The following is a 70,677-nucleotide window of genomic DNA, read 5'->3' on the forward strand; positions in this document are numbered from 1 at the left end:
TACACTGACAGAGGCAGAATCCTTACAACTGTGTGTATTTATACCTGTTCCAATCACAGGTACGTTCCCCCGGAGCAGGCCAAGGTTCTAGCTTCTGTTCAAGCCTCTATTTCTGGTTCCTCAGCGAGCAGCACCAGCAGCACCCCAGAGGTCCTGCCCCAGCCAATTAAAACCCTGCACCTCAACAAGACTCCGTCCAACCAGGTAACCGCACCTGTACTAAACTCAACCAGACAGGTAATTGCACCTGTACATATTGGTATGCCACCAGGGAAATACAGGTTTTTACACAACTCCAACAACAACAATTCCAACCAGCAAGGTTACACACACTCTCTCTCTCTCTCTCTCTCTCTCTCTCTCTCACATAGTCTCCTGTCTCAGCTCGTTCTCAGCTCACTGTGGAGAAGAAGTTTGATCTCCTGTCGGATCTTGGTGGAGATATATTCGCTGCTCCTGTGTCTCAATCAGCTGGAGCCTCCAACTTTGCCAACTTTGCACATTTCAACAGACCCTCAGGTAAAATTCAACCCGGGTTGTAAACATCTCTGAAGGTTCTTCAGGCAACCAGAGGTGTGTGTTGTATTATTATTATTTTATTTATTTATTTTTTTTAATGTGAATTCAATCTAAAGAAGCCACACCCATTTATTTTTTATTTTTTGTAAAAGCTCAATATCAGAAACACAGTGCTGTGTGTTCTGTGACTCAGATGTCATCATCCTTCATGTTTATTTTTACTGTTTGTGTATTTATTCTTTTTTTGTTTGTGTTTTTCACTCTGCGTTCCATAGCTCAAAACAGTTCAACCACAGATTTTGCCAACTTTGATTCGTTTGGCAGCTCCAGTGTGTCCCACCATTTCCCCCCATCATTATCATCCTCTCATCCGCAGCCCTCCCCTCACCTAACACAAACAGGTACCATACACCTCTGGGCTTTGGTTTAGGTCTGATTTTATTGTGCATTATACATATGGTAAAAAAGGAATATATAGCAGCTGCACAAGAGCCTCCCAGTGCCTCCAATGATCATCATGCCCAATGCCAAGGGTGGGCTAGAGGGTTATAAGGCCCCAGCTTCAGGCTGTAGAATGCTGAGGAATATTTTCTGGACAGGGCTGTCATACTATTTTTAATTTATATATTTTATTTTGTGTGTGTGTGTGTAGGGAGTGTGTCTGTTCCCCCACTGCCAAGTGTACCTGTGCCCGGTGTCCAGTCGAGTTTGTCCAGTGAGGATCGATACGCTGCTCTCGCTGAACTGGACAGTGCTCTCAGCTCCACTCTCAAAGCCTCACAGGGGTAAGACTTTCTTTATTAAAGCTCAGACTACTTTTTCTACTATCAGGCCTGCTTCTGATCTCTGTCTAAATATAAACGATGCTCTCTTCTTTACAGTGAGATCTAACTGCTGGTGTAGTACTGAGGCTGTACCCACAGAGGGTTCAATTTGCATTTTACACTGCAATATACTCTCAAGCACTTCCTGCTTCATTTTGGGGAATAAAAGCATATTATTATTATTATTATTATTATTATTATGTGGATTGGCTGTTACTTTCAATCAGCTGCTGCTCAAATCCTGTTTTCCTATTTAGAAACTCAGTCCTTGTGTATGAAGCTGGTCAGTGTCTGAAAGGAAGACGTCTCAGGAAATAGGTTCAGATCAATAGTGAGCTGTTATAGAATATTTACTGGGGACATGTGCACATTACCCTTACAAGTGTCATTCAGTTCCTTTTTAAAAAGTTCTGCATCTTATTTCTCTGTGTGTGTGTGTGAGAAGTGTGTTTGATGCTGTTCCTGGGACTATAGCAGCTCCGCCTCCTCCTGGAATTCCCAGCATGCAACAGGGTTACACAGGTGAGACAAGTTCAAGTGCATGGAGACAGGTCTCACAAAGAAGACATCTTCCCAATCTGTTTACATTTGTTATGTTTTGCAGCTGCTCCTTCCACAAATCCCTTCCTGGCATCTGGAGTGGTTGGGGAGCAGATGTCCACAAATCCGTTCCAGACAAATGGCAGAGCGTCCGCCTCAGGTAAAATATCTGTTTGACCTAAAGTTAGAAAGAAGGGAGCTGTGAGGATTTGATGGCATTCAGCCTATATCAACTACAGTTGTTAGGTGCTGGTGTTGGGTGAAATGTATTTTTTTTTTCCTGGAACCCACACACTGATCCAATTCATCCCCAATTATAGGACTGAGCAGGTGACCTTAGGCTCATGAGCAGCTTCTCTCGACTGGCTAAATTCATGAGCAATTGGTGCTCATGAATGGGTGCCCCTGAGTTTGTTGTTGTTGTTGTGCTTGTCTACAATCTTTTGGACGCTGTCTGTTTGTCTGTTCCAGGCTCTATGAGTATGCCGGCTGGTTTCGGGAATGCTGCGAGTTACTGCCTGCCCACCAGTTTCAGTGGGACCTTCCAGCAGCAGTTTCCAGGACAGGGACCTTTCCACCCTCTTCCTCCTTCAGCGTATGCACAGCCAAACGGTACAGAAACTCAAGCAGTTTTAAAAAACTATAGGGTTATATCTCAAGCTAAACCTAGCCTGTGTATTGTTTGTTTGTAGGGAGAAACTAGGTGTTGATTGAACAGTGCATTAACTCACTTATACTGAAGAAAACTGCTATAAACACAGCAGAAAAACCCATAGACTCCAAACACAGATTTAATAAATACGGATCACTGTTTTGTTGTGTGATCTATGATTCAGTTGGGCAGATGACAAACTTTAAAATCATTGTCAATTTGCCTTTCATCCTCCAGGTGGATTCCCATATGTCCAGGCCAAACCTCCACCAAACTACGGTCAGCCTCAAATGTCCAGTAACCCGTTCATGGTGAGAGAGTTACTGACCTTTCTACATCTGTGATCCAAACTAACGGGAAGCGCATGTGCAGACGTCAAATGCAGTTACATATTTCCACCAGAGAGGTCCCCAATCCTTAAGAGTTATACCATGCTGCTTCGAAGAAGCTTTCACAAAGGATCAAATGTTTCTGTCCTCATCCTGGATGCTCTTTGTGGAGTTAACTTTCAGCTTTTGGTCTGTTTTGTTTTATCACATCACATCACATTGCATTGCTACTTGGAAATAAGTTTATGGAATATTCTTAAGAATATGGCCCTCGTATTGAAAGAAATACATTATTGCTGATATAATTTACTTTAAATGTCATGTCTGGTTCTGTTAGACATTTTAAATTACACTGTTGTGGTGGTGTTTGTTGGTTTGAGTGGATCAGACACAGCAGTGGTCTGAAAATTGTCTGTAATTTTAGAAGAGCTCCTTTGTACTATGTACAAACTGAAAAGCAAACAACCCCCCCTCAAGTGTCAGTGGTATGTTACTAAGCAGGCCTGTTCTCCTATAAAATTGTGTGTGTATTGTCCAGAACGTATGAGTAATGATAATAAATTTTTTCTTCCAGAGTGGAGCTCCAGCTGGGCCATATCCTTCGGGAGGATCTTCCACTAATCCATTTCTCTGAACACACATACACACGCACACACAAAGGCGCGGCTTCAACACTGAACTGAGTGTTTTATATTCACTGCACTGCGAGTGTGAGTTGTAGAGTAAAGAGTTGTGAAGATGCATAAGTTTTCCTTCACCTCTCCCTCGTCTGTGTGTTCAGAACAAAAACAAAATTGCAAACATCTGGAGTCTCTGAAAAACTCCACCAGATGTGCACCCCTAGTCAAAAGCCTTGGGACACTTGGCTTTCTTTTAAAACATTTTATTTTTATTAGTACATAGCATCAGTAAGATACTGATGTATAAACAATTGTTTATTGTCACTGTTGGACAAGACCTGTGCAGCAGGAAACACTGCATCGTTAACTTTCACCAAGAGAGAATTTAAGAGAAATCATTTTTCCAAACAGATGTTGACCATTCCAGTTGATGAGGTCCGAATGACATTTTGCGCACAGTGTAAACAGCACCTGGCTGTATTAATTTTGTCATAAAATGACAATATTGCAGATAAACGCGTTGGTTTCACAAACAATGTTAATTTTTAAACCTAACCATTTTTCATCACAGTCTGCATTATTTCCTTTTCCAAATATACGGTTCAAAGCACATAGTGAAACACTTAAGTCCTAAAGGTGCTTTATATCCCAGTCAGGTAGTATTAGTGCCATCACAAACACTGGCATGAGTGGGCATGACCTTTACCTTTACTCCCAAGCACTAATATGTCACTAATGTCAGCACAATTATTCACAGAAGTGAGACTCAAAATAAACCTGAGCAGGCTTGAACTTATTACTCAGTATCACTCACTACATTTTCAAGGTATGTATTTAATATGTTCCTAATAATTTGGCTCAGTAATAAGTTTGCCATTTGGATGAAAAATGGAAACTGCAGGTCATAGTAAAAAGCCAGTCTGAATTGTCTTCACAAAGAGGAGCTGTATCCACTTAGCTTTTGTGTGCATCACTGAGAGAAAACCCACACCAGCAGGAGCTCACCAGTGAGAGAATATGGACGAATTGGAAGGAATTAATTAATTAAGGAGAATGGCCCTATTAGCCTCACCATCTCCAGCAGCCACCCAGTCTTGTGAAAAAAAGCATTTATCACTTCAGTCTTTTGAGACTTTTCAGTCAGGCCAAGCCCTAGACCCACACACATGAAATGTATATATACCTTTATATATTAGCTATTGAGTAAAGAGGGGCAGCATGGTGGCACATGGGTAGTGTCGCTGTCACACAGCTCCAGGGTCCTGGGACTGTGGGTTTGAGACCCACTCCAAGTGACTGTCTGTGGTCTGCCTGTGTCCACATGGGTTTCCTCTGGGTGCTCCGGTTTCCTCCCACAGTGCAAAAACACACGTTGCTAGGTAGATTGGCTACTCCAAAAAACATTTTCCCTCTTTGTGCCCAGTGATTCTAGGTAGGCTTCAGACCCACCGACTGAACTGGTTACAAGAGGTTACAGGCAATGAATGAATATTGAATGCAGCTTTAACACTAAACTTTTATCATTTTAAACCAAACTCTGTCAAGTTTCCTTATGCTAAAGTAAGTTGACCATGAAGGGTTTATGTTAAAGAAAACAGACAAATGAAAACATGCACATTTATTTAAAATGCTTTGTGCTCTGTGTCCCCAGACTTTTGACAGGCAGTGTATGGCTTTGACTCAGTAATGTTTTTATGCTAGAAGTTCAGCTCCTTGTACATATCAATATTTGTAATCCTTTAAACACATTATTCACTATGAGACTGCAATGAGAACCCAAGTTTTAAAGGAAGAGTTCTATGAGAAATTAAATGTCTTCAAATCTCCACAGACCCTAGATGTAGTCGATCGGCCAAGACTAATTTGGAGTCAAAATTCTGCTTCTGTAGTTAAGGACTGGAGCTGCGAGGCTCACATTGCTAACAAACATTGGAAGTCAATAGTCACCCAAATAGCTTCCATTAATATATGCCAGTTCATATATTCATAAGTTGGATCAAATAGTTTACTTTTTTTTTAAATAAAACTTCACAGACTGACCTTATTCACAATTTTCAGCTCAACCTGGGACTACATTATCATCCGTATCACACCTTGCTCTCCCATACTATCCCACCTTCTACAGGAGGCCTGAGCACAGAGCATGTTTTGAAACTTCTTACGAGGAATGATGCTAACTGTGATAAGGGAAAACGTGATTCTGGTTAATCCAGAATGGTGTTCTCTTGTTCCAGCTCTCTTGTGAAGTTTTGTTGGGTTTATTGTCCAGTGAGTCACATTGCGTCCTGAAACACACCCACTCATCTGTTCCACATTCATAACAATATGGACATGGCTTTGGACGTGTATTTATGAAGGCTATTTGGGTGACTATTGACTTCCAGTGTTTGTTAGCAAAATTAGCCTTGTACCTCCAGCTCTAAACTAAAAAAGTCAAATTCAGAATCCAAACAACTGATCAACTATGTCCTGGGTCAGCAGTGAATCAGATATTTTATTTTTCATCAAACTATTCCTCTAAGTGAAAGACGTGAATTACAGACACTGTGAAGACTGACTGAAAGGAGTGATTTTTCTTTTCGGTGCGGCTCCAACAGGACGTTTAATGACTGAATTTAAAGACTGAAACCAAAACCGCAAAATGACAAAGAGCAGATTTCTCAGTGGAGGAGATGATGGCTGAGGAAATACAACCTCTCACGGTGTAATGGGGCTCGACCGATATAAACATTTCAGACCTCTTTATTGAGTGTATTCAGCTGCTTTAAGCTGTGCCCACTGTGGAAGCACTAAAACCTCTCTAGAAAATCTGGAGCAGCTACATATGAGCCTCTAGGTCGCGTTTCTGAATTCCAAGCATGGACTAGGCAGATGTATTTCTCCACTATCATTCCCTGACCTCAATTCTGATCCTTATCAGAACAGAAACATTTCCCTAAACATGGATGCCTCATAATAAATCCTGAGTCATTTCAAAGCAATAGTCTTAAGCTTTATCCATCTAATACTGATAAATCTTACTGACATTGGCTGATTTTATCGATTGCTGGATGTTTCGGTCGAGTTCTGGAGTCTAGATGAAGAAGGAGAAGGTCAGTAGTTTATGAATAAATAAGGGTTTATATATATATATATATCTGATCTGCTTCAGAAGCCTTTAGTTGCAGAAGCAGGTTTCACTTGTGTTTTCAAATAGAACCACATCAGATTGACCATTTACCAGTGTATAAGTTAATGTGTACATATATAAATACATGTATAAAAATATTAAAGCTTTTTAACTACTGTATGAAGTGTGCTTTTGTTGTTTTTTACTTGTGCATTAACCTCTCCCCCAATGTAAATGCAGTGTCCAAACAGTCTCAGAAACATAGATTTAGATGCCCATGGTTTCATACCTCACACATATAAGGAACCAATCGGGCGGGGCTTTCCAGCTACAGACGTGGTGTAGGGGTGGGTGCACATGGAGGGGGGACGACTTATAGCATATTCATAAATCTGCATGTAGTGAATGAAAGCAAAAGGAGGTTATACAGTTTTAATGTGTTGGGAGAAGTTATCGCTAATAATGAGTAATAAAGATAATTAAGAATAGGTTTGAGTGGATCAGACCTAATAGCAAGAAGACCATGTTTGCTCCATTGACAAAAAAGATGGAGGGCCATTCATGTTTTTCACAGCATTTTCTGGGCAGACCACCGGTCATTAAATAGAAATTTAAACAAAATGTATCATTTTAGCACTTTTCCATTCACAGTCCAATTTATTGAATTTTCCTTAATTTCTTTCTTTTGTTATTCTTTGTAAATCAGATCAGTGAATAATTTTAATCCAGCACAGTGTCAACATTTTCATTATAATCATTTTATATCAGGCTCGTTCATTTCTGAATCTCTCATAGCTGTTGGTAATATCTGTAATAGCTTATTTTCCAAAATAAAGGTCTCTCTGAATTTATAATTAGTATGAGGAGATTACAAACTCGTCAGATCCTTCCGAAAGGACAGTAATCTGGGTGGTTTTATGGTGGACATGCAGTGGCCTGCACTCTGCGGTGTGCTGAATTTTAGACCAGTGGACCGATATATGTTTGCTGCCACTGTTGGACTGAAAATAATCCAGCATCCAGTGTGGACACAGGGTTTAAAAACTCCAGCTGCACTGCTGTGTCTAATCCACTCGTACCAGCACAACACACACTAACGCACTACTAACACGTCAGTGTCACTGCAGCGCTGAGAATGATCCCCCACCCAAATCATACCTGCTCTGTGGGGGTCCTGACTGACTCACAAAGTATGCAGAGCAACAGGTGGTAAATCTACAGAGTGACCGCTGTATGGTCTTTGGAACTGATCAAAGCTCACTTTAGTGAACTCCTCCCATATCCGTTACGTCACCAAGTTTGTCGCCGAGCCGTCGCCATAGCAACGCCAGTGTGTGTAATGTCGGCCGTGTTGTTTGAGAAGAGCGCTCAGGGTCCTGCGCCCATGAAGGATTACTTTCATTTACAGATAAATACTACACAGGTAAAACACACTCACTCTGTTTACCTCTAAACACACTTATAAACAATACATCTGCACAGGATGTGTTCTCTGGAGAGATGGAGCTCTATATTATTCCATTGGATTGCGCTGGAGTGGTATTTGTGATCTAGAGATAATCATCCACGCATTCAGTTTGTACAATCTCAAGTGTAAGGACAGCATATACAGTGTCAAGAGCCACATACAACAGAGGAACTGTGTTACTATTGCAGTGAGTTAAATGAGCAATCTGTATATGTACTGTACTTAGTCATAAAATGTCCAGGGTGTGTGATCATAGATAAAGGAAACACGCAAAGCTAAAAACTGCTGCCTCTCACAGCAATGCTAAAGCAGATTCATGAGTATTTCTCGATGGTGTGTGTGTGTTTAAACAAATTAAGGAGTAAAAATTGTGTTTTAAAAGCCTCGCAGCTTCACGACGCTGAAGTTCGTTACTTATTCGCCAGTTTCTTATTCGGATTTTCTGTTCCACCTTAAATGGTGCAATAGTTGCATTCTGTCGCCGCTAGAAGGCAAAGTACGAACTTCCATACAGTGGAAAAACTACACTTTTAGCTTCATTCCGTGGATATTACCTCTTTATTTTCAAAGTGTCTCAAACACCTGAAAGGCTCACTGAAGACACAATATAACAATATTAATATCCTGAATATGAAGAGATTTTACTGTGGAATGTTCATATAATGGTCCCATAAACATAGCAGTCTTTGTAAATCTCATTTTTGAATGGGTTTTGTTTCACAGTCCTCTCCAGGGTGAGGTTATCCCTATTGCTTGTACACTTTTTCTACCACATCTTTTCATTCCCTTCGCCTCTCTATTAATGCACAGAGCTCTCTGAACAGCCAGCCTCTTTAGCAATGACCTTTTGTGTCTTGCCCTGTTTGTGTATGTAAGGTGTTGGTGATCGTATTTTGGACAACTGTCAAGTCAGCAGTCTTCTACATGACTGTGTAGCCTACAGAACTAGACTGAGAGACCACTTAAAGGCCTTAGCAGGTGTTTTGAGTTAATTAGCCGATTACAATGTGGCACCAGGTGTCTTCAATATTGAACTTTTTCACAATATTCTAATTTTCTGAGATACTGAATTTGGGGTTTTCATTAGTTGTCAGTTATAATCATCAAATTAAAAGAAATAAACACTTGTAATATATCAGTCTGTGTGTAATGAAAGAGTATAATATACAAGTTTCACTTTTTGAATGGAATTACTGAAATAAATCAACCATTTCATGATATTCTAATTTAATTTTAATTTGACCAGCACCTGTAGTTCCGATTTTAAACGCTTGGTGTCAGTATTACAGATTGCGCCTTTAAAGTGCAAGGACTAACCATCCAAACACCTGACCACATTAGTATTCGTATCCTCACAGTAATGTGCCTATACGTACTGTGAAGTCTTCCCTGAAGTTTAAAGGCTGCAGAGGAACACACTCCTAGTGATGCTATAGTGTGGCATATGTTTGTTTATTGTTGCAGGTGATCTGGAGGTGGTGGAAGATCTCACTGAGGATAGATTCAAGGAACACAAAGCCGGGAGAAGTGATAGAGTCTCACAGTGATTATTTAGAGGACAGCAGTCTGCAGAGTATGAAAAAAGAAATATTAGGTGTATGAATAAATTTTAACATTTTTTTTTTGTAACAATTGTATTTCCGAAACATTTTCCTGTTCCTCTGTGATTTCAAGATAACTTGTGTAGTATTAAAAATCACAGTATCACAGTTGTCATTTTATTCAACAAAACATAACCTAAAGATGAAGTAGTGTGAAAATGGCAATGAAAAATGTATTGGTCGCTGCATTTGTTATGAGCTTTATCCAGAAATAGCACTGCAAAAGCATGTGATGGATTTGTTCTGTTCTTAGTGATAATACTGTTGTATTCAAAAGTATGTGTGTGTTTTGGTTTAGAAAATTTAAAGACGTTATTCAATGTTAGTAATTGTGAATGAAGTGTATTAATACTTCTTTTTATTCTTATTCTTATTTTTATACGACACAGCAGTTAACATAAAACGACAAAAGAGCAGGAGTTTGGATTTTGACAACACTGTAAAACATATTTGTACACCTAATACAGCAGATCTGAAACATCTGCCAAACCTAAACATCTGCAGCAGTGAGGGGGACTCTACATGAGTCATGTTTACTAATAAGTCAAGCCAAAAAAATCTGATTTCAACTAGCAACTAGCCAATAATCTCAGAATGATGTGGCATAAACCATTCAGCCCTGCAGTGGAAAAGAGGCCTAGGACTCCTAAGGCATTACCGAGGACTGAACCCCCATCTCCTGATGGAGTTTAGGCCACTGTACCAGTTGGGATATATTCGTTTTCGAAACATTTATGTAAATGTTATTAGCAGATATGTGGAAAAGTAACAGATATTAACCTAAACAGTGACTGTAGGATGATCAGCATGTTTATGGTGAATATGTGTTCAGCCTATTCTCTGATTCCTGAATGAATATGATGAACAGACTCTGGTGTTGACCGCAGGTCAGGTGTTGATGGTGTTTGGTCCTGAGGTTCTGCAGTACTCCAGAGATGTGTGTAAGGGTCAGTGTGATTATCTCCTGCGTCTCCCAGACTCTTTACTCTTGAACATCTCAACCCGGCTCGACCTGGAGGACGCGGCCCAGCTGGCCCAGACCTGCCGAAGGTTCAAACAGGTTTTGTAGCTACCCTTACCTTTGGCCACTAAATTTATTTAAATTATGGGATTTATTTAATAAAATGTTCAGAAGGTTATTCATTTGTTACAATGGCACTAGACTTTACTCGCCTTTTGGTCCTGATCCCTGGGAATCCAGGTTCTTTTTTAGTCCTTGTTCTCTCGTGGTTCAGAGCGAGCCAAGTAGGGACAAAACCGAGACATGTAAACCTTGCAGAGTGTTGACTGTACAGAGAGAGTTGTCACTCTATGCCACGCAATGCAGATGTCCAGCACAAACTCTCCATCTGTAAAATCACTAGCTACAGTATAGATCAAATTTGTTTTTATCCTACTCACAATGGCAGCTCGTAAAAAATTACACCATGGACTTTTGAAGAGGTTCAAACGCTCCTTGGGTTGGTGGCTGACGATAGAAAACCAGCCAGGGACCAGGGACCAAATAGAGAGTAGAGTCCAGTAAATTAGGTACATTGCAGTGGAAAAGTGTCATATGTCATACATTTATGTGTCATGAAGATGAACACCTATTTGAAACACACTTGGTGAAAAGATGTGATTGTAATTTTCTCCAGCTGTGTAGCTCAGAGGAATTCTGGGAGCAGACGGTGAGGAAACACTGTGACACTGTTACTGCAGGGATGGAGGATTTGGCCAAAGAAGTGGGCTGGAGAACGGTGTTCTTCACCAACAAACTGCAGCTGCAGAAACAAATCAGCCGCCGGAAGCTGCAGAATGCAGCAGACAGTGCTTTGGGGCTGAGGATGGACCCTCTACAGGGACATGAAGACTGGAATAATGACATTAAAAATGGACTGAAGTGAACGATACACCACTGAGGTCATGTGATTATTCTGTAGTGGGACTCATACCTATGTAAAGACTTCTGGGTCATAGCTGGATTTATCAATGATAGAAATGAATACAGCCAAAATTGTTCGCCATTATGAGCTCATTAAGGAGCCAAAATATGACTATATGTCAGCATGCTTTTAGCAAACTGCTAACTTAATCTGACACCCACTACAGAATGATACACATCTTCAGTGGTGTACTGTCCTCTCCAGGCCCCGCCCACCAATGCATCCATTTGTAATTTGTGTTTACAGCTTTACAGATCACTGACACAAGTCCAGCTCCATGTCCAGAACATTTCTGTATTTTCCTCTAATTCTAAATAATATGTTTAATACTGGATTGGAAATACTTTGTGATATTATCACTTTATTTAATAAAATTGTTTCTATCCCAAATATCAGTTAGTTCTTCTTGAATGACAGGTTACAAATATGTAAGAATTATGGGACTGGCACACAGCGCTCTATACAAATTAAATATTATGAGACTGTTATGTTGGATTTCTAAAAAAAACTACTGGTTTGTACAAAATCACCTACTCTAGCTTTAATATCTCCTGTAAAATAATTTATAAAATTTTGCTGGGTTTGTAAATAAAATCGATAGCTTCTGACCTCACTGCCGTCTTTTAACATGGAAGGACAGTCTGTGAAGCTCACCACACTTTCATCTTTCACTTCAAATCATGAGGGTGAATTGCTGTGAGAATTAAAAGCTGAGCTGGTTTTGGGAAGTGAAGGCTTTGTTATTTCCTCTCTGTAACAGCCATCATTTTTTCTGCAGAGCTTTTGTGGTCTTTGATATCTGCAGAAATAATGTGGACAGTTAATGACCGCCCCTTGACATCTTTCTTGCCTGACCGGGGTGGGATTCCTGCTTTCCTTACAGCTGCCCACTGCAAACTAAAGGACATCAGCCAGAGAGGTGTGTTTCTAGGCAGATTAAACTGAAGACTCAACTTTCAGACATGGCTTTAAATCACTGGACAAGTGGGTTTAAGATAATAAATAATCATGGAGGAGGCTGGAACAGCATGGAGTCTTTAAAAAAGCTGGATGCTAAGCTTAAGATCATAGTTAATTCCAGGGTCAGAGACAGAGAGATGTCTAACCTCACCCGAGCCATGGATTTACCTTCAGAGCTCCAGACAGGTGAGATGGCACATTTATTTTTTCAATGTTTACATGCATCTCTGCAAAAATATAATATCCTGTGATGTGGAAATGACCTTTCATCTGGCCAGTATGTCTAATATTCCTCATTGAGTGTTGCAAGAAAATAAATGATTTTCTGTCTGGTAAACTGTCCAAAGAGGATATATTTTATTCTGGATTTTAAATACATTATGTTCTACAGTATTAAACACAGACCAGCCATAACTTTAAAGCCACCTCCTTATATGCACACCCACTGTCCATTCTCTCAGCTCCACTGACTGTAGAGGACATGTATGGAGAAAGAATTTAAAAACCTTACTGACTTTAAAGTTATGGCTGTTTAGTGTATGGATTGTTAATGTGTTATTTCCTCAGGTTTACAGAACAGTTCTTCAAGCTTGGAGAACCTGCAGGTTCTAGACTCAGTAAAAGCCTGCGTCCATTCCATGGCTTTCATGGTTACAGGGCTCTTCACATACCTGATCACAGTGACAGTTCTAGGTTCTCCAGGACTGAGGCAGAACCCACGGTATGTCCTCCTATGTCAGCACTGTGTGTGTATCTCGGTTTTTAACATCTCTGGCGCTGTTCTGCACTGTTTACGATCTCTCCGCTGGAACGTTGCTCGCATCACCTGCTGGATCCTTTTTGACCTACAGGTAACATATTTGCATACTTTAAAGGTGCAGCCCATCTTTTTTCTTTTATTATTATTCATTATGAAGAGCAATATTTTTAAGAGTTTCTGTACGTAAACATGGCAAGCCCCCATACAATTGTACGATTTGTCAAATTTAATTTTCAGTTGTAAGAGTTTCTTTTTCATTTGTTTGCTCTTCACAGGTGGTCATGGCTCGTAGTTTAATCATGACCCTGACCCTGATGTGTCTGTGCACTTGTTTAGCCATCTGCCAGCCTTTTCAATATCCAATACTAATCAGACGTTCCTTTTTGTGGATCATGCTTCTGATCTGGCTGCTGGCTTTGGTCAATCCGGTCGTCTTTACCGTGATGGCCTGCACCCATCAACCTTGGGAATATGTGATCGGATTGGACGCTAAGTGCTCTACAGCTCTGGAAGGCAAGGCCTGTATCACTAGCTCTCTTCTGCTGCTGGTGGTCATTGTCCTGCTCATTATCAGCAGTTATTTACTAATTTATCTTGAAGGACGTCGAGCTGGACACTTCTCCCAATCCAACAGCAAGGGCCGCCAAACTATACTTATCCACAGCCTCCAAATGAGCTTCCAGATTTTACCAGCAGTTATCATTATCACCCGCTTACAGCAAACCTTAGCAGTTGCTCTGGCCACCTTTCTGGTGTTCAGCATTGCCCAGTCTCTCAGCCCTGTGGTTTACGGTCTCCGCTGCAGGGAACTCCAAGAAGAACTTCCCCGATTTCTTCCACATTGCCTCAGAGGATGGATCAACTCCTAGCAAGGGCAGGACCAACTACAAAACCCTCTCAGACCCTCGCATCCTCCTGCCCAGCCAACAGCTGCATGTCCACTTCATCGTGACTGTGCTGGAGGACAAGGACAAACTACTGTGAAACACTGGGAGCAAGATACAAGTCACAAAGTGAAGTGATTGGGATACAGTCTACAGGTGCACCCTGGAGACTTTTCTATGCACCCAAAAAGGAAAGATCTTGTACTCTTCAATAAGAACAGAGTCTTGGACTAAGGGTTAAAAGGTGGTCTAGAAACCTGAGATCTGAGATCTTTTAAAATTCGCCGGAATGGGTCACAAAAGGGGTTTTTTCTATAAATTACTGAGGCATTAACCATAAATCCATAAAATGTAGGTGGGAAAGGGGTACAATGCGTCTCGAGGATACAAAGTAATCACTAAAACCACATTCGGGGGTGGTAAGAGACACATATGAGCATGTCATTTCTATGGTGTGAACACCAAAGCATCTTGATGTGTCTTCAACAGCAATATGCACCGCCCATATCAGCTGCTCTAGCCAGGGGTTTACCAATAAACAATGGTGTCTCAAGCTGTAAGTAGTGTGTGTGTCTGTGTGTGTTTTAACTGGTGTGTCAACACGGCTTGTGCTCTGACTCACAGACTGAAATGCCTCTTGTTATTTATGTTTCTCACACAAAGGCCTATATGCTGTATATTTTTGAAGTACAGTGATCAAAGTTTTTGGATTTGTGTTTATGTTTTTAGGTCAAAATCTCTGAGAAAATTAAAGTTTTGCAACGAAAACTGGAGCACTGACTCTGCCACACCCCTTCTCCAGTGGAAATTATGTCAGAATTCCGATCACAAGCTTCACAAGAGACACATTAAATATTGCAGGTTTGAACAGCTATACGTTTTGGCAGTTATTTGTTAAATGCTTTCAAAGATGCATATTAATGTCGTGTGACCAGGGCCTGAGACTTGGAGTCAGTACATTGGGGAGTGACAGGGAGTCTAAAAATCCAACATTGTCTCTGAGAGGTTCGGATGAATGGGTTCTACATGTGAAAAATATCCCGTACACCAACAAGATGGGTTGGGTGATGGAGATTTGGATTGAGGTTGGGTGGGATTGTTTATTTCTTCCCATACATTTTGTTTTGCAGATGAAATGTGCTCCTTAGTCCAGGAGCTCAACAAGGTGAATGTCTCGTGAAATCCTGAATGAAGGATATCTTTTATTCTAGCAAAAAGAGACTGAGACTTTGAGTGAGTTTGGGATAAGTAAGTATTCCTCGCTTTGAAAAGAAGAAGAGAGGCTGAAGCTGGTCTTGAAGTTGGTCTTTGGAGTTGGTATTGTTTTACAGGCACTGAAAAGATACCTAGAACTGTTTCCATAGCTCCGGTGGAGAACCCACATTGTTCTGAATATATTTCTACAAACTGATGTTTTCTGCAGCAGCAAAACATACCTGAGGATTGGATTAAATGTCATTGTTTGGGTCAAACTGTCCATCTTTGTGTTGGAGAAGCTCTGACCGTTTTTTAGGACTTACACTTAAGCAGTGCGGGGAGTGTCCCGTTTACACCTCAGAGTCTGAGCTGAAGAGGTGGCCATTACAAAAAGCAGAAAAGAGAAACAGGGACTTGTTAATTTCCTGACAGCATTAATCAGGAGTGTGTTCTGCAGTCTGTCATTTTCATGTTATATGGGTCATTTTATGATTCTGTTTTCTTTTCATATTTAAAGATTCAGTAAATGTAGGTCACAGCAACTACAATAATGTAATGCTGTTTTTTTTTTCTGAGGACACATAGATGTGCCCTGAATCATTGACCAGCGTTGAACAAAGTACTGTAACATCTTTAAACTCACCCTTTGTGATATACAACACATGGCCAGAAGTATTTGGATATTTGCCCAACATTTCTTCTGGAATGAAGATTGGTGGTGGTGGTGGGGGGGGGCAGTGTTTTATATGCCTTTAGCCCAGGTTTGACCAGATTTGGCAATGTGACCTTGGGCTCATGTGCAGCTGCTCCCAAGTGTCCTATTTCATTTCACATGTTGCAATCCACGAGGAATACACAATGTAGTGATTTCCCAAATGATGCTATTCTGGGTTCAACTGTGTGTGTGTGTGTCATATGGAAATGATTCTGTGGAGATTTAGCACATTATACAGGTGGGTTTACGTATGTTTGTCCACACTGTAAAGGGGTTAATCTTCTGAGGAATTGTGTTTCTCATCCCTTCAGCTCTCTGTTCACTATTCAAACTCAGGAGCTGGGATTTACCTCCAGGTCTGCAGCATAAAACTTATCTTTTTGGCCCTGAAACATACACTCTGGGGTCAATTATATGCACATGTCCAACCTCACAGACTCCAGAAGGGAATGGTGATCTCTGAGAGAGTAAGAGAGATACACATGTAAATGAGGAGAACACTCCCATGTGAATGTTGTATTCAGTTTCTGCAGTCTCATGCTAATGAACCTCTTTAAACCCCTTCTGCTCAGGTGACATGTTCCTGCTGAGTTTCTGAGCATGAATAAGGGAACACATCCTCTACACACTCTGCATACTTTGTCCCCTTTCACCCTGTTCTTTAATGCACAGGACAGAGCAGGTATGATTTGGATGGTGGTAAGTCTCAGTGCTGCAGTGACACTGACGGAAAGAAAAGAGTGGACATCTCACTTCAAGTTTCTGAGACTCATCAGATGTCTGGTTCCATTCACTTCCACTGTGAATGATAACAGTTCGGAAGGACCGTTCTTCAGGTCCTTTCTTTCCAGACCTGAAGACATCACCTAAGTGTAGACCACAGGAATTGGGAATTGCCTGAATATAATCAGAGCAATAACGTATCCAAATATCTGTTTTTGCATTCATTGTGGAACCCAGTCTTCCGCAGTTTAAATTATTCTAAGGTCAGTTTATGGTAATTTGTTCAACTTCGATGTATGTTAGTCCTGTAATATTTAAATTAAAATATTTTAATGGTCAGCTTGTTCACATTAATGTTCGCAGCAGTGCTTTGTCGCTATAAACCAGCTCAGCCACCAGGCGGCAGTACTCATAGTTTGTGTCATGAAAACAAGGGACCGTCTGCTGTTTAGAGCTGAAAATGTAAATTGCATTCATTTATCGGGAGCAGTTGCACATGAGCCTAAAGTCACATTGCAAAATGCCATAAGTGTGCTGAAGTCGTCTAAGACTTTTGTGTTCTCAGGAGTGACGTGTGGTGGTTACTTGTTATTTTTTGTCATTTGATTGATGCTCAGCCTCTGATGTGTATGGTCTGAGGGGTTTAGTGAACAGATGGAGAGCAATGGCGTGAAGGACAGGAACAACAGGCTGAAAGCAAAGAAAAACAAGATCTGAGAGAGATTACACTGAGCCAACCCCTGGAGGAAATTCCCAAAATCCAGTCTGAGATATTAGGCATTTTCTGTTTCTCACACTGCAAAGAATCACAAGCACATTCAGTGAGGTTGAGGTGTGGGCTCTGGGGGTGGTCAGCCCACTGTTCTGAGAATCACCAGCGTTTTTTTGTTTTGTTGTTTTTTTGTATAATTTTGGGTCTGGTTCGTTTGGCTCAGTGAGTGTTCTCTCTGTAAATTAAATTTTTTTGTGCTTTCTCAGTGCTGTGTGACAGTGTCTTGTGCGGATATTATGGGTGACGATTCTTCTGTAAATATTAATTCATGCTAATTTATTAGGCCTGCTATAATAATTATATTATCAACTTATCACATATGTACATTTCCTCAGTAATTGTTGCAGTTTTGTCCACTGTGTTTACTGTGTGTTTGTTTACATTAGAGTAAAGGCCTCCAGTGTTTTAGCTACTCACTCTGTCCTGCTCTCAGTTATTCTCTGCTCTCTCTGTTCTGAAGCTTGTTAATAAATTTGTTCTAAAATAGTGGCTTTACTTTATTTATGTTGTATATGGTTAAGATAGGATTAAATATTTTATATTTCATTTTTTTCCAGACATTTCAAAATTATGCTATTATAGTATCATTATATTAGTGGCATAAATTGTCTTAAAATTACAATAATATTATCCATCACAATTATATCTGTGAGAATATATCCAACACAAAAACAAATGTTGTAACAGGCCTATGTTTTTATTAATTAAAATGATTTTATACAGTGTCCTTACACATGAAACAAAGTCATAAAATGCTATTCTCTGTCCAGCATTGACACAGTGATATAAAAAATTCCAGCCGCTACTGCTGTGTCTGATTAACTCGTACCAGCACAACACACAATAACACAGCACCAACACAATCATGGCAATGCAGCGCTGAGCAGGGGCATGCCTATACTGTGAGGAGACCTGGGACTTAGCCTTAAGAAGAGATGTTGCTCTATGAGATTTTTACCAAATGTTTGTAAGGTCAAATTCAGCAAGAATTCAGATCTTACTATGAGGGCCTTTCCTTTAATAGTAAAATTCTAAAACTGCAAAAAAAAAATAATACGTTTGTCGCACATGTAAATTTACTTTGAAGTTACTTAACTAATACACTCAGAATAGCATGATGTCAACAAAAACATAGGAAAACACAGCATTTTGCCGGATTCAGAAAAAACTACAGTGCGTTTGTGCTTTATACACCAGGGATGTCAAACTCAGTGGGTAGCGGGCCACATTACACTCAGTTCAATAGCTTTAATCAATGTCATATCAGCAACTCCTCTTAAATGTGTAAATTAATCCACAGGGTGCATGCTGAGTTCACAATTTCAACATACACAATAGATGAACATGTGCAGTTCATTAGATATAACAAATATGGTTTAATATTTAATAAACGGAATATCTCTGAAAATACATCGGTTATTAATGACTGATTAAAACTGTATTTAAATGCAGTTTATCTAGGAGGGACTTTGTTTCCATTGGCTGCAGCACTAAATGATGGACAGCTAACTCTGGCTGCTGATTGGCTAAATAAGTGACGACCAATGAGAAGCAAATTCTCTTGAGCTATGGTTCTCTTGAGGCTATATTAGCCTCTCCCTCTGCTTGAGGAAGAGTTTAGGAGCGTCGACTTTAGAGTTTCACATCAGAAATACGGAATAAAACGCCTACCGTATCGGTTCCAAACAGAACACGGTTTTTATTTTCCAAATACGGGGCGTTTGGCCCCTAATCATGTCCCGTCGCGTTCCAGTTCTGAATCCGACTCGCGGAAATGAGCGTTTGTGCGGAACAGTCCGAAAGAAGAGTGTGTCCGCGAACGTGACCTCACTCGCGGGGCCTTAGCTCTGGCTGACTGGGTGGGCCTTGGCCTAATTTGGGAAGGCTCAGGACCCTGAACAAAATTATATGTCTTTAGAATATTTTGGCGGGGCGGATTAGAGCGATAAAAATCAGGCCAGATCCGGCTTCGTAATACATATGTGGTGTTAGAAAAGACTCGGGGCTATAGCCGCGTAGTCAGGACCTAGACACCCCCCTGGTGCTAAGAATGATTCAACACCCTAATCATACCTTCTCTGTGGGTGTCCCGACCACTGAGGAACATTGCGACAAGGGGCTAACAAGGTGACGTACATTTCACCTTACACAGATGAACTGTTATGTGTGATGATTAATCTTTATATTTAGTGACCACAAATGACCTAAATTAGTCAGGTCAAAGATCTTAAAGCAGTAATTCTTTCTATATTTACATAAACGGGACTCACTTTGTTTGGGATCTTGGGACATTTTTGGTGCAGATAATCTCATCCAAGTTTACAGCACTGAGTCAATTTATATACAGACACAGCTTTAGGAGCTGGCCTGCGGTAGTTAGTCTGCCAGAATGATGTAATGACTATCAGTGGAGAAATAAAATTGAGACTCAGCTCAGATGTCATACACATGATTATAATCCACTGGAATTGAACAGAGTAAGCAGAACCAGGCTTAAGTGGTCATTCAGGGTGACATGGGGTAACATTTGCCCATTATCATCCCTCTTGCAGAGGGTGGACTGAGCATATGTATGAGAGCAAGTGAGTGAACTGATGTAAGAGTCCGGCGAGGTAACAGCACCAGATCTGAGACCAGGAGCTGCTTTAGAATCTATATATAAACCAAAGGTCGTCCGTAACAGGCCCAGAGCCCTAAGAATACCTCACACACAAACATGTATTGTGACTTGTTGGGACGTTGCAAAGACTTTATAAAAGACTCTAACCTTAAAACATATCTTCACTTTAAAATGTAATTATTTACATTATGGGGACCAGCTGGTGATCAGTGTGTAAACAGGTAGGTCCCCACAATATGATATTTTACTGTTACAATCACACACACATACATTTGTCCATATTTTCTTGTGGGTACATTGCACTGACTTGCCCTTCATTATGTGCAGACTTACTGTAACTTTGACTATAACTAATGCTCCCCTAACCCTAGAACTTTGCTATAGCCTTTACTCTAAATCTTACCCTTACTCTAGCCCTAACTTAAGTGTAACCATTGCCTTAGTTCAAGTACACGAAGTTTATTGTCGTTTCAGCAGTATACAGTGTTTACAGTACACAGTGAAACGAAATGGCGTTTCTCCAGGACCAAGGTGCTACATAAGACAGTACACAACATTAAAGTGCAACTAGTGCAAACATAAAACAGTGCACCCACATTAAAGTGCAAAAGACATAGAACATAAAACAATACACAACATTAAAGTGCAACTAGTACAAAGATAGTGCAACATAAAACAGTGAAGTCCTAGCATTTACCCAAAAGCTGGTTTTCACCAGTGACTTACATTCCCTGGAACTCAGATGGACCTCCATTTAGTTCCTGTGGGATGAGCTGGACTTGTGTTTATGATCCAGAAATAAACATCCACTATCAGCACCTGCTATGACTGATGCTATAGTGCAGGGGTCACGAATAGGTGGACCACGGTCCGAGTCGGGACCAGGACGCTGTCTAACAGGCCTAACTCCGATCCAGTCAGATTGATCGGCTAGATTGCACAGCAGAGGCAAGACAGATAAATCATGTACTGCAAATTCATATTTCCTTCTGCTAATAATAGTTTTAAGAGGCCAAAATGTCCAATGTAAGAGACAGCAAAGCTGTCAGATGATTGGAGGTGTTGACAGATTTAATTATTTCATGGTTCAAGGCTGCAAGACACTTGAAATAAATATATAAATAGTTAAATAATTAAGTAAATTATTTCAATAATATAATAAAAAAATAATAAAATGTACATTTAAATAATGATTAAATACATCACATAAAATTATATTATATTTCAATTTTTTATTATTTAATGTAACATTTAATTCATTAATTTTCCTTATAATTAATTATTTCTTTATTAATTTAAATATATATTATTGTCACACAAAAAAAAAACAAAAAAAAAAACTCTACAATCAGTTCTGTGCATTATGATGAGCGCCTTGACCGGAATGAGGCACACACAGAGCAGTGCTCCAGACCTCAACTACAAGATATTAGTGACTTTATTTACATATGCATTTTTGAATGCATGATTCAGAATCATTGTTTTATTTGTAAATTTTACTTGAAACGAGAAAAAGACATTTTAATTAGACTATATGTTATTTATAATATTTTATAAACCGTGTTGAAATATATTGAAATGTAATATAAAGGGTATGTTGATTTGAGATGTTAAATACATAACATGTTGATATAAATACAAGGCTACTTCAATATGCAGAATATAGCACTTATCATAATGCAAGTTATACATTATATTCCGGACCTTGGCTTGAAAACATTTTCTCTAACTGGACCTTAATGGATTTAAACTAATTAACCCTGCTCTAGTGGCCATCATTTCCTCAGAGAAATTTTCCAGCATCTTGTCTCAAGTCTTCCCAGAAGAGAAGGTGCCAAAAGGAAAACGAAACAAAACTCAGCATGCCATCCTTTTGCTTCCATTATCATCTATTTGCATAGGGTCTTATTCTCAGTAAACATTTACTTGTATGTGCTTCTGTTGTTTACTCCTCGGCTGAACACCTAGCCTCACTGTTGCAGATGCAGAACCCCAAAAGCCTTAGGAATTGTGACAGTGCTGATACAGTAGCTTTTAGAAACCACTTTTAGAGTTAATGACATTATATGTGTAAGGACAGGATCAGCTACAGTAGAGGAGATTTAAACACACACGCAAACACCATCTTTCTCTCTCTCTCATCATTCTTGCTTTCTCTCTCTCTCTCTCTCTCTCTCTCTCTCTCTCTCTAAATGAATACTGCAATACAACAGAGAAAAGGGGAAAAAAACACACAACTCTGTGAAAACATCTCTGGTGCAGCTGCAAATGAGCACTCCCTGCAGTGTGCTGTGGGTCATGTGAAAATGAGTTGTCTCTGCAATGATGGATCACCATCTCATACATCTGGGATGACTAGGAGTGGTGTTTATGTGTCTGACTGCCATTAAATATTACTAGCAATGTTCTAACATCTGGTGTAAAATCTCCCCAGAAGAGACAAGACTCAGTTTCAGTAAAAATGGAGTCTAATTTAAAGGGAAACTTGTCAAAATCATGTTTCGGTGAGACTCGTGAGTGGAGTGGAACTAGAGTAGTGGACCTCGATTAGGTTAATCTGATTTACAGGGCTGGTCAGTGAATCCATTTTAGCCCATGTCCAGCTCTACAGGACGAAAGAGAGGGCAGGGGGAGGGGGGGTAGATTGAGGGTAAGCTGTTTGAAAAAGTAGACTGTAAGTAAATTAGATATCAAGGTGATACAGTACCCCCCTCAGTAACCTGGTCACTCTGAAGACATCACTCAGATAATAACACTCACTCGTTCACAGGATAACTTTATTAACACCACAGGAACTAACTCCAATAAGTCAAATTTGTCATTAAAGGGAATGTGTACAATTGTGGGTAAACACAGTTTTCTGGTTTGTTTACATTCAGAAACTCTGCATCTTTTAAGGTGGGATGGTATGTTTGAGAAGAAAAATGACTGGTGTTTGTAGACTACTGAAGTTTAACATGTCTAATAATATTTAGTGTTTAAATTACCACAGAATCTCATTTATAATTTGAGCTGTTTAGATTTGTATCACTTATGCTCTGTGTTTACCTTCATGCAGTAACATGTTTTTTGATTTAGGGCAGCACAGTGGCACTGCAGGTAGTGTCGCTGTCACACAGCTCAAGGGTCCTGGGGTTGTGGGTTCAAGCCCTGCTCCAGGTGACTCTCTGTGAGGAGTTTGTTGGTGTGTTCTCCCTGTGTCCATATGGGTTTCCTCCGGGTGCTCCGGTTTCCTCCCACGGTCCAAATACACATATTGGTAGGTGGATTGGTGATTCAGAAGTGTTCACAGGTGTGAATGTGTGAGTGTTTGTGGCTCTGCGATGGACTGACGCCCCCTCCAGGATGTGTTCCCACCCATCACCCAGTGATTCCGGGTAGGCTACTGACCCACTGCAACCCTGAACTGGATAAGCGGTTACAGACAACGAGTGAATAAATTATTTTATTATAATATTGCCTTTTAGCACCTGCTCCAAAATTACATAAACCTTTTCCAAATTTTAAATATCATTGTTATTACTGTCAGTTCCTCCTTTAGCAGCATCCCCCTCAGGTTCAACTCCGCTATAGGGGAAGGTGACCTCTCTCTGTACTGAAATTCGGAGCTACATCACAGTATGCAAATCTGTTAATGCCCTGATGGCGCCCTTCCCATGCCACACTCCAATCATGGATAGCAACCACTTGCAGTTTTTCTCTCTCTGCATAGATCCCCTGGCCACATGGGTGTTTTTCTGTTGTTATAAAAATGGAACAAACGACTCAACAGAGCCCTGCCCACCTTACAGCAACCTTCACCCTTCATAATGGCCCCACCCACTTCAGAGCTTTTTTAAAGTAACTTAAATTTTGAAATCATTTTGTATGTATGTTCATTTTAAATAATTAATTTGTACTAAATCACTAGTTATATGTAATTAAAATTATTTTAGCTACATGTTTAGAGTATAATATATCTTATTTTCAGCCCTCTTATACAATTGAACTGTATTTCTGAGCTGCCAATTTAACACTTGAAACACATTAAAAAGTGATTAAGATAATATTATACAAAATAAAAAAAGTATTTATTACAAATTTTATTTATATTATTACAAATGAACAGACAATGTCAACAAAAGTCACTAATAAAAACACAGTAACACAAAATATGACTATATTTTATTACAAATGATATCAGGCATTCCTGTACATGAGCCACAAAGAAATCAGGTCTATTGATGTTAACTTTCTTGTTCGGATATAAAGATCCAATATGTTTCATCTAAAAGTATTGGATCATGCGTAATTCTGAATACCGAAGGAAACGGAATATTACGACTGATGTGAAACAGGATCAAATGTGATTATTACAAGATATTTCAGGGAAATTAAATGCAAATCACCTTAATATCATCCACTGCCAGTTTCTGCTGAAGAATCATGGCATTCTAGATCTTAATTCTTCTCTAACGTGAACATGTAACAAGTCCCGATGTGGATGGATGGCTTCTTTCTCTGACTATTGATGTTTGACTTTTTCAGAAGACAGATATGGTCCAGTTGAACCAGTCGAGTGTTTCTGTATCGTGCTGAGTTACTTTCTCCCACACCTTCTTTCTGCTCAATGCATCAGCTTTATTGTTTGCACAGCACCATCCATCATATAAACCGTTAATTTGGTGTTCTGCTTCTAAATTTAGACAGCCACAAATCTCCTTAAGGGAGAACCCTCTTATGAGTTCCTTTCCATGAATAGCATCCAAGTATAGACCACACAAAGATACTTAAGCGAAAATCCCTGGCAGGTATTTAATTCTAAATGAGTAATTACTGGGTTTGTCAGTGTGTCTTGGTCTTGGAGGTGCGTTTGTCTGAGCGGCTCATTCGCGCCTTGGCTTTGGAGCGAGTCGCACATACACACGCACACACACACACACAGCAGCACATACATACATACACACTTACACACCCCCTGAGAGGTAGCCGTAGCTCGGACTAGAGTTCTTCAAGTTCTCAGGGCGGGATCTGATCCTAACAAGCCGCCAAAATGTGTGACATGGGGGCACTCGATAACCTGGTGGCCAATACGGCCTACCTGAAAGCCCAGGAAGGAGATGATAAGGAAATGAAGAAACGGCGCCGGAGCTTGTCCCTGCCCAAACCCGAGCAGTGCGTCTCCCTCAGAGCCAGTGTGGTGAAGGACTTTGAGTCTCTCTGTGAACAGCAACCCATTGGACAGAAGCTCTTCAGGCAGTACCTGGGTCAAGCTGCACCAGAATACATGGCTGCTGCAGAATTCCTGGATGAACTGAACGACTGGAATCTGGCTGAAGGAGCTGCCAGGGACAAGGCCCGGACCAACATCATCAACAAGTTCTGCAAAGAAGGATCCAAGAGCTTCCTGTCCTACCTGACTGGAGACACGCTAGCAAAGTGCAAAGCCATCTCCGACAAGGACTTTGAAGAAGTCATGATGGGAAAAGTGAAAGAAGCCACCAGGGAGTTCCTTAAAGGCAAGCCTTTCACGGATTACCAGAACAGCCCCTTCTTTGACAAGTTTCTCCAGTGGAAAGAGTATGAGAAGCAGCCAATCACTGAGAAATACTTTTATGAGTTTAGGACACTTGGAAAGGGTGGATTTGGAGAGGTAAGTTCTTCTTGTGAACTGATTTTTGTAAGCCTAACATTTGCTGGAAATAGATAGAAAAATCTTGAGGATGCATTTAAAATTGTGTTTGCCTGTATCATAAAAATTATGATAGACAAAGTTATAAAAATTATCAAGCCCTTTCCATGGTAAAATTAAGAAGGTAATATAATGACTTCAAAAAACATGGTAGATGATCTCGTAGGCCTTCAAAAGATCTTGAGTCTCCTCAAAATCTTCCCAGGTATGTGCTGTTCAAGTCAAAAACACAGGTCAGATGTACGCCTGCAAGAAGCTGTGTAAGAAGCGCCTGAAGAAAAAGCATGGTGAAAAAATGGCTCTGTTGGAGAAGAAGATCCTGGAGAAAGTCAACAGCCCTTTCGTCGTAAATCTGGCGTATGCTTACGACACCAAGACCCACCTGTGCCTGGTTATGACACTGATGAACGGTGGTGATCTGAAGTACCACATTTACCACATCGGGGAGAAGGGGATAGAGATGCCGAGGATCATTTACTACACGGCTCAAATCGTCATGGGCATCCAGCACCTGCACGCTCTGGACATCATATACCGCGACATGAAGCCTGAGAACGTTCTGCTGGACAGCCAGGGCCAGTGCCGCCTCTCTGACCTGGGTCTGGCCACTGAGCTTCCCAACGGAAAAATGACTACCCAGAAGGTGAGGTTTCAGCCAATATTAGCTGGGTAAATTAGATCCTGACAGAAATGCAATCTTTATTAAGGTCCTAAAAGCTCTGTATGATATAAAATATTCAAAAAATAAGCCAACCCAAGTAGATGTAGTCAAGCAATACTATATTGACCAAAAAAATGTAAACTGTTAAACATCTTTATCCCATATAAACACAGCTTTCTGCATACATTTTCTATAACATAAATTTAAAGCAAGCTATGAATCCTCACTGAGCTCTCAATCAGGAACATCACTTAGTTCACTGAATCTCACAAATGTGTTCATCTGGTTAGTATTATTGCAGGTATCAAAAGAATTACAATTAAATATTAACCAAATACAGAGGAGTACAAATTGCAGAATAGACATCAATGAAAATCGTAAAAAAAAATCCAACTTTCAGCCCATGCTAAGTCTCATATTGACTTGACATTTAAGTTATTTTTTTAAAAAAAGAAAATGTTTACTAATGCTAAACAATGGTAACAAATGTAAACAAATGTAACTAATGCTTCAGATTATTGTATCATAAAATAATTCACTAGTATCCAGCACTTGCAGCATAAGCATACTATTTGCTTAAGGTGTAGGGTAATTTAATTGGCCCCACTGCCCAGGTTTTGTGTCCTGTTGATTTTGTATCTGAGTAAATCTAGGGATTACTACTTGGTTTGGAACATTCTGAGGGTTGCATTATATAACCCATCTGATCTCTCGCATGCTGAGTATAGCTACACCAATTATTCACACTCTTCAAGCTCCCAAGACTCTAACATCTCTTTGAGCTAAGTGCTTTAGTGTCCTCACCTGCTCTGCTGGAGCCCTGCTCATCATCGTGGGGAGTGGGGCAGTGTTGGTGCTCTGGAAGGTTTTATAGCTCAGGTAAATTTATTGTGTGATTATACTTTGAAAAACATTAAAAACCTATAATGTTATACATTGATAAACTTTCATACACTGATGTGACATAAATTTCCTAAAAACATTTTCCACATACATTTTTTTAGTATTTTAAAGCCTCACAATATAATTTAATTATCAAAACATAAATTAATAAAGATTTAAAGGCTAATGTGGGGAAATAAATCTGCCATGTTTGTGTTTTCAGATTAGAGATTGTATCATTATTTATTTATTTATTTATTGAGAAAGAAGTGAAAACTGCAAATAGTAGTTGTGCAGTTACTTATAATCTCTGATTTTCTAAAAAAGCCGGCTTTTTATATATATATATATATATATATATATATATATGCAGTTTATAGGAAATAATGTGCCATATCTATGTTATAACAATAATCTATAAATTTTAAGTCATATAAGGCAAGTGCACAGGCCTGGTGGAGCTTTACCATTAATGTTCCAAATTTTGAAGATTCAAGACACTATAAAAAATATGTTGTTTTTAAAAGAGCAGAGTATCTGAACAGAGGATAAAATGAAAGTTTCATGAAGCAGCCAAGCTAAGAACATTATCCCATGCCCTTCTTGGGTCACCAGTGCAGGCCCAAGCCCAAGGCTAACTCCTAGCGGCTAACTAACAGCAGCTAACTCCCAACGGCTTGGTTGACTTTGTGCTCCTGATCCGCTTACTTAGAAAGAATTACGCAAATCTGTCTCTGATCAGTCTGCTGAACTTAGCACATAGACACGTCTGCAGGAGGGAAGCACATTTAACTTATATGCATTCATTCTGACTCTTACAGTGGACTCCAATGTATTTCAGTTTTTTTTTTGGCGTTCAAAGACTGTGGTGAAAATTTGACATACTAGTAATAATAATAATATTGCTAATCTTAGTCATTTTAGTTTAAAATTGCATGCTCTCGATCCTAATATTAATCTTTCCTGGACATTTTACATTTCTGTGAAAGAGTTTTAATTTTAGAGAAACAGATTTAATTTTGCAAGATAAGAACTTACCCCAATCTATATACAAAACATACACTTAACATTTTGTTGCTCTTCAGAATGACATACATTTCCATTTATTACTATATCATTTAAATGAAATAAATGACCTAATAAATGCAAAATTAAATATTTAAGAAAAAAACTAATTACACTACAAGTTAAGGACATTTTCTCATTCTATTATAAATGTAATGTTTTGAATTTTTTTTTTGTTTTATTTTTGGACACTGTTTATATTTTAATATTAAGTTTGCCTCACCAGCAAGCAAGATAACAACTTTTATATTTCTATCTTGCATAATAAATAAAATGAAAAATCCCCAAAAAAACGAAAATGAAGTCAACCATTTAGTTTTGTACAACAGTTCAAAGGCAGCAAATCATATATCTGAGGGCAACGGGTTCTCAGCTGTTTCACATTACAGAATGCTAGTGTTACTGGACTAAATCCAATAGAGAAAGATTAAAGCTCAAGAAACCCCAGACTGTCTAATTTACATCATGTTGCCTCTGGACTGAGGTCTTTTGAATGCAGAGGATATAGACATACATTCAGTTAAATGGTAAATAAATAATTCTAGGTAAAACTGGAAGCCTCTCATAGGTGTGCAGGGATATTTTTATGTAATGTGAAGCACTTCATCACAGAGGATCGGCACATGACTCTTGACAGATAGTAGAGGATTACAATTAAGCCTCTTCTGGTTGGCTCTGAGGAGAGGTCAGATAGGAGCAGTGTCCAGGCCAAAGCTTACATAAAGGAGCCCTGCTGTAAAAAGAGAGCACTGTTTTAGCCACTTCATCTGAAATTAACTTTCTCTCCCATCAATCTTTTAACATTTTGTGTTAACTTTGTTAAGATGAGTTATTACCGCTCATAAATACATTTGCTTTTTATTGTCCTTCTGTTGTTTTGTAATTATTTATTAAAATGATCATATTGTCACATTTTCTTTCTGTTTTTACAACCTTTTAAAAACAGCACAGAATTTCACGATAAACAGAACAACTGAAATATTTTGGAATCTCCTGTTTTTATTGTTTTTCAAATTAGAACTATAGTCTTCAGCATTTTATTTTTCAATAGCTTAATTTTTATATTTGTAATGAGATTAAATGTAATGTATAGGTCCCAGATGATGAAATGATGGTTCTTTATGATTCATTCATTACTGACCACTCTTGAAATCTCTCTTGTCTATTTAAATTTTAATTTTATATGATGTTTCTGTCTGATAAAATTTTAAACTTTAGGAAATACTTTTAAATATGACATTACAAGAGCAAGATGGGTGTAATTAGAGATTTGTTTTCTCCATAAATTATCACCCAGAGCAACAGTGGTCAGTCTGGGATGCAGAAAGGGACAGTGAGTGAGTGCAGAAAGAGAATGGGACAGTGTTATAACAGCAACAGGTTCAGTAAAAACAGCACAGTGAATATTAGTGTGTATTAATACACCATAAGCTCCACAGTGTCTGTCAGTGGTACGGAAACTCAGGGTATATGTCTTGCTGCAGTAGGAAAGAAAGATCTCACACTAAAGCCATGAATTCTTATTCAAACCAAAGCCACCACGTTGGAGAAGGTTTTATACTGACAGTGATGAAACAGAAACAGGGAATTATTTCAGACTTTTCCATATAACTTTGTCTTCTAATGTCATCCCTCCTCTCTCTCTTTCTCTTTCGCCCTTTCTTCTCAGGCTGGTACTGGGGCGTACATGGCTCCTGAGATCCTGATGGAGACCCCCTACAGGACGTCTGTGGATTGGTGGTCTCTAGGGGTGAGTATTTACGAGATGGTGGCGGGCTACACCCCGTTTAAAGGTCCCGAGTCCAAGAAGGAGAAGGTGGAGAAGGAGGAGGTCCAGAGACGCATCCTGAACGAGGAGCCCAATTTCGAGCACAAGAATTTTGATGCCTCCACCAAAGACATCATCCAACAGTTCCTCAAGAAGAAGATTGAGGAGAGGCTTGGCTGCAAGTAAGAGCTTTCTTCATACTGAGATCTATGGACTGGAGGTGGGGGTTTCTGATCAAATCTGTTTTAAAAATGGTTGCCTGATGAAGGGCCCTGATCTAAGGAGCATAAATTGGTTCATACATGTTTGACAGGTTTTTCATTCAGGTTACCCTTTATAGAAAACAATGGAAATATAATAACAATCAGTTTCATAAATCTTGGACACTTTTAATGAAAATGACTAATTCTGATCCATCACACTCGTAGCAAAAGCTGAGAACTGGAAGTGTGTGTTCCATGCAGAGTAGACACAGGCCATTCAAGTGTAACTGGAGATGTGAAAGACACATTTGCTCATTTGCTGTTGTGCATAATATAATTACACATAGAATAAGACATACTGGAACGCATCACATTATAGTGCTGGTTCCAAGGCCTGCATAGATAGAGAGGGTTGTGTCAGGAAGGGTATCCGGCATAAAACTGTGCCAAATTTATAATACGGATTGGTTGATCCACTGTGGCGAACCCTGACAGGAGCAGCTGAAGGAATAAGAAGATGACGCATAGTATAAGACAGTTACCCTCTAAATTATATTAATACAAATCCTTTTTAAAATTGCTCTTCTTTACCCTCTTTTTCAATGGTCAGGATCTCACAGGACCACCACGCTAATATGTTAGTGTGGTGTAAAGTTAGAGAAAATAACTCCAGAACCGACACCTCAGCATTGTTGAATGTGTCACTTTATTTTTTAATATATTTATTTTCAGTCAAAACAGCCATGAATATATTAAGATGTTTCTCAGAGATGAACATGTCTGCAATTGTTTGTGTTCATCTTCCACTGTGAGATGAACAGCTCACAACCATGTGGATCTGAAAGGATGTGAAACTGGAGAGAAAGAAATAGACACAAAAGAAGACAAGAAGAAGCAATAGACTAACTGCCCAAGAGGCCCAAGCTTAACATCACTGAATGGGTCTGAGGCTTACTGAGGTTTACAGAAAATGTAGAAGCAGCTTCTGGGACTGAAGTGTGGAGGTGTCAATGTAGAATTGTTTGAGGAACTGAAAACTGGTCTATTGAATAAAACGGACGCTGTGATTTGGTTGTGGAGGCTTCTCTGTGAGTGTGTGTTAAATATAAGTCTGTTTTGATTGGTCACTAAAGTCAGATGATGGGTGTTTTCTGAATGTTTCGTACTATATATATCAATCATCAAACAAAAAAGCTTGTCTGTTAATAAGGCAACAACACTAACATCAGCTCTGTGTTTGTGTCCACAGAGGAGATGACCCCAAGAAACACGAATGGTTCAAGTCCATTAACTTCCCTCGCCTCGAGGCCGGACTCATTACCCCACCCTGGCAGCCCAAGCCCAATGTGGTCTATGCCAAAGACACAGGTGACATCGCAGAGTTCTCTGACATCAGGGGCATCGAGTTTGAAGAGAAGGACCACAAGTTCTTCAAGGAGTTCAACACCGGAGCAGTGTCCATCCCATGGCAGAAAGAGATGGTCGACACCGGCCTGTTTGAAGAACTCAGTGACCCCAACCGGAAGGAGTCTTCGGCCGGGCTGGACAGCGGGAAGTCGGGAACCTGCACTCTGCTATAAACCCAGAGTCTGTATGCCGAATACAGGCCGACAGGCTCCAAACCTGAAGAACAGGAAAGAGGACTACCAGAAAGAGAACAGGCCTTTCCGTTCATACGTCGTAGGGATCTATATTGGGACAGGAGTGTTTCTTTTTTGTCTTCAGGTGATGGGACCTTTTTAATGTTTGGACACACTCCCTCGCAGGTGTGTTGGACTAAGCTGGAAAACTTCACGTTCACCTCTTTTCCTGCTGTTCCTGCTGAGCTTTGTTTTTGTGAAGTAGGTCCCCAGCAGGGGGCGCCACCGAGAAAATATTAGAGGATTAGCTTCATCATCACAGCTCTCTTTATGAAGCTGAGTGTTTTGTTGTAATATAGTGTGTGTGCACGCGCGCGCATGCGTGTGTATGAGCATGCTCTTGCTTGGGGTGCTTAAATATCGGGAAGGCTCAAATGTTTGGAAATGTGCCGGTGGCTTTTTCCTACAATTTCCGTGCATTTCTTGCCTTGCAAATGAATGCAGTTTAATCGCATTTCGTTTCTGGATGCTTTGTCATCAACAATAATAAATAATATAAACAACAATAAAAACAATACAGCCCCAGAAAAGAGTGAATGGAACCAATATGAAGTAAATATAAATAGATATATTTTTGCAAAAACAAAAAAAGGAAAAAACTAAGAAAAAAGTGCATTTCCAAGAAGCTTCACTGACTCGTGATTAGTCCTGGCCTCCGTGATCTCTGAGGTTTCAGACAAAGGGTCGACTGTGATCATACACCTAGATTTTCCAATGCACTATATGTGTAAAAATATGTATATATTATAATGAGATGTTAATTAACTGCACTACATGTACAGAGTTTAGGTTTTCAACGTAGATAAAGTTGAAAGAGAAAACAAGTGTCTCTTCTGTCCCATGAACGTACAGTTGTTTCTTTGGCCCTGGCAGGGATTTATGGGTAATAGGAGGTCACGTGTTAAGGCTGTGTGCCTCATGAAGGAGAAGCACTTATGTTTGGTTACACTGAGGATTCATAGTGAGGATTTATTACCACAAAAATGCCAGGAGTGTTGTGTGTTTTTTTGCTCTATGCCATAGGCTCTGACCGATTTGTGGGTTATTTGATTAAATTGAGCAATATTAATGCTGTTTTCCCTGTGTCTGCATCGGTTTCCTCCCACGGTCCAAAAACACATGCTGGTAGGTGGATTTGCTACACAAAAAGTGTGTCCGTAGGTGTATGTGTGCGTGTGTGTTGCCCTGCCTTGTAAAGGACTGGCGCCCCCATGACCCTGAACTGGATAAGCGTTTACAGATAAGGAATGAATAAATATTAAGGCTCCAGTATATATGAGTATGAACTGATATTTCCCCAAAAATCATAGCACTATGTCACATGCAACTTTATTATGAGTGTCCTGATGAAAAAGAACAAATGTAATTAAAGGATTCTTTTAGCAAAATCAAAGGTGTCCAATACTGACCCCACATATGACAAAGACGTGTTTAAAATCAATTTATATTCTTGTGTTCAGATCCGGAGCAAAGCTAACTATGCTAACTAACACTGGAAAGCAGTAGTCTCTCAAGCATCCTTTTCTAAACGCATGTTCAGCTATGTCCTGGGCTTAAATAAAAGCGTTTAAATACTATGTGAAACACTAAATTCTAATTTAAGCTTTTAAATACTAAAAGTATTTAGTATGTGTTTAAGTAAATGTATGAATATTTTGGCATACACAAAGGCTAAAAAGGTGACTATTGACTTCAGGTGTTTGTTAGCAATTTTAGCTACATAGCTCCAGCTCTAAAACTACAGGACCTAAATACTTATTCCAGTTTCTTGTATAACCAAAGCCCATATGCAGGAAAGCACCATATGTAATTTTTTAAAGCATTCTGCTTATTGGGTTTAAGAAACACTTGAGAGCAGTTATACAAAGTAACCAGAAACTAAAACTGTTGAAATGGGGTTCATTTTGTATAATTTTAAATGAAAATTATATCAGGAATTTTAGCTCCTGAAGATCTGTATCGTGATGATTTTCATATCAATAAGACAGTAAATAAAGCAATAAAATGCTCCTGGGTTTTATATCATTTTGACTTAACATTATTAATGGTTAGTTACAACTTGTTCAAGTTTTTAAAAGATTAACAAGACATTAGTGCTGGTTATGTTTTTTAGTGTGTGATGTATGATATGACACTATTTGGTTGGATATTTTAATACAAAAATAAACTTAAATGTAGTAAAACTCAATTGATGGTCAAATAAATCTGGAAGTACAAGCACCTGAAACCCATCAAGCGAAAGTGCAGAAAAGAAGGGGAGATATTTCTGTGCCGGAAGCATGCCTTACCTGGATCTGAGACCTGGGCTGATTTTCAGAAGGCCACACTTATCTTATAAGAACATAATCTGGATTAGCGAGGCGTACTTAAATCAACCTCTAATCCCTGTAAACTCCAGCCAGACGTTCAGCTATCGCCTGAAGACGCTCTTCATATCTCTGCAGGGTTTTACTCAAGAACACTTCATTATGAGAAATTTGCTCGTACTCTGTGAAAACGTCTTAATCTGCTCTGTATATCTAATATTCCTCATTATGCAACTGTGGTAGTGTAAGAATATGTATCTTCACATATTTATTTGTATGTTTTTGTGAGGGTGTGAAAATGTCTAGAGCTGTGTGTGAAAGTATTTAAATCTACAGAAGCGTGTATACATTCTCTCAAAACTACTATAATGCAACTCCAGGTTCTACGTGCTGTGGCTGAGCTTTCTGTGGCTCCCACGTGTGGTTGAAACGTGTCATTGCACACAAACAAAAACCATGCACTCCCATTATTTCTTAAAATAACCTTTAATAACCAAGATGTTAAATGGCTCCTAAGGCATCTGCATAAACATCAGTCCATGCAGAGGCTCCACAGACCTCTTATGTTACAGATATTTGTTCCAGTTTCTCATAAATGTATTAGATATTTCCCCTCTTTACAACCAAACAGTACATTTTTACAGTGATAGGACGGTAGTGAACTGTGTATGAGAGACAAAACAGTGCTCCATTACGTTAAATACAAATACAATTAACACACACGAGACAAACACATAGAAACACAGGATTGATCACCACCAAAATGCTTTTCATTCACATTATTTACAAAATAGTCCTCGCAGTTTCGAGGAGGACAATGTTAAAAAGAGTGACAAATTTGTGCTCTGATTTCTTATGGTTTTATTAATGATAATTGAAACTGGAAATTATATTGATAAATTTATCTGAACAGGTTAATCAGTGTGTATTGATCGTGGCTTCTGTCTGATCACCTGAGATCAGATGTTTGTTTTTTATTTTCTGAGAAGTTTGAAGTTCACAGAAGAATAATGTGAAAGCTAGAGCCCGACCGATATCCCACACAGCTGAAAAAATCAGACAATCGTAAAAAGGTGTAGTCATTTTTTTAACCGATTCATCTATACATCATAAAACAGCCATTATACCAACACCTAGTGGCCTGGATGTATCAGTGATTCGGTACTAAACCCTAGCCATTTCTCAAAGCCTGGGCTGCATTTTTCGTTTTGTAATCACTGAACATTGTACCGGTTTGAAGGACACTTCATGTACAGTTGAAAAATGCTGGCTTTAGTTGGTACAATTTGGAGGATGGTCCTGATGTATCTTTTACACATACCTCACAGAAGAAAAAAATACACTCAGACAGATTGGAGTGTTCTTACACATGTTTCAGTTCTTTTAAATTGGTCTCTGAAACTGCTCTGTGAGGAAAATAATGTGTGCTTCTGTGCCTCAGTCTAGTCTTTGAGAAAAAGCCTCTATTTTAAACACAGCTGCCCCCAAGTGGGTGAGCCAATGTATGTAGCATACTGGTTTATTCAGTGACAATAAAGCAGTTGGATTTTTCATCTCGTGAGCACTTCACAGCAAGAAATATCGAAACAATAAATAATAATTTATGAATATTGTCTTCTACTTTATTATGGTTAAAATTACTGGCTGGACCTTTAATTTCACACAGATTCAACAGCGTTGAAAGATAACTCGTCATTAAACCACCAATAATGTCTTTACATTTTGTATTAGAAAACTGAAATGTGAGAGTATATATAATTAACTACCTGTTCCATCTACATTCCGTAAATGTGTTGGTTTAAATAAAAATCTTATAAACTCAGTTTTCATAAAATTACCCTTAATTTTTCTGTTTCTCATCTTAATTATTTTATACTGGTATGTAAGCTACTTATATAAATTATACATTTCAATAGCTTTCACCAATACTTCAAAAATTCTGCATAATGCTGCTCTCAGAACAAAACCTTGTATCTAAGTGGTGTAAACGTTTAACATTTGTAGAAAGATTTTGGTCCCTCTGACACATTTGGCACAATGTAAACAGCAGTAGGAATATTCACACTGCATAGAAGTGTAAAAAATTTAAATACAAGATTTTATTCTGGCAGCATTGATAATTAAACAGTAAAAAAAAGAGAAAAAAAGTGTTTTTAAACAAAGTGAGTGATTAAAAATTCCTAACCCAATCCCTAAATGACTTTGATGTTCAAAGGTCCAGGGTGTTTTCACACCTATAGTTCGTTTGCTCTGGTCGGATTTAACTGCACCCATGTAAGAACATCCTCTTCGCTTATTGGTCAGTCCTGTATGAGGTGGGAGCAAGAAAGTTCATACAGAAAGAAGCTCCTGTGTTGTGGAGTCGTGCATAATGTAAAGCACACCTGGCTACGGGAGCCGATTAGCTCAAGCTTGAGGAGTTCACCTGATATTTGGGTCAGATCGCGTTCTCACCACAAATTAAATGCTGCAGAGTTTGTTTGGGACTGGACCAAGACCACTCATCTCAAGTGTCTTGGTGCAGTTGTCTTGTGCATCTAAGTGCGATTACTGCATTCACACCTGCACAAATGAATCGTGTAAACAAACCAGAATCGGATTTAACCAGACTACAAAGTGTAGGTGTGAAAACGGGGCAGGGATTTCTGCTTAAAATCCAGCTTAAACTTAGAATTCCTTATAAAGGCAAGACACCCACTACAGAACGATGATTTGATTATATTGCTATTTATAATATTGATGATATGGGTCGGGCTCTAATATATGTATGTGTATGTATGTGTGTGTGTGTGTGTGTGTATATATATATGCGTGTGTGTGTGTGTGTGTGTGAGAGAGAGAGAGAGAGAGAGAGAATTTGTGTTACTCAGTGATCAGAACCCTGAAGGACACACGTCCAAGGAATTTGTCTCGATCGTCGTTATTTTTGAGGTTGGACCCCTCCACCTTACACTCCACCATCAGATCTTTACCGAACTCCTCCCTCTTCAGCTTCAACTTCACGGCCACAAGAGGCTGGACATACCCCACCTGCACACAACAGAACATACACGTCACACACAGACACACACACACACTTACACCTACGGACACATTTTGAGTCGCCAATCCACCTACCAATGTGTGTTTTTGGACCGTGGGAGGAAACCGGAGCACCCACACGGACACGGGGAGAACTTGTATTAACATAATTTCAACTATTTTAATAGTCATGTGCATATATTCAGGCCTCTCCATGAACAGTTTATTTAATTAGTCAAATTCATTCATTCATTCATTATCTGTAACGGCTTATCCAGTTCAGGGTCCAGAGCCTACCTGGAATCATTGGGCGCAAGGCAGGAACACACCCTGGAGGGGGCGCCTTCACAGGGCAACACAGACACACATTCACACCTACAGACACTTTTTGAGTCACCAATCCACATACCAACGTGTGTTTTTTTGGACTGTGGGTGGAAACTGGAGTACCCGGAGGAAACCCACGCGGACACGGTGAGAACACATCAACTCCTCACAGACAGTCAACCAGAGCGGGAATCGAACCCACAACCTCCAGGTCCCTGGAGCTGTGTGACTGCGACACCTACCTGCTGCGCCACTGTGCCACCCCTAATTAGTAAAATGATTCCCTTAATTAAAACCAACTGGTTTGAAATTAATTTCCCCTTGTCCCCTTGTTTTTTGGCACTACACAGGAGAGGGATTATGTTAAAGTTTTGGGACAGTTTCAGTCATATTTCAATAAAAATTCACTCATTGTCAAGACTTACATGTGTCTTCTTGCCGTAGTAAGGGAAGTACATACGGTCGATGCGTCCGTCCTGAGGAAACTGCTGAATCTCAATATTTTCTCCCTGAAAAAAGCAGAAACCTCTTATAACACGCTGATCTGACGCTGTCTCAGAAAACCATATAAAACCTCAGCACAGGTTTAAAACACAGACAAAGGGAGCAAGGCTGCTAGTGTGAGTAATGGGACCAGGCCTCTTATCCTCTGCCTGGTTGAACTACACCCTTTTGACACAAAGCTAACTCAATAACATAGAAGGTATCTCCATCACCGAGCTCTAATCCAGTTCTCTCTGAACACGCCTTCAACATGAACACGCACACAGTTATCAAGTAAATCCACCCAGGGAAACAAAGCACAACACACATTGCCCAATGTTCATCCACACGTTTTCTGCAGTGATATATTTCTACCAGAAACCAAACAAAACTTGCCAAATGTATAATGCAGCTCTTATTATATTTGGTTTCACTTTTCTGTCTCACAGCACATTTAATACAGTCTGCAATTTCATACACACTCACACACACGTTTACTAACTGTGATCTATTACACTCTTTTCCCCATTTTCTTTCACTCCTCACATTCCTGCAACATTAATGTGTGTAAAATAAAGTGGATGAAAGGGTTACATCACATACACAAAAATAAAACAGACACACACACACACATTATTTTTCATGCATTGTGGGGCAATTACACCGACAGTTCATTTTGTGGAAACTTACACTTACGTAACGCTTCAACTTAACTTTAACCCGAACTCTGACCTTAAACCTATCTTTAATAATGTTTTCAACTTAAAACTGAATGATTAATGCAGTTTGGGAGCAGTGTGTGGCCACAGTGTGAGCAGGTTTTGATCTTACAGTGTGATTTATTCCTGCTACACACTCACACGCTCATATGTGCGCACACGCGCACACACACACTCACACAGAAAGAGAGACAGGAGGGAGTGTAAACATGAGCATCACAGTGATCTTACCCATCACTTTACAAGGAGCTCAACTGGCGGCATGCAACAGAAACACGGAGGAACAGAAGAGAAAACAAAAAAAAAGAAGAAAAAAAGAACAGGCTGTTGAGAGAGGACGGGACACGGAGGGAGAACAGGCAGACCACCAAAAATAAATAAACTAAACCATGACAACACCACACCCACAGTTACAGTCTGTAATTACCAGGGGTGTAACTTTCGTCCGACAACCTTCACATTGGTTTAATTCAGATTTTAGTATCACAATTCAACTGTTAAAGGTTTTGGCCAGAAATCAAATATACAGATTTTCCACTGACCCCAAATGAAAGTGATTGTCCGAGGCATGTTTGGAGTCTGAATTCATCTACTTTATTTTAGAGCTGGAGCTATGAAGCTAACAGTGCTAATAAACGATTGAATTGCACAGGTTAATACAATCAGATTTGCACTCGATTGCAAACGCTTACTAAATACAGCTCATAAAAACTTTTTTTTTTAAATCAACCATCAGTTAATCATTTACAGTCACTGGGGCTTATACTACATGATAAACCCTTTAATCGTGCTAGTGGAAAAGCTACTATCTGCTTTGAATGATTTTAAAGATTAAACAAATGTTTAATGATTTTGTTTCTTTTGCTGAAAATATAACTGTAAGATTTTGTTGGATGACGTGGAAAATATAACAATATAAGTCAAAACTGTGGTTCCTCTGAAATCAAACACTAATTTTTACCAAAAAAAAAAATACGACACCCATGTTAATCACACATTCAGAAACATCAACAGAGAAGATTCCAGAAAACTCATATTTATTTTACTCCAGTTGAAGACTTTATGAAATTGTTACCACATCATTAATTAAACAACACACTTACCTTCACTGTGCAGTTTATAAATGGATCTCCAGCTGGTTTTAGGCCGATAATCTGTAGATAATAGTAATATTTATATATTAATAATAATAATAAGAAAAAGGAGTACACACTGTTACATGTAACTTAAAGTGGATGTTTATTAAACCAGCTATTAGTCTTTCAACTGATTCTTCTTCAGGTTATGAAGCCGATGATTTACTGACACCTAGTGGCCGAGAAGCGATTGGCAGAGATTCAGTATTAAACTTATTTTAAACATGGCTGTTTCTCCATTTGGGAGACCCTCTTTGGTTCATTCAGTGAAAAATGTGAAATATTTGATTCTCTTTCGCCATCTAGCAGGGGTCACTTCATAGTGTACATATTTGCGTGTGTATGTGTGTGTGGGGGTTTTGTACTGACCCGGTTCATTTTGACAATGATGCAGGGCTGACCCTCTCTGAATCCAAAGCCAGGTTCAGTCAAACCAGAGCAAGGTCCCAGAGAAGTCCTCCGGAACTGACACACCTTCTTCACCTCCACTTCGTCCTGCTCGTAATACTGTCCCGCCAAGCACAGCTCATTCATAACCTGCTCAGAGTCATTGTACTCTACACGCACACACACACGCACACACACACGCACACACACACACACACACACACACACACACACACACACACACACACACACACACACACACACACTCAGTCATTGTACTCTAAAACACAGAGCAGAACACAGCTCATACTTCACTTCAGAGAGAGAGAAATAGACAGAGAGAAAGAGAGAGAGAGAGAGAGAGAGAGAGAGAGAGAGAGAGAGAGAGAGAGAGAGAGAGAGAGAGAGAGGGAAATAGTATTAAACACTAATACGCAGCGAGATTGCTCTGGAGCAGCTACACATGAGCCTAAGCTCAACATGTCCAGTGCCAGGACTGCACCATAGCAATATAGTGTCCCTGGACTGTGGAGGAATGGGACTGTGTTTTCTGGAGCTCCATCCAGTTCCTCTGGGATGAGTTGGAGTGGTGAGTGTGATCCAGAACTAATCACCAACATCAGCCCCTGACCCTTACCGATGACTATGTGGCTGAATGCAATCAAATCCTTACAGCCACTATATATAATATAACACAGAGTCCCAGGAGAGCACAGGCTGTTCCAGCAGTGAAGAGAGGAACACACTTAGTGCCTGCAGTTTAGGAGAAATGGTGCATGAGGAAACATGTAAACATCGACTTAGGTATGTCCCCCAGCTGAAGGCAGAAATCATCTGGGCTTTGTTCTCTGTGTGACTCTGTTTGTGTTTGTCAGCGGAAAGAAATGATGACAGTCAAGGTGAAGAAGAGGATTTAGGACGTACGCTGCAAAAGAGCCTCCAGATGCTGAACAAACCCCTGATACTGCAAAGGGTCTGATCTGTTGTACACAATCTCCATTGACTTCGGACTGATCACCAATCCTGAAAACAGAGGACAGCTGTCAGTGTCATCACTGTTAATCACATTCAATCACTCTCTCTCTCTCTTTTCCTCTGGCTACATTCTCAGAAATATTTACTGCACATGTACACAGTTATTTACAAAATGTAGTGCTGCCGTGTATAATAAAAAAAAGTCCTTTAACATGTTGTCATTGAGATCTCTTGCCATCATGAAATAAACATCTGGTAATTCTGAGAAAAAAAATTTATTATTATGAGATGTCATGCCGTTTTTATGACATCTTATGGCATATATATGACATACATCACCTCATAATTATGAGAAATAATTTCTCATTATTTTTCATTATTCTAAAATATAACAAACATAAGACGAACTACATGTCCTAATTGTGACATACAGCATCTTGTATTTACAAGAAAATATCTCATTATTTTGTTTTTACTCTGGGCTACCAAATGGTCTATCTGACCTGAATCAATGTTACAACTGATCAAATCAATTGTAATATCTTATAATAATCACATACTCTCATAATCAAAATATGTATTATTTCATAATTATGACATAAACCCTTATAATAACTACATGCTGATTTTTTTATTAATTACATAAGCCCCTGTTCTCTGTTCTAGAGATCTGAGATTCTATTCAGGTTCTTAAAATAGGATAAGATTTCTACTGGAGCTGAAGGTCTGCCCTCATAAAACCCTTAAAAATAGGAGAACAGAGCTACAACCACCTCTCTAACATATGAAGACTTCTAAAGACGTTCAGGAAAGATATATTCTATATATGTTAATATTGTGAACCAAAATATGCAGAAAAATATTTGTTTAATTACACTTCTCATGTAGACAGTAAACAAGACCTGTGATATGCCCATAACAGTGTGTGTGGTCATTGTTATTCACGCCCTGTTTCTGTTATTGGACCAGTTTGGTTCATTATTTATAAGCTACATTCCTTTCTTCGGGAAAAATCAATATTCAGAAGTGTACTCCATGCTCCAATCCCTCCGCTGCGGTCGGGGTGAATACCGAACCGTTCCCATGTGTTTTTCAGAGTGTAATAACTGTGTGTTCTGTGCTGGATGTCTGTGGTGAGCACTCACCTGGGGAGGAGACACGGTCGTTATATTTCGGGACGTTATCGTCCAGAGTCTGGAGCATGGCCCACATGGTGAGACTGAACATTCCAGCCAAGAAGCCATAAAACACCAAATAAAACAGGAGGATGAGTCCTGCAAGATGATAGGGAATCAGAGTCAGGAGTTTACAGCATGTTGGGTCTGTGAGATAACTTTAATTTAATGACTAAAAAATACAATCTTCAATTTTTTCTTCTTCACACCAAATGTAGACCCATCCTCAAGGATTTTAGGAAGGTAATCAAAGTGGTACTCAGAGTCATAATCATTTCTAATAAATATAAAATACATGTCTGTAGATGGGTTAAATCAGCTGAAACACCAAACTGAAGAAATGTCAGATCAGGATTTTTACAAATTTATCTTTACATAGTTTATAAAATCATAGTCATTTATTAATTTATTCATTCTCTGTAACAGTTTATCCAGTTCAGAGTCACGGTGGGTCCAGAGCCTACATAGATTCATAGGGCGCAAGGTGGGAATACACCCTGGAGGGGGCGCCAGTCCTTCACAGAGCAACACACACACTCGCACATTCACTTACACCTACGGACACTTTTCAGTCGCCAATCCACCTACCAACGTGTGTTTTTGGACTGTGGGAGGAAACCGGAGCACCCGGAGGAAACCCACGTGGACACTGGGAGAACACACCAATTCCTCACAGACAGTCACCGGGAGCGGCAATCGAACACACAACCTCCAGGTCCCTGGAGCTGTGTGCTTACAACACTACCTGCTGCGCCACCTTATAAAATCATAGTGTCCAATAAAATTAGTAACGTATGTTTTCATAAATAAGGCAGTGTTGTTATAAGTAAAATCCAATTTATTGTAATTTAATTACAATGCATGAGGAATTTCACACTGCAGATTTCCAGGGCAAAAAGTTCAAATTTGGTTAAATTTGAATCATGAAATTAAATTCTCAACCATGGCACTGCTGGATTGGCTGTGGTGATCTGAAGGGGTTGGGCTTTGTACAGCAGTACCCTAGGGCTGTTTCTCAATACCAAAAATAAAAAATTGACTTCTCTAAAAGAACGTTCTTCTGAAGAAAGTTCTTGAAAAGTGACCCCGCAAGAGTAAATTTGAGATGCGTGCAGTGAACGATTGATAGGATTTTCAGGTTGTTCCCGCTGGACAGTCATGAACCGATGCAGCCTTGTTATTTTCGGCAGATCAAGAACAATGTCCGGGCACTTTCTTGGTGTTTGTCCTCCTGAGTATTGGAATGAAACTTCTGCAGTGGAAGATGACGTCAAGCAACTACACGAGACCGTAAGAACACACAAGAACACACACAGACAAATAGCCTAGCTCTGAAATTGAGAAAATGCTAACAGTAGCTGTGTGTAGGCATAATTTTTTTAAATATATTTCTGTGCTGTTTACAAAATGGTACACATTTGGTGAGCTGCAGCCTGGTATATACCTGTGATTTACTGTGACAGTGGGTCATTTAGGGAATTTGTAGCGATCTGCAACAAAATGGATGACAGTTCAATCTTCTGACCCTGTCTTGTATGGAGTAATATTACTGTCAAAAATACACATGTGGATGCTCATCTAAATTTGTGCATAAATACTAATGTTGTAGTAAAAAGTCTATTTTGTGTGTGTTTTTCACAAATACAACAAGGCGCAGCAGACCACTCATGTGCACTATATCAAATCGATTGGTTGTCTGCTCAATGCATTTTACCTGTGAGTCCAGTGAGTTTATTTTTCACAGTAATCTTACTCCATAGCCTTGGCTCCGATTCTTTTTCAGAGTGTAAATGTCTAGTGTGACACTCACTTAATGCTGACAGTTTATTGCCAAAAATCTGATGATATATCAGCATCCAATCAGATATCATTGTGCATATCCAAAAATGTATTAAGGGTCTGTATGTGATTTCACACCTCAGTCTGCCATTCTCATACAAACTGGACTACACCAAAAATGAATAACAAAGTAATTACTGAATAATCCATCACAGATACAACAATTTGTTGTGTTAATGACTTTTAAATCATAAAAGTTATTTATTGTAACATAAATCTAGGAGAAGGCCACTGAAATACTGCTATAAAAGGTGGGCTAGAGGGGTGTAAAGCTCCCAGTCATTCAACATCAGGATCTGACACTCCCATACCTGAATGACATCAAAACCGATGTCCATTCCCTTCATTCCAGGAAAAACTATTTGCAAAAGCAGGTGTCCAGTCTACCCCAATTAAGCAACCACACCCCCACCTCCCCCCTCCCAACCCCCACTCGTTTTACTATACTCCACGGTCATGCTCGGAAACAGTGTGACAGGATGATAAACTGTGATCCACCCAACACTAGCATCACATAAAAAACAGCCATATTTTGACCTTGAATAAATCCAGAGATAATAACTAATAGCTAATCTCTAATAGCTGTCTAGGTAAATGCCAAAGACAAATCAGTTTGGTGCAAATAAAAGCATGTAATTGATGTCAATTTAAATAGTGACACTTACACTCCACATTTTAACATCACGGTCAAATCACTTCAATGTCTATAACAGAACAGGCCTCTGCAAAATCTGAAATATCTCAGTGGCTAAAAAACACTCAGAAAAACACGCTAAATAATGTAAATACAAAAACATTACTCAATCAATGATAAGTGAAATGCGTGTGAGTTCAATTTCATTTACTGATGTCATTCCTGAGAAGAGGAAGGACACAGAGGGGATTGTGTTTGCTCCGCAGCCTTTTCAATCGCCAGCAGCTCCTCCTTGGAAATTTCCATTCCACCTTAAATGGTACAGCATTTAAGGTTAGAAGGGAAGATTCCACATAGAAGCCAGCCATTATTTGGCACATTATTAGACTCAGTAGAATTGTGCTAATTGATGGTATTTTTTAATGAAATGGAATCCGAGCAGATATATACAGATTTGATTGAATAGCTGTGTACTATGATTTGGACCATTTAAGGTGGAATGAAGATTAAAAAAAAAAAAGACACTTCAAGATTGTATCATTGGACCAAATTAGAAGCAATGACAGTACAGACAGAGAGAAAATGGTAAATGAAGCATTAAAACACAACCTAGTATTAGATTTGCAAAATACACCCCAAGAAATAGCACCATTCATTTCAGCACCTGTTTCCAGATGTGTACAGCTGCATGCACAAAATAGCAAGATAACTCAGCAGTAAATATTTATTACGGTGTATAAATGCATTTTTCATCTCTGTATATGAACCAAGATACCATTTAAGGTGGAATTGAAATTTCCAAATAGGAGCCTTTTTAATGCCCTCTTTACTCAACTGAGATTATTAATCAAATGTTTTTCAAATGTAGTAATACAGAAAACAATGCACTGTTTTGGTTTTTATTCAGCCATTCATTACAGCACCTGCATCCAGGTGAAGAACAGACGTGTGCACGAAAATATAAATAAAATTCAGCTGCATTATTTTCAGCCTGTAAATGGGATTGTCCGTTTCTTATTGGAGGATGCTTTTGTTTTCATGACATGAAGCCTTCTTATTAAAAGTATTATCAGTTCTACCCTAAATGGTACACCATTTTAAAAAATCCAGGAAGAAGCCAAAGCAGCTGGATGAATCGATTTTATACGGCAGAGACACGCACCATTTAAGGTGGAACTGAAAATGCCCAGAAGAAACCAATTCAGGGTTAAGATTTAATGCACTATTGGACTTAAAAGCCACCCATGAAATGAACGGGAACGAAGATTTCCGTTGTAAATCTAATTTTTAGATCTAACTCATGGATCACATTTGGCTGTATCCGATGCACTGCACCGGTCATTTATTTCAGCACCTATTTCCACATGAGAAACCAGAGTTGCATGCACTAAATTTATAAGGTATCTCCGCTGTAAAGATTATCCTCGGAGTGTAAATGATGCCCCTCTGTTTCTTACCCCAGCTGCTGGCGGTGCGACCCACAAATTCCCCAGTCCTGGGATTATAGATGAGGTGTTTCCAGCTGGATTCAGATTCAGCCTTTTCCTCCGCGAGTTTCTCCTCTTTTTTAGACATTGTTTGGTTTGTATGTGTATATGTGTGTGTGTTTGGTTTGTGTGTATGTGTGTGTGTGTGTGCTGTGGATGTTCTGTGTGTGGTTTGTATCTGATGGTGCACCGAGACTAAGGCTCAGGTTTTATAATGAGCTGCGGCTCATCAGCATCACACCACATAAATGAATCATTGTAAAGAATCAATGAATCATCAAATAAATGAATCATCAAATCGATTCGTTCTTCTCGCTGGACGCTGATTGGCTGCTGGTCTGCACGTTCCACTTTACACTAGCCAATCGCAGAGCAGTTGTGAGGATCAAACGTCACAAAAAATATTATATGGTGCAATATAAATACATTATAACGTTTACAGTAATAATATGACTTCATATCTATTTTTATTTATATACATTTCATAAGCAAAATAATATATTTATTTATTTATTATTTATTGTCATTATATGATATATTTATTTATTTTGCTGATGATTTAAAAGCCTTTTAATATTACATTTGAATGATTCACGATTCAGTGTCCGAACATGGAAAAATGCGGCAGCTGCAGCGAGTTCTATGATTCGAATCACTGGAACCAAATGAATCATTTTGAGCAGCGATGACGTTAATCCCGACTCCAGCCAATCAGAGAGCGGGGGGAAGGGCACATTAATTTAACCCCCAGATTCATGTTCAGTGATCCGTTTATAAGATAAAACCCTACATACACACACACACACACACACACGCACAAATGACTCTTGCATGCATCAAAAGCAATGATTCCTAATAGACAAAAGTTAAAGACAATAGTAAGTATATTTAATGATGATAATGAAGATTACAATGTAAAAATCTACAACATGCATCCACCCATCCACCCACACACACTAATATAGAGAAATGGGATCATAAAATGACCTCAAAGCTTTGATAACCATTTAGAACAAATAATGAACAAAAACATTTCTATGGGTAATAAGAATTATATTTATTTATGATCATTATTATTGCAGTTTAATAACTAATGAAATTTGCTACATTTCCTCAGGGTTAGACAAAGGATAAACAAGTAGTGCTCTGTTCTTTCCTCCGCTTTCTGAGATGGAAGCTCTCTCTCCTCTGGGACTGAGCACTGCTCAGTTGCTAGGACAGATTTAGGTAGTCCACACACACACACATACAAACACACACACACACACACACACACACACACACACACACACTGGGAAATCCTCAGTGACGTAAGCAGCTTCAATAGTAAAAGGGTTGAGTCTGAAAATGCTGCCAAATTAGAGGCAGTTCCACCTCAGTAATGGAGGACTGGTTTCTGTCTATCTGGGTGAAGAGATGCATCAATGAACACTTAATTACATCATCAATATTTTACTGTACCAGTAATATCAGCCTTTGGGGTGTATATACATCATCCATATTCAGACATTTGATGAAAAATAGGCCAAGGCAGTATTATTAAACCCTCATCCACTGCATGAGATCTTACACAAATACGTATACATCAATCAGCCGTAACAATAAAACCAGGGTTAGTTAAAGTAAATTACCCTGATGACCTGTAACAGTACCCACTGTCCTGGGGGTGAGAGACATACCAGGCAGCATGTGAATTTTCAGTCTTTAATCTGATGTTGGAAGCTGGAGAAATGTACCTGCACCACTGGTGCAGTTGCCCTGCTCTGTCACCTCTGCTGTTGTCATTGTCTGTGTTGCTGTAGTTGGTGCTGACATTGCTGGAGTGCACCACCCACAGCCCCTGAGGTATAACTTCACCCCTTGACACTGCATGTTCAGCTTCTCCTTTCAACCAGGAAAATGTGGTGCTTGAGGTTTAGCATCACTCACCATTGCTGCTGCACCATCATTCACTACCATAGAGAGGAAACAGCTCCTGATCCAGGTAGAGGACATTCTCAGGCACCTAGAGAGCAGCCCATCCCACCAACGAACAGTGTCTCATAAGCAAGGGGACTGCCGTGCATCATAGAAACTGCTCCACATAGTCCCAGGGTGGAGACAAGGGTGGGCATCACCAAATATCTGCTTATTTTAATTGAAGATGTTCTGGATATTTACTAGATGTCTCAGGATTATTAGACCGCATGTAAATCTGATTACTCTGATTTGTGTGTTTATATAAAGGTTTTAATGTCAGATCTTTTAATCCTTATTAGCATTAAAGGATTATGTGTTGGGAATGAGACTGATTGATCATGGTTATAAATGTTTATGAATACTTCTTTATTCTGAACAAGTTATTAGTCTGATTATTACAGGATTATTAGAGTGCATGTTAAAGAGGCAACACCCATAGAGTTGAAGAACAGAGAGAGAGAGAGAGAGAGAGAGAGAGAGAGAGAGAGAGAGAGAATGCTTTCATGTTGCAGCTAATTCTTGTACACTGGAGCTTAATGAGGCAGCACTTTTAATTAGAGACAAAACCTCAGTGAACTCAACTCACAGTTATACAACATCACAGAGAGGAGAGAGAGAGGGGGGGTTGAAGAAGAGAGAGAGAAAGAGGGATAGATAGAAAGAAAAGGGGATACAAGAAAAAGAAATGGAAAGAAAAAGAGTGCAAGACAGAAGAGAAGAGAAATGGGAAGAGGGAAAGAAGGAGACGAGAGAGAAAGGAGTGAAAGAGAGACTTAGAGATACATAAAGGGACGAGAAAAGGATGAAGAAGAGAGGAGAGGAGGATGAAGCAGAGGGAGAGAGCGAGAGAGAGGTTTAGCTGTGTTCTCTGCTGGAGATGTCAGGTCAGATTTGTCGAAAGGTGGAGTGAAGCAGCAGTGTAACCTGCTGTGGATCACGCACAAAAACATAGAAAAGATCAAAGAAAACGGCAGAAAAGGAGAGAAAGCCTTTTTTTAAACCATTCTCTTATTTCTTTCAGCTCCTCCCACATGTTCTACATCTCTCCTTCATGCCCTGCCTGAGAGAGAGATAAAAATAACCACAACACTCAGCCAATGAACTCATTCATACATTCATGAAGGACACACACGCATACAGCACGGCCAAATACAGCAATACACCCTGCAGCAGATAATCACATGCAAATATATGCATGATTGTGTAATGAATAATTAACACAGTGGAACATTCTTCCTGTAATATACAAAAATGCATACACAATTCATATCCTTCGTATTCATATATTTCTGTTTCTATTGATATATTGATATAATTCTGTTGTTCATTCATTCATTCATTCATTCATTCATTCATGCATTCATTCACTCATCTTCTCTAAGCACTTCATCATGATCAGGGTCACTGTGGGTCCAGGGCCCACTCTGATCATTCACCCAGTCTCTCACACACTCACAACTGTGCACAGTGTCACACAATCACTCCACCTGGTAGAATGTGTTTGGATGGTGGGAAATATCCACAGACACACAGGAAAGAACCAAGGTTCCAAGAATCAGGAATTAAGGGAGAACAGACCTGCTCACAGACAGTATAACACATTCCCTGTTTACAAGAGCAATCAGTTGTAGTTAATAATAATGAGTTCAACTTATATAGCGCTGTTCACAAACCCAAGGACACATAAGTTACCACCAAATATGAGCAACTCCATAGATTGGGCTTCCCATAGGGGAGCAGCCATGTATAAAATAAGTTAGGTACAATTCTCAGATACCTACAGGCCACTAGGTGAATGTGAAGAAGGACCAGTAGAAGAAGGAATACAATTTCCTCCTGAGGACTTCCTACCTGCTGCTGAGTGTAATTCACGTTTATAGTACTATTGTGAAATCAAGTCTCACACACATCTCTCTCTACCTTGCTCGCTTGTTCACTCACTTGAGTTCATTGACTTCTTTGGACGCTTTGACACTCAAAACAATGCACCAGCACAGAAGACCACTCACCCCCAGGATGAGCAGGCCACATGTCTGTCTTCAGCCAACGTGGAGAGAACCCTCTTCAGGATAAATCCATGCAAGGCTGCTGGTCCTGACAATATACCTGGGCGTGTTTTGAAGGATTGTGCCAGGGAGCTCAAGGATGCCCTCACTGACATCTTCAATATCTCCTTGAACCAAGCTGTTGTTCCTGCATGTCTCAAAATCACAAGCATTATACCTGTGCCAAAGAAGCCCCTCTCATCCGACTATGACGACTATCGGCACACTGCTCTGACTTCTATTGTCACGAAGTGCTTTGAGTGGCTGGTCATGCCACACATCAAGTTTATCCTCCCTCTGTCCCATGAGCCGTTTCAGTTTGCCTATAGATCAAACAGATACACAGAGGATGCGATCTCTGCTGCTCTCCACCCATCTCTCACTCACCTGGACTCAAAGAACGCCTATGTGCGGATACTGTTCTTGGATTACAGCTCAGCATTCAACACATTTTTTCCATTCAACTAATACAAAAACTCAGACATCTGCGACTCAACACCTCACTCAGTAACTGGGTGCTGTACTTTCTTACAGGGAGGCCACAGTACATGCAGGCTGGCAACAACACCTCCAGGACCATCATGCTCACACAGGGGCCCCACAAGGATGTGTGCTCAGCACACTGCGTTTTGCCCTGTTGACCCACAAATGTACACCTAGCTACAGCACCAACCACATCATCAAGTTTGCAGATGACACGACAGTGCTGGGCCTCATCACTAACAACATTGAAGCCAACTAAAGAAATGAAGTGAGCCAACTGTTCCAGTGGAGCAAAGACAATCTCCTCCTGAATGTTGGGAAGACCAAAGAGATTGTGGTTGACTTCAGTAGAGGTCGCTCACAACATCCCCCGTTGATCATCAATGGTGCTGCAGTACCAAAATTCTGGGGGTGCACATCACTGAAGATCACTCCTGGCTCAACAACACCGTTATGCTGGCCAAGAAAGCTTAAACCTGTCTCTATCTCCTCCGCAAACTAAGGAACGCACGGGTCCCACCCATTGAGACCATCATCACTAGCTGCATCACTTCATGGTATGGAGGTGGTAATGCCTCGCGCCAGAAGACTCTGCAACGCATAGTGAACACTGCCAGCAAGATCACTGGTACCCCTCAGTGCTCCCTTACAGACATCTACCACTCCCTGCCTCAGCCGTAGAGCCCTCAGCATTGCTGAAGACTGTTCCCACCCTTTACACTCATTCTTCAGCCTTCTGCCTTCTCAGGGAAAAGGTACCGGAGCCTCCGAGCCTGCTCCACAAGACTTCTGAACAGCTTCATCCATCAGGCTTTCAGGAGGCTGAACTCTTTTCATTACCTTCCCCATTCTTCCAGACTGTAACACACTCAATACATCAACACTTTCAAAATCAACTTCTTGCACATTACACCATACTTGTGCAAGGAAAGTATCTGGAACTCATTCATTGACAATGAAACTTTTTAAGTCAGTATTTGCACTTTACATCACGATTACACCAGAACTACCTCAGATTCTCGCACAAAAAACATTTGCTGCTATCAATAAATTGCACTTTTACTCTGCATAAGCTGCTATTCTACACACCTCCAATGTTATGGTTTCCATAATGTATTTGCACGTTTGATATTATAGTTTACCCCCCCCCCCCTTCTATGTTTTATTGTAGCAAGAAAAGAGAGAGAGAGAGAGAGAGAGAGAGAGAGAGAGGCAGGAGGAGAGTGAGAAACAGAGTGAGAGAGAGGATAATGGACGTGTTTACTGCGTGAGTAACCAGTGACAGCGTCATTATTGTGCTGTGTGTGGACAAGTGTGAATGGACTGAGCTCATTCACCTCCACCACCTCACAAGCCGAAGCCTGTGCATGTGAAGCGGATCAGAAGATGTCTCCCTCAGCTAAAGCTCCACAACCAGTGGGATTCCACAAAAGCCCATAGATCCCAAACTTCACTCCACACCGAACTATTAGAGATCACATTAATCACATTACCACATGCATCATATTATGTACAAATACTTTGAAAAATTATGAGCATGACATATTGGACATATAATTATCCAAATATTACACAGTGTGTATTATACACATGTACAGTTTACATAAAGTCTGACCAGTCATAAACAGATGAAGATCTTTTGCCCAAATTTGTTGGAGAACATTTTTGGTCCCACAGTACTGAGCAAAATTATGAAATGCTCAATAAATCTTTTAAAATGTCAAGCTGAGGATGAGGATAAAAAAAAGATGATACAGTCAAAGATATGCTTTGAGTGTGTGTGTGTGTGTGTGTGTGTGTGTGTGTGTGTATTTTAAATAAAACCATCAATCAGTTCAGATATGAATTCGACCCCTTCAGTTCAGTGACCTGCCAAATTACCTGTCTTTTACTGCCCCCTGGTGACCAGTAATGGAATAATAGAGAATCATGAATACTAGTTTTACACCTCACACTGTTTATTCATTTATTATGTTTAGATCAGCGCTCTCTGTCCAAAGATTTGTAAACACCCCTTATAATGAGTCAAGTCACATTAATTTGTACAGTTTTTTTTACAGCCTGATGGTGTAACAGTACCTGTGGAGTAGTGGAGCTGTGTTCTCTGGAGTGAAGGAGCTCCATCCCATATCTGAGTTAAGCTGGAGTGTCAAAACTAATCATCCAACACAAGCACCTGGATGGTTATTAAAATGTAAAAATTGCTTATGTGTTTCTCTCTGGTTGCTATTGCATTTCAGTTGGTAATTAGGGTGGCTTCCGTGTGTGCTGCTTTGCACTGTGCGACCATAATAAATCCCACATGACACACTGATATGTTTCAGATCCTGTGACTGTGAGCTGTAAACAGCTGTAGATCAGTGACAGACTGAACCAGAGCAAAGTTAAACCACATCCACACGACTGGATTACAGGGGAATAAATGTCCGTTTGACTTCTACCAATCTCATTGATAAGTTCTGCCACAGAAATAACAGCTGAGCTCAGCCATGTTGTTTTCTCTGTTGTTTTACTGTGTTTATCATCACTGTTACAAAATCAACATCTTGAAAACAGTCATTTTACAGAAGGCAGTCAAAATGCTCCTTAATTTCAACTTTAATTCAATGTCATAAGATTCTATGACTAACTTTGGATAATTTCTATTGGTCCATGCATCAAGAACATTTCACACAAGGTAAAAAGCAGCTGCTGTGCTCAAAAAAGTTTATTTTGGAAAGAGTAAATTATTATAATTTTTATAAAACCATGTGAAATTAAGAAGTTGTGTTCATACATATATTACAAGGTGCATTGATTTCATTCAATCTGCCACACTGCTAAACATTGTTTCTCGCAGCTCACTGTAACAGTTCAGCATAAGAAGCCTCATGCATTTTCTTTCTGTTGCGCTCTCTCTCGCTCTCGTATCCATTTCTCTTTTTCTATTTATTGTCTTGCTGCACCATAATTCCTGTTTCTGATTTTATCTTTCCATTATTCATCTTTTTACCCAATACCTCATATATCTCTCTTTCTCTCTCGCCTTTGTTTTCTCATATTCTTCCATTTCTTTCTCACTCTCCCTCTCATGTTACTTTCTGCATTACACCATCAGACAATACACACTACTTAGGAATTATGCATAATCTAACATTAAAAACTACATTAATTTTTGTTTGTGTTTAAAAACTATGTGTAAGTCATTCTTTCATTCTTCACTGAGCCCAGCTTCATCCAAATAGATCCATTTATGGACTTTCCATGGACTCCAGTTCAGACCTTTTCTAAACACACAGTGAAAAGAGAAGAGAGTGAGTGTGTGACGCAGCAGGACAGACCTCATATCTCTGTAAATCTTCTGCTGTACGTACAGTACATTAGATAGATGAGTACACAGTCTAACTGAACTGTACATCTACATACAGTATACTTGTACATATTGATATTGTATCTTTGTGCTCAGTTGATACTCAGTAGGCTTATTTTGTTCATATCTGCATGTGTTGCAGTGTATATGCTGAACCTCACACTTCAAAACGTATATTGTTTTGAAAATGCTCTTGTTTGTCTCACAGGGACCTATGACAACCGCATAGTTCCTGCAGCTAGTGGCCTGTGTTTCCTGTTTCACATCAAAGTGCACAACTCTGCAGGATTTGTTTTAGTCAGTGAGAAACTGTTAAGATCTATTTAGATTTTAAACCTGAGAACTGTCTGGCCAGGTGTTAAGTAGTGAAATAACCGTTCCCATGGGACTGAGTGGAAGGACAGGAAACTGGGTCCGCCAATCAAGGATCACTCCAAACTCCAAAATTATTTTCACCCCAAGCGCTTAACTTTATTTTATTTACTCCAAACACAAAAATAATAAAAGAAAAATAAGTAAAAAGTAAAAAGGATCATACAAAAAGAAAACAATAGGCCTATTTTCTTAAAGTACCACACACTGACTTCACAGCAATCAGTAAATTAAGGTTTGCCTAGCCCTCTAGGACAGCTTTTTCCAGCTCTCCCTAATGACTTTCCTTCTCTCCCCTTTATAGGTTTCGGCCCCGCCCCCTAATTAACTTGAGCCAACCCATTCTCCACATTCAGGAAGTACCTCTTTAAAACTAATTTCCATTATCCTCATTCCTAAGATCTGATCCCTAAAAATAAACATACGTATGACATATATTTCATCTTACCAGTAATTATACTCAATCTCATTCCAACTGTTCCCTTCTTTCCTCTACAGGTACCATATTAGATCACCTACCCCCCTTTTTCTAGTCAACAGAGGGCCCTTCGGCTTCCAAAAAAAGGAAGTTGGATGGACCTCTCCTTCTCTAACCACGCTACCTGAGGGACAAGCAGAAACAGGTAAACACTTTTAAAACATATACATTTTTAACACATGGTCTACTACGTGTTACAGATTTAGTGATGAGGCAGGCCTTCACCTCATCACACCAGGTAAACATTAAGCTTTTATAAGCAGAGTGATTCTATTGATAAATCAGTTTAAGGTTTAGAGTTTTAGAGGGTCAGAGGTGTGATGATGTTTTTGTTCTGTTGGGTTTGTCTGAGGAATGATGTCTGTAAAACAGAGAGAGAGGGACAACTGTGTAGATGATCTGTATTTCACTGATCCTTTTTAGTGCTTTAATTTGAATGAAATGTTTCAGGACACAGTGTTTATTGCACTCAAATATACATTTACAAAAAATATACATTTACAGGATGAGGACTTCTTCATAAGAAGAGATATTACATTTTTAGATGGGTTAGGGTTAGGGTAAGTTTAGGGTTAGTCATAGTTCTGGCTAAGGATAGGGTAAATCTCCAGAAAATATACAGAATAAGAAAAAACACCTTTATTGACCCCTTAGAGAAATTGCTTCTCTGCATTTTACTGTCTGTGGCAGTGAACTCACAAACACACACAACACACACTAGTGAGCAATTCTTCTCACACACTAGGAGCAGTAAACACACACACACAACCGGAGCAGGGGGCTGCCGACCACCTCAGTGCCTTGCTCAATTTCTCTTGCCAGTCCTGGGATTTGTACCCTCTGGCCTCAGGCTTGCTTGTCCAACCTTAAGGCCACCCACCCCCCAAGTCAATGTAACACACCCAGAGCAGAAACTGCATGAGGAAATGAAGCTGCTTTCAAAGAGTCACACTGTGGAGTAACTTAAACATGTGAAGTTTAAAGCTGTGGTTTTAAGATTAAACACTCTATCACTCATTATACGAGAATGTGGCAGTAAAGAAGAGTCAGAGTCCAGTACATGGTAAAGACTACAGTGTTGTAAAAACATGAGAAGACCCACTGACACACTTCTCTCACACAACAACTTAAACACAGTTCTGTGTGTCCTCCTAAACTGCATGACTGGTGTTCAGTTATTACTCTTAACATTACATATATTATATAATAGTCTGACTTTGAATTATTCGGTAAATGTTGTTAAATATAAATAGATATTCAGTACAACGCAATGAAATGCAGTTAACATCTACCAGAAGGTAGTAGCATTATGTACAGACAGAGGCAAGCAAGAGCAAGAATGGGCAATAAAAATTAATACAAAGAATATGAATATAAATATTTCTACAACAATATACATTATACAATATGTAATTTAATCAAAAATATTTTGCCCTTTTCAAGTTTACTACATTATTTGAACACAGCAGGTGTCCTTCACACTGTGTGAAAATTTCATGATGAATGGACCAATAAAAATGCTTAGAAATTACTTGGAACAAAATCTTTTTAAATGGCCTTCAACTGAAATGACCTTCTCCTGTAAAGCTGCTACTTTGAAGGTACATGTTTGTCATTGGACAGTGACAATTTGTAAAATGTATAACATATATTAGATGTATAATAAGATATAAATTGCTGTACATAGTGAAAATTAAGATATATACATAAGTATATACATACTGGCTTGCACAATAATACGGATCTACAAAGACACTCTGCTCTGTTTTACTTGCATTATGGGGACCAAATCTGTATACACACTCACATTGTGACCAAAAGTAAGTCCCCACAGTGTAAATCATGGGACAGAGTAAGTTTAGGGTAAGAGTAATGGTTAGGTTTGGGATTTTAATATTTAGGTTATGTCTCCACAAATGAATGTAAGTCAATGTGAGGTCCCCACATTGCAAGGAAACAAATTGTGTGTGTTTTAATTTTCAAACTATAGCCTATTTTAGGACTGATTTATTTTGTGTGTGTGTGAGAGAGAGAGAGTGAGAGAGAGTGAGAGAGAGAGAGAGAGAGAGAGAGAGAGAGTGTTATTGATTTTTATTTGTACAAAACATTTTTCCTGACGTACGAGTGCTGCACCCTTTAAAAGGAGGTTCCCTGGGGCTTTTTCTGTAAACTCGCTGAATTCTCATAGAACCATAGATAGTCCCAGAGCGCTTTGAATGCTTATGTGAGCTTTAACTTGGTCAACTGGTTCTTGATCCTGACCTGGGTGGTTGTTATAAAGAACCCAAAATTCCAGCCATTTGCTACACCTTTGAAAAAAAATTTTAAGACCATTAAACCTTAGAGAACCATATCAGCAAAGACATGTTTCTTCTGTGCAGCACCACAAAAGATGTATTGTGCTCAAAAACCTTCTTTTGAAGCTTTAAGAAGAATTTTTGTTGTGAGCAATTCAACTCAGAATATAATCTACACTGATAAACACAGCCTTCAACTGTTTCAAACTGTAAATGAACAAACATTAGAAGTAGAAACAAATCTCTCCTAGGACCATGATGTTTTGTACGATGCCTATCCTCTGTGTGTACATATATGTGTGTGTGTGTGTGTGTGTGTGTGTGTGTGTGTGTGTGTGTGTGTGTGCATGTGTTTGGGGAGGGGGGCGGGGTGGTGGTGTTGGTTGAAGCATTTAAAGTCCAGCATTAAAGCTGTGTCACATTTTCTTTTTTGAAGACGTGTTGCAGAGTGTGTGGTGTGTTTACACAGTTCCTTGTGAAAGTGAAAGCTAGCAGTGTCCAGAATTTAGAGTGAAACGAAGAAGATGCAGTGGATTTTAAAGCTGATGTTTGTGTGGAATTTCTGCATGGCATATTCAGAAGGTAAGTGTTTTAACCTTCTGAATAACCGTCTTTAACGCAACAGAGCTTCCTCTGGGATGAATTGGAGTGGAGTGCGTGACCTAGAACTAATCACTAACTCCAGCCCCTGACTCTCAGTGATGATTAGATCCTCACAGAATTGTTGCACTAGAGCCAGTGTAAACTTTCGCAGAGGATTAGAGGCATTTATAGTGAATCAGGAACACACTCCTCAGTGATGTCCTTCATTTCAGAAGATGTTTATACAGTTTTTCTGAACGTGAGGAGCTGACTGTGTTTTCTGAGTCGTTTCCCAGAGATAAAGAGACAGGAGAACAGGGAACTGTGCAGGAACTGATTCTTCATTCTTTGAGAGTGCTCTCAACCTGCTCCAAGACCCAATCACAATAGTGCAGTGGCCCTTATTATTTTACATCACACGCCTTTTTGTTTATCAGGGGCATCAGGGACATCAGCAGGAATTTCTTTAGGGTCCTTCAGGGCTATCAGACAGGGCTCAGGAACCTGTTCTATAGCATCTCAAGAATCTGGTGACATAGTTTTCAAAGAGAACTGGATCAGAACTCTGTAAAAACACAATATTACTTATGAGTGCCCATTGATGAGCTTCACAGAGAACATACAGTACTGTGCAAGTCTTATTTATCTGCTCAATAAAAGGATATATAATTTTTACCACGCTGGTGGAACGAGCTTCCAAGCACTATCAGAGCAACAGAAACCCTCTCCGCATTCAAGAAATCCTTGAAGACCCAGCTCTTCCGAGAGTATCTCTTGCACTGAAAGTCTTTCTTTAATGCACTTATTACTTCCTGGCATATTGCACTCAATGTAAGGTATTTTGTATAAATTGTGCTGTAGTTTGAATGTTAGATCCTCTTTTGTAAGATAAAAGTGTCTGCCAAATGCATAAATGTAAATGTAAATGTAAATAATTACAATAAACAGGAAAAAATATGCACATTAGAAGTAAAAAGATATGTGTTGTGAGCAAATGTGAAGGACAAAGTGTACCTCCCTGATCGTATGGATTTGTTAAATCAACTGCACACTTAATTTAACATAATGAAGTATTTATTAACCACTAAAACTATGGATTGGATGATAAACTCAAATAATACTCGACTGTCACAAGAAGAGATGAAACCATTCACACACACACACACAGCATCACATTCACTGGAATAATGGTATGTTTTATGGTGTTAGATCTGGTGAGATGGAGTGGACAGGGCAGATTCCACAGATTCAGGAAATATCTGATCATGTGTTTCCCAATGTGTAACGGAAAGGGAGGGCAGTAAGGAGCTATTTTTCTTTGTTTCAAAACAAAGAAAAAAAAAACAATCAGACGAGTGGAATACAAAGGCAGGAAATGAGGAGACATGCCAGAGTTGTGCTCAAACAAAGTGTCTCTTTAGTTTTAATCTCTTAAACTGAAAGTTTTATTTATTATCTACTTTTGCTTGCTAGTGTTATTTGAAGCTGTCTCGTTCTCTCCATTTCTATTTAGCTTTTATATTTTGTTTGGACTTTTATTAGCCCTTTGGCATGTAGAGAGTATAAAGAGCAATGGGCGAGAACTGAGCCTTGAGAGGCATCATGTAATGTTAAACTACATCCATACACATCAAATGAAGTGCATTCATCAACAGTAGAGGGTTAATCATGACAGCCCCATGCCAAGGACCCACCCTTTGGAGCATATACTGGTTTATTCAGAGGCTACAATGCAATCTGATTCTTTGTTTTATATAAAAATATAAATATGATAAATATTTACTTACTGTTGTTTGTGTTTTAAACCCCAGAAGACATCGCTAAAAGAGAATGTCTCTATAAGGGACACAGGGTGGTGCTTTTGAGTGACCGCCTACAGGTGGACGGTAAAGATCTCCTAGTTTTTGATAAAGTAAAGCAGACCTGGACTGTATTTGAGGAGCATGAGGAGGACTCTCTGACTGGGCTGGACACAAAACACCTACTGGATCATTGTGAGGAAATTGAGACAGGGTTAAATCACAAGGAGAATTCAGCAGGTAAGTTTATATTATTGTTTACATCACTTTTTATAACATCGTAATTGTTTACATCTGTTTTATATCAATATAATATATTTATAGATATATATATATATATTATAGTAATATATTTATAGTTATATCAATCTTTATATCAGTCTCTATATCAAGGTCAGAGTTATATCAGTGTTTACATTACAGTTCACATCAGTGAAAGTGTTTGCAATAGAGTTTACATCACTGTTTATAACAATGTCAGTGTTTATGTCACTGTTTATAACAATGTCACTGTGTAAACATCACTATTTATAACAATGTCAGTGTTTATATCACTGTTTATAACAAAGCCAGTGTTTATATCACTCTTTACATCACTGTTTATATCTTTGTTTATATCACTGTTGTTAGAAATTCAGCAGGAAGAGTTGATGAGGGGAAAGCTATCACCTCTGTGCAAAGAGGAGATACAGACCCAGAGACAAAACTCTGCAGGAAAAAGTGTAAAAAGGAGAATAAGGCATATGATTTCTATCAACTCCCTCTTTAATTCTCCGTAATGGAGATTTACAAAACTGTTTTGTCACTACAGGTATGACCATGTACAATAGGAGTCCAAAGCATTAAAAACAAAACAATGAAGTTAACCATAACAGAATAGACAATGCCTATCTCCATAAATTTATATACAATGCCAGGTGGCAGAGCTTGTTATGGCAATATCCTTAAAGAATATTGAATCCATTTCTAAGATCTTTAAAAATTTGGCTTCAAGTGTTTTCATGGAGCATGTACAGGGGTTGGACAATGAAATCGAAACACCTGGTTTTAGACCAAAATAATTTATTAGTATGGTGTAGGGCCTCCTTTTGTGGCCAATACAGCGTCAGTTCGTCTTGGGAATGACATACACAAGTCCTGTTTTAAGCCATTCTTCTTGCAGGATAGTGGCCAGGTCACTACGTGACGCTGGTGGAGGAAAGCGTTTCCTGACTCACTCCTCCAAAACACCACAAAGTCACTCAATAATATATAGATCTGGTGACTGTGCAGGCCATGGGAAATGTTCAACTTCACTTTCATGTTCATCAAACCAATCTTTCATCAGTCTTGCTGTGTGTATTGGTGCATTGTCATCCTGATACACAGCACCGCCTTCAGGATACAATGTTTGAACCATTGAATGCGCATGGTCCTCCAGAATGGTTCGGTAGTCCTTGGCAGTGACGCGCTCATCTAGCACAAGTATTGGGCCAAGGGAATGTCATGATATGGCAGCCCAAACCATCACTGATCCACCCCCATGCTTCACTCTGGGCATGCAACAGTCTGAGTGGTACACTTCTTTGGGCCTTCTCCACACCGTACCTCTCCTGGATGTGGGGAAAATAGTAAAGGTAGACTCATCAGAGAACAATACATGTTTCACATTGTCCACAGCCCAAAATTTGCGCTCCTTGCACCATTGAAACCGATGTTTGCCATTGGCATGAGTCACCAAAGGTTTGGCTATTGCAGCCCGGCCGTGTATATTGACCCTGTGGAGCTCCCGGTGGACAGTTCTGGTGGAAACAGGAGAGGTGCACATTTAATTCTGCCGTGATTTGGGCAGCCGTGGTTTTATGTTTTTTGGATATAATCCGGGTCAGCACCCGAACATCCCTTTCAGACAGCTTCCTCTTGCGTCCACAGTTAATCCTGTTGGATGTGTTTCGTCCTTCTTGGTGGTATGCTGACATTACCCTGGATACCGTGGCTCTTGATACATCACAAAGACTTGCTGTCTTGGTCACAGATGCGCCAGCAAGACGTGCACCAACAATTTGTCCTCTTTTGAATTCTGGTATGTCACCCATAATGTTGTGTGCATTGCAATATTTTGAGCAAAACTGTGCTCTTACCCTGCTAACTGAACCTTCACACTCTGCTCTTACTGGTGGAATGTGCAATTAATGAAGATTGGCCACCAGGCTGATAGCATGTGGGAAGAAGCTGTTACAGAGTCTGGATGTGAGGGCTCGAATGCTCAGAGTTCCCATTTCAGGGAATCGAACAGTAGTTTGTAAAATTGAAAAATAAGCGAATACAATATCATGTTTCCCAAGTTAACCTTTCAGCAAATTGTTTGTGGTTTTGGAAATATCCATGTAAAATAACTTCAGGGCCTACAGTGGTTAAATAGGCCTTAAAATATCAAAGTTGATTTTGAGGCAACAGCATTGTATAAATATTAGACCTAAAAGGCAAAGTCTTTCAAAAAGCTTTTCTAAACATCTGCCTTAATTACATCAACCCAAAATATCTGAAAGGTGTGCGGGCAAATTAAATCAGTATGTGCCCTTACATCTGTATCACAACTTCTCTTTCTCAATCACCAGGAAATTACTATCATGAAGTCATTGACTGCATATTGTTGAAAACATTGTAAACCCTTCATTGTCCTCAAGTAATGAAAAGATTCTGGAAAACATATAGCATACAGATGATATTAAATTGTTGTTGGTCAGTTTGATTTCCAGAACAGAAAATTTCTAGCAGGGTTTTGAAGATCAAAGACAACTACTCTGTGACTCCTTGCATTGTCTTGATTATCAATGACAACGGCTGATGGGAAGTTCCCTCAAAAGGAGCTCCTGTTGTGCTGCCCTTTGAAAAACCATTAAGATTCAGGTTCACATCTGCAAACTTTTTGGGGTTATCGGCCTGCTTATTACAACAAACTCTCACAAAACAATACAAAAGAAGAAAATACATACAGTTCTCTCACTGTTTGCAACAGTGTTAACATCAGTCTTTATATGTCAGTGTTTACATCACTGTTTCTAACAATGTCAGTGTCTATATTAGTCTTTATATCAATGTCACTTATTTTCAGTCTTTATATCAATCTCAGTGTTTACCTCAGTCTTTATATCAATCTCAGTGTTTAAATCAGTCTTTATATCAATCTCAGTGTTTAAATCAGTCTTTAGATCAATGTCAGTGTTTTTATCAGTTTTTATATCAATGTTAGTGGTTTCACCAGTCTTTATCAATATGTGTTTATATCAGTCTTTATTACAATGTCAGAGTTTACAACAGTCTTTAGATCAATGTCAGTGTTTAAATCAGTCTTTAGATCAATGTCACTTATTTTCAGTCTTTATATCAATCTCAGTGTTTATATCAGTCTTTAGATCAATGTCATTGTGAGAAATCCTGAGAAATCCTGCTTTGTGAACAACCCCCTTGTCAAATGGCATGTTTTGTTCATTCACCAGATGTAAACACAGAGAGGAAGGAACACGATTATTGTATCTGCATGCCCAACATTGTCAGGTCTCACTCCTGTCCATTTGCTTTTTTTCACCTTAGCTGTGTCGTCTGTCACACCTGGGAATGGTTAGTTATCATAGATACCGACAGGTCTCATGTGTTCCATGTGCTCCTGCCATGTCCCTTGTCTTGGCTTGTGTGGTATACCACGTGTAGCCTTTCATGTGTGTGATGGTGTATTGTAGTTGGTCTGTTTCCTGTCTGTGTTCTGTGAGCTCCTGAGAGTTTACTGGTTTTGTGTTTGTAGTATAGTCTGGAGGTGTCTCAGTCACTTCTGCTTTGTCGTTGTGGATTTGTACTACATTTTGTTGTACATTTACATTTGTACTGATTTTGCTACAGTTATAAAACATTTTAGTGATGTATCTCCTCATATACACTCCCAACTCTGTGTAAATTTCAGCTAGGCCAGTGTGTGGTACAGTGTAAGCCACCACGTAAGTTCAGACCTATCAATGTTATTTCACATAATAATGTAAGGTTTGCATGTGTTTTTCAGACTTGTTCATCGTTGGTTTAGTGGTTTCTGTCCTGGCTGTGTGTTTTTTGATTGGCATTGTTCTGCTGAGCTTTAAGATCGCCAAAAGACGTGGTGAGTCTCTCTCTCTCTCTCTCTCTCTCTCTCTCTCTCTCTCTCTCTCTCTCTCTCTCTCTCTCTCTCTCTCACACACACACACACACATACACACACACACACACACACATACACACACACACACATACACACACACACTCACACATCCTGTTAAAATTAACAGCAAAGAGAAAATTGGCAAGCCTTGATGGAACACCTTTAGCCATATAGCTATTGTCACAGAGTTGTTTCTGGCATTTGAAAAAACAGGAAAGCCCAAAAGACATACCCTTGTCATTGGAAGGCCTAGAGAAGCTTTGGTGCTTCATATCAATGTCTTTGTTTACATGTAGTTTTTATTATGTGATTTGAGTTGTACAGAAAATATGGAGGGCAGGACTAATAAATGCAGAAATGAAAAAAGGAGCACAAAGTTTTGTTCATAATATATAACATAGGCATCAGTGTGTTTCTTGTTCATTTTATTTAAAAGTAAATATGAAATTATCTACCACCAGAGAACAAAGAAGACCAAGAATATTTTGTTGATTTTAAGAATTACAATTACTTATTTATTCAATGTACCTGGTTAGAGTAAAACATGTGAGTTTTATAAACACACTAACACCACAAAATATCTCCCCACCACAAAGACAGACACTCATGAAAAACAAGACAAATTCAGCAGTCCTCCTCTCTCTGTGAAATAATAATATGTATCTAAATTAGGGTGATCATACTTGGCAGCACAAATGCAAATGACAGGATGTTTGTCGCTTTGTGGCCTGCTAGTGTGGAAGGGGAACCTACTGTTGTGTGGTTCTAGCTGGGAACTTATTTTTCTGGTTCGCAAACAAGTATATGTTGGTGGAAACATGCTGAACAGTTTCAAATTTTGTTCACGAACTGCAATGTGGCTGAACTAACAACAGATGTTGTAGTAGCACCACCTTAAGTTCTGTGAAATATGGCGCAGACAGTCAGTCAGTCACTCAGTCAGTCAGTAAGCGAAAATGCTTCTTCTAGGCCAGCCTGGTAGGCGGTCAGGCAAAAATATTTATTATTTGCATTTATTGAAACGGAGGCACGGTGGCGCAGCAGGTAGTATCGCAGTAACACAGCTCCAGGGACCTGGAGGTTGTGGGTTCGAGTCCCGCTCTGGGTGACTGTCTTTGAAAAGTTTGGTTTGCTCCCCGTGTCCACATGGGTTTCCTTCGGGTGCTCTGGTTTCCTCACACGGTCCAAAAACACGTTGGTAGATGGATTGGTGACTCAAAAGTGTTCATACACAGTAAATTCACCAGTGTTAAATTAACACTGTTAGTGTAATAATTAAACACACTCAATGTTAAGTTAATGCTAATAGTGTTGATTTAACCGTAGTGAATTTACTGTGTAGGTGTAAGTACATGAGTGAATGTGTGAGTGTGTGTCACCCTGCACAAGGGCCTTACATGAATAACATGAAATAAGCACAATAAAAATAAATATAGACAATTAAATACAATATATAAAACATTACTGGTGTAAGGCAGGAAAATAAAAAATAGAAAACATGAGACAAATCAGGGCAGCATGGTGGTACATCAGGTAGTGTCACTTTCACATAGCTCCAGGTGGTTGTCAGTGAGGAGTTTGGTGTGTTCTCCCTGTGTCCGTGTGGGTTTCCTCCTATGGTCCAAAACCACACATTGGTAGGTGGATTGGTGACTCAAAAGTCCATAAGTGTGTAAGTGAGTAAATGTTTGAGTGTGTATTGCCCTGCGAAGGACAGGTGCTCCCTCCAGGGTGTGTTCCTGCCTTGCGCCCAGTGATTCTGGGTAGGTGCCGGACCCACTGCATTCTTATGTCTGAATTATGTGCCTAATCCTTTTTATTTAGTAACTGCTGTATAAAGAATTTAAAACGTGTTGAATTTAATTTATCTGAATAATATTATGAATACAATAAAACCCCATTTCTCCATTACTGTGTTTCTCCAGGACTTGTTTAGCTCCCGGACTCTTTCTCTAACGAACCGTGCTGTTGTAATCCATGCAGAATGTGGACTGGCCTTTTCTCACTGAAATAAAAAAGGCCTTCCCTCAAAACCCGGTATATATTGTTCATAATTAATGGTGCCTTCACAGGTGTGACAGTCACCCATGCCCACTAGTACACACCACTAATGCCCCCGCCCCCACACCATCATGGACACTCTCTGCATTTGTGACTTGTGTTAGTGAATGTGGTGATGAGCTGTGTCCACAGGATGTGTTTCTGAGCCCATGCTGTGATTTCACCTACAAAAACCTGTCTTAGTGCTGTCTGAGGGCCCGAAGACCACAGCCAGATAATACTGACTTTGGGCTTATCCCGTAGAGACATATAGAGATTTCTACAGATATTCTGAAACTTTTAATGATATTATATGCTCTAGATGATGAAATCAAATTGAGAAGCATTATTCTTGAATTATTTCACTGTTTGTCCACACAACGCGGTGAACCCCTTACCATCTTGACTTTTTTTAAACCTAATCATGCCATAGACATGTTGAAAATTAACCTCATTAATTTTTTCTACCAGACTTTTGTTTCCCGTCCTGGGCAAATATTTTTCAAAAAACAAAGTAGCATTTTCATACAATTTCATTCATTCATTCATTATCTGTAACCGCTTATCCAGTTCAGGGTTGTGTGGGTCCAGAGCCTACCTGGAATCATTGGGCGCAAGGCGGGAATACACCCTGGAGGGGGCGCTAGTCCTTCACAGACACACACACATATTCACTCACACCTACGGACACTTTGGAGTCGCCAATCCACCTACCAACATGTGTTTTTGGACTGTGGGAGGAGACCGGAGCACCCGGAGGCGGACACGGGGAGAACACACCAACTCCTCACAGACAGTCACCTGGAGCGGGAATCAAACCCACAACCTCCAGGTCCCTGGAGCTGTGTGACTGCGACACTACCTGCTGCGCCACTGTGCCGCCCCATATGATTTCAACATTTGAAATATTTTCTTTGTTATACTTTCAATTAAATGTAGGGTTTAAATGGTTTGCACATAATTGCATTCTGTTTTTATTTATATTTTGGTCAGCATCCCAACATTTCTGGAAATGGTGTTGTCATTCACACAGGTTTATCTTTATTTTACTGATGATTTGCTGTGTGTAATATGCATTGCAATGTAATATTACATATATATAATGTATTTTGTGCAGAAATGCAGCTCTTTATTTATAAGAGACAGAATTTAAAAGGTAGTTGGAGGTTATTGCATGTTATGACTGGATTATTAAAAAGAATGTGACCTTTCTCTTTGTTTCTATTTTCTGTTCATCTCTCTGGTTCAGGTCCTGTTGGAGGTGAGTCATAATTTCAGTTACTTTTTCATTCTTGAACTTCACTTCGGCATTAAACTGACAATAAGATTAGATAAAGTAAAACTAAGATTGAAGAATAACATTCACCCAGTCATTTGGTCTGTAATAATTAGAACTGTTTAGTCATGTTTAAAATATGTTTAATGGGTAACTCCACACTAAGACCTTTTGTGTTTTCATAAATCTTTCAGCTATGTCACTTGCTTAAAATGTGGGATAAAAAAAAAAGAAAAAACTTACTGTGGTTGGTTCTGCCTCTGCAACACCTCCTTCTGGTTAAACTCTGCTATAGGTGTGGATGATGTGTCAATGTACTTAAGTACGATGACATAAAGCAAATGCAAATTAGCAGCTCAGATAAAATGTGTGTTTTAAAACTTGCATTTATTATAAACATGAATAATACCCAAAAGAGGTTACAATCTGGACCTCAGGTTTAGAAATCAGGCAACTGCATGCCACAGCAGATCTTAATAGATCTTCAGTATCTTGTGTTTTCTCAGTGCTGAAGTGTATTTGTGTGTTTCAGGTGTTTTAGGCTCCATCATCCACTACCCACCACATCACATCATCAAAGGACACAATGAAAATGGAGTTTAATTTTCCTTAAGCAGATAAAATGTGAGGAAAAAGGTGAGGAAATCCAGACATGTACTTGAAGAGGATTTCCACCCACCTTCTGAAATTCTTACCAAATTTATATGTTTGGGATGTAAACACAGTGACAGCTCTGGTTGTAGAGAAACTTGCAGAGTCCGAGCAGTTAACAGTGGAGTTGAATGGAACCAGATGTCCTCCTCTAAATTCCCCTCACAGAAAGTTTTTTCATTCATTCATTATCTGTAACCGCTTATCCAATTCAGGGTCGCGGTGGGTCCAGAACCTACCTGGAATCATTGGGCGCAAGGCAGGAATACACCCTGGAGGGGGCGCCAGTCCTTCACAGGGCAACACACACAGTCACACATTTACTCACACCTACGGACACTTTGGAGTCGCCAATCCACCTACCAATGTGTGTTTTTGGACTGTGGGAGGAAACCGGAGCACCTGGAGGAAACCCACGCGGACCGGAGCACCTGGAGGAAACCCACACGGACACGGGGAGAACACACTAACTCCTCACAAACAGTTACCCGAAACGGGAATGGAACCCACAACCTCCAGGTCCCTGGAGCTGTGTGACTGCGACACTACCTGCTGCGCCACCATGCCGCCCTCCCTCACAAAAAGTGAGGACAGTAAATGGTGGGACAGACACAGCTAATGTGTGTGACCATAGTTTGGAGAAGGTGGTGGTGTTTAAACCCAGTCCTGGTGGAGAGGGACATGCAGGACACACACTGATTGAATTGAGATGTTCACTGTCCTCCATCATCATCACTCCATATAGACTCTGTATGTGGTGGAGGTACTAGTGGAGGTGGAGAGGGAATAAAATGTTGAGTGTGTGTTGGAGACATGGAGACGTCTGATTCCATTCACAGACACTGAAGAGAAATCTGAGTTTCTACGGTCCATTGCTGCACACCCTTCACATCTCAGCTACTGAATTACGGAGAACATTTGAAACATCTGTGGACTTCCCTTTAAGATTCAATCTCTGATCCTCTGCTTCATGTGTGATCTAGACGGAGAAGAACAGAGTGGAACACCCTTCAGCTCCTGTTCTGAGAGATGTTCTTAGCTCTTAATCCCTAGTTCTAGAGCTCATTAGTTAGTTAAGATCTATTCCTGCTACTCTTATCACTACATGAGCTTTGATTTCACTTGAATACCAGCTATTATGAGACTCAGGGTTGAATGAGGTTTTACACACAAGATAACAACTTTAATTACAACAGCCCTCATTAAAGTTGTGATGATTATAATCTCATTTAAAAGTAAACATTTCAAGGCCATGAATATGAATATGAACATGTCCAAAAGCTAACATGTATCTCCATTTATGTCAATTTCAGTCATTTGAACACAGCAGCTGACCTTCACATTGTGTGAAAATTAATGGAATAATAGAAATGCTCCAAAATTATTTGGAATGTACATTAACTTTCATTGAAGTTTGCCTTCTCCTATAAAGTTTGCTTTTGGAGAAGCATGTTTTACTTAAGACACTGAATGTTCTTCATGTTCAAAAATATGTGGCTTTCTATCCAGAATAAACTCTCAGTATTATTCCTTTCAGTGAGTTTTGTAATATATTTTTGGACTCTTCTTTTATTCCCAGACACACTTCCCAATGAAGGAGAACTGGGTTCATTAGAATGGATTAATTTCCCTTGGAGGAAAGACACAGCACACTTGTTTCCAGAGAATCTAAGTCGATCTGCTGTTCTTTCCTGGCACTGGCTGAACGGACTCTGTGCTGGATCCTGATGTTATGACTGGACTCTTCGCAGCTGGAATTATTTATGATCAGAACTGAGTTTAATAAATGCATTTTTTTTTACTGGAGATTACTTTTGTAGTAAAAAAAGACACTTTATTACAGATGTAAAGCACTGAATAGGTGTGAGAATTATTAAGAGAGCGAGTGTATCCATATGTGATGTTAGTGAGCATGTGAATTATTGAGTAAGTGGGAATAGATGCGAGTGAATGCGTGTGTGAAGTGTGTATGTGAACGAGTATGTGAATTATTACCCAATTCTGGAAGATGCTTCACATCTTCACATTGATTGTAAATAGTAAATAAATAGATGTTCTTCCACATGTTACAGTAAATATTGTAATTAGTTTTTGTAAGTGATGCTTTTGTTTATATTGGTTTATTGATTTAATTTGGTTTATGATAAGCACATATTAAATATGATGGATGAATTGAATTGAAATAAAAATATTGTACAACCAATTATAAGGTATATCCCATTTAAAGCCCACTTATTTATGCTAAATACACAAATACAGTTTTGTTTATTTGAAACAAATGTATTATGACAAAACTAACACGATAAAGCTAAAAATATATATTTACCCACTGAAGATCAAACGTATTCATTCGTTCCTACCGTTCCTATTGTGCAGTCCGGAAGGGATTATTGAAAGCACAGCTTTACAATTCAGAAAAACAGACAAAATAAAGGCTTATAAAACACTTTTTCGGAAAATACATTTTAAACTTTTTTTCACTAAAACCTTTCAAAAAGTCATTTTCTTTAGTTCACATCATAACAGTCCTCTGTCATTTTATATTTTAATGTAAACATAAGTCGCCTCGTCAGAGATTCCGGGT

General features: G+C 39.4%; 5 protein-coding genes across 7 annotated transcripts in view; 4 read left to right on the forward strand and 1 right to left on the reverse strand.

The window, feature by feature from the left end:
• The window catches only part of LOC136678821 (arf-GAP domain and FG repeat-containing protein 1-like), a 10,410-nt gene extending 3,689 nt beyond the window's left edge, over positions 1 to 6,721 (forward strand). Inside the window, exons 4-12 of one of the 2 annotated variants that reach the window (XM_066656967.1) lie at positions 60 to 204; positions 372 to 519; positions 795 to 920; positions 1,172 to 1,304; positions 1,789 to 1,865; positions 1,948 to 2,043; positions 2,355 to 2,495; positions 2,773 to 2,846; positions 3,439 to 6,721. In XM_066656967.1, the coding sequence (XP_066513064.1) occupies positions 60 to 204; positions 372 to 519; positions 795 to 920; positions 1,172 to 1,304; positions 1,789 to 1,865; positions 1,948 to 2,043; positions 2,355 to 2,495; positions 2,773 to 2,846; positions 3,439 to 3,498 (1,000 nt within the window). In that variant the 3' untranslated portion in view covers positions 3,499 to 6,721. The remainder of the gene's footprint in view (positions 1 to 59; positions 205 to 371; positions 520 to 794; positions 921 to 1,171; positions 1,305 to 1,788; positions 1,866 to 1,947; positions 2,044 to 2,354; positions 2,496 to 2,772; positions 2,847 to 3,438) is intronic. The other variant, XM_066656968.1, reaches the window with a different exon arrangement.
• A 1,137-nt stretch (positions 6,722 to 7,858) lies between these two features.
• Positions 7,859 to 12,024, forward strand: LOC136679240 (F-box only protein 36-like). 2 transcript variants are annotated; one of them, XM_066657663.1, is made up of 4 exons: positions 7,859 to 8,016; positions 9,526 to 9,655; positions 10,550 to 10,722; positions 11,300 to 12,024. In XM_066657663.1, exons 1-4 carry the CDS (start codon positions 7,933 to 7,935, stop codon positions 11,546 to 11,548), a joined length of 636 nt encoding a protein of 211 aa, XP_066513760.1. In that variant the 5' UTR covers positions 7,859 to 7,932; the 3' UTR covers positions 11,549 to 12,024. The 2 variants fall into 2 exon arrangements, with proteins under 2 accessions (XP_066513760.1, XP_066513761.1); XM_066657664.1 differs by having other exon boundaries at positions 9,526 to 9,634; positions 11,300 to 12,022.
• A 580-nt stretch (positions 12,025 to 12,604) lies between these two features.
• On the forward strand, positions 12,605 to 14,349 carry LOC136677681 (probable G-protein coupled receptor 148). The gene is made up of 3 exons (XM_066655273.1): positions 12,605 to 12,733; positions 13,115 to 13,398; positions 13,583 to 14,349. The coding sequence occupies exons 1-3, from the start codon at positions 12,616 to 12,618 to the stop codon at positions 14,174 to 14,176; spliced, it is 996 nt and encodes a 331-aa protein (XP_066511370.1). The 5' UTR covers positions 12,605 to 12,615; the 3' UTR covers positions 14,177 to 14,349.
• Positions 14,350 to 22,786: 8,437 nt separating this feature from the next.
• Positions 22,787 to 34,100, forward strand: LOC136679292 (rhodopsin kinase grk7a). The gene is made up of 4 exons (XM_066657740.1): positions 22,787 to 25,850; positions 26,095 to 26,532; positions 30,167 to 30,447; positions 31,718 to 34,100. Exons 1-4 carry the CDS (start codon positions 25,251 to 25,253, stop codon positions 32,046 to 32,048), a joined length of 1,650 nt encoding a protein of 549 aa, XP_066513837.1. The 5' UTR covers positions 22,787 to 25,250; the 3' UTR covers positions 32,049 to 34,100.
• An 802-nt stretch (positions 34,101 to 34,902) lies between these two features.
• LOC136679737 (sodium/potassium-transporting ATPase subunit beta-3-like) lies at positions 34,903 to 46,792 on the reverse strand. Its single transcript, XM_066658405.1, has 7 exons — positions 46,568 to 46,792; positions 42,608 to 42,736; positions 41,412 to 41,510; positions 40,470 to 40,657; positions 40,068 to 40,118; positions 38,188 to 38,271; positions 34,903 to 37,444 (listed from the first exon to the last, which is right to left on the reverse strand). Exons 1-7 carry the CDS (start codon positions 46,683 to 46,685, stop codon positions 37,277 to 37,279), a joined length of 837 nt encoding a protein of 278 aa, XP_066514502.1. The 5' UTR covers positions 46,686 to 46,792; the 3' UTR covers positions 34,903 to 37,276.
• Positions 46,793 to 70,677: the final 23,885 nt, after the last annotated feature.

Source organism: Hoplias malabaricus, chromosome Y, assembly GCF_029633855.1.
Source record: "Hoplias malabaricus isolate fHopMal1 chromosome Y, fHopMal1.hap1, whole genome shotgun sequence".
Lineage (NCBI taxonomy): Eukaryota > Metazoa > Chordata > Actinopteri > Characiformes > Erythrinidae > Hoplias > Hoplias malabaricus.

Excerpts from the sequence above, each read along its gene's own strand:
- LOC136679240 (XM_066657663.1), top strand. The coding sequence starts at position 7,933 with ATGTCGGCCGTGTTGTTTGAGAAGAGCGCTCAGGGTCCTGCGCCCATG. Across the intron at positions 9,656-10,549 it reads TATGAAAAAAGAAATATTAG|GTCAGGTGTTGATGGTGTTT; the intron begins GTGTATGAATAA and ends TGTTGACCGCAG. Across the intron at positions 10,723-11,299 it reads CCTGCCGAAGGTTCAAACAG|CTGTGTAGCTCAGAGGAATT; the intron begins GTTTTGTAGCTA and ends AATTTTCTCCAG.
- LOC136679737 (XM_066658405.1), bottom strand. The coding sequence starts at position 46,685 with ATGTCTAAAAAAGAGGAGAAACTCGCGGAGGAAAAGGCTGAATCTGAA. Across the intron at positions 40,119-40,469 it reads TCATTGTCAAAATGAACCGG|ATTATCGGCCTAAAACCAGC; the intron begins GTCAGTACAAAA and ends TATTATCTACAG. Across the intron at positions 38,272-40,067 it reads TTATAAACTGCACAGTGAAG|GGAGAAAATATTGAGATTCA; the intron begins GTAAGTGTGTTG and ends TGCTTTTTTCAG.
- LOC136677681 (XM_066655273.1), top strand. The coding sequence starts at position 12,616 with ATGGAGTCTTTAAAAAAGCTGGATGCTAAGCTTAAGATCATAGTTAAT. Across the intron at positions 12,734-13,114 it reads ACCTTCAGAGCTCCAGACAG|GTTTACAGAACAGTTCTTCA; the intron begins GTGAGATGGCAC and ends TTATTTCCTCAG. Across the intron at positions 13,399-13,582 it reads GGATCCTTTTTGACCTACAG|GTGGTCATGGCTCGTAGTTT; the intron begins GTAACATATTTG and ends TGCTCTTCACAG.
- LOC136679292 (XM_066657740.1), top strand. The coding sequence starts at position 25,251 with ATGTGTGACATGGGGGCACTCGATAACCTGGTGGCCAATACGGCCTAC. Across the intron at positions 25,851-26,094 it reads GAAAGGGTGGATTTGGAGAG|GTATGTGCTGTTCAAGTCAA; the intron begins GTAAGTTCTTCT and ends AAATCTTCCCAG. Across the intron at positions 30,448-31,717 it reads GAGGAGAGGCTTGGCTGCAA|AGGAGATGACCCCAAGAAAC; the intron begins GTAAGAGCTTTC and ends TTGTGTCCACAG.